Source organism: Oncorhynchus gorbuscha, linkage group LG14 (assembly GCF_021184085.1).
Source record: "Oncorhynchus gorbuscha isolate QuinsamMale2020 ecotype Even-year linkage group LG14, OgorEven_v1.0, whole genome shotgun sequence".
Taxonomy (NCBI): domain Eukaryota; kingdom Metazoa; phylum Chordata; class Actinopteri; order Salmoniformes; family Salmonidae; genus Oncorhynchus; species Oncorhynchus gorbuscha.
The window spans coordinates 17292215-17363116 of record NC_060186.1 but is presented as its reverse complement, the minus strand read 5'-3'; the positions used below and the strand labels follow the sequence as shown (position 1 = coordinate 17363116).

The following is a 70902-nucleotide window of genomic DNA, read 5'->3' as shown; positions in this document are numbered from 1 at the left end:
TACTGGAACATTCCCAACTTTCACTAACTCGACTACAGCTTCACTGTAAAATAACTTTTAGGTACTGGTATAATAATGTGCCTTGAAAGATGTTACTCGCAACTGCAATACTTTTGTGCATGTCGGTGCATTTATGTTGACACCCATTAGTTCACACCAATGTTCTGTTAGACCAAGGTGCAGGTGTAGATGTCTCCTTCCTGGTATGAAGCTGACATGCAGCTGATCCTCACATTTTATTTAGCAATTAACAGTAATTGAATTAACTTGATGTCAATAAACGTGTTATTCTTAAAGAAACATGTGGGCCTACTTTTCTTTTGCTATTCTCCTACTGACAAATAGGTGGCGCTGTACAAGCAAAAACACATTGAACTTGATCCTAAGTAAATTCACCAAAGAAGAAGTAGCCAATAAACGCTTAGCAATAATATTTAAAAAGTTGAACGTCTTCCAGCTAAATCCACAAGTGAAATTACGGGCTAGAGTTGTTTGGGTGCTCACGCTAGCATGTAGCATATACGCTAACATTTAGAGAACTTTATTTCTTTCGAAAAAGCAGGAAACGAATGATTGGACATGAGCAGGTTTTTAAAATGTATTTTTTATTATGAACACCACAAATACAGAAATATATAAACAAGAGTACATAAACCTTACAGACAGGTGTATTACATATCAAGATTCATTTTAAATGTGTTAAATACTTTTTATGGTGCGTATTGATTTTTTTGTTTTTACAGATAGAATTTCAAAATAGAACTGAAATTCGATCTTAAATAATGTGAAAGGGGGTTTGTTCTCTGCCCACTTAATTTTATGGATAAAGAATCTACCGTGAAAGATAAACAAATTAACAATGGAAGTTAAATCAGGGTCCATATCATTTGGATCAAAATAAAACATAATTTCAGAGTCTTTCAAATTAACAATAATAGTCGTTTCTTTTCAAATAGAATCTAACTCACTCCAAAATCTTCTGACATAAGAACAGTCCAAAAATAAATGGTCAAGAGTTTCTGGGTCACAATCACAAAATACACATTTGTTATCAATAGCTATTTTAAATCTGTGTATAATAAAGGTCTTTACAGGGTAGATTCTATGAATGAGTTTATGATACTTATTTCACCTTATTAGATATACAATATTTACCAGACAACGAAACTTTGTTCCAGTTCACTTGTCCTAGGGCTGCATTCCAGTACATTTTAGCAGATGGAATAGTTACACATTGACATAGTTTCCTTATATACATGTTATTACATTTATTTATTTATATTTTAAAATGTCAATTCCTTCTAATTGTATTGAGGCTACAGAATCCTCAACAGTTTTTTTTATTTTTTATTTTATTTTTTACCTTTATTTAACCAGGCAAGTCAGTTAAGAACATATTCTTATTTTCAATGACGGCCTGGGAACAGTGGGTTAACTGCCTGTTCAGGGGCAGAACGACCTTGTCAGCTCTGGGGTTTGAACTCGCAACCTTCCGGTTACTAGTCCAACGCTCTAACCACTAGGCTACGCTGCCGCCTCCAAGTTGCACTTGGAGTATTGTTATATTCTCCTAAAAGAAGAATAGCACCTTTAGGGACAGCTCTAACAACAATTTGATTCTCAGGAGTGAATGTAACATTGTGTGTTCTCATAAATTCTGGATAATCATATAGTTGTCCATCATTATTCAATAATTGTTTAACCCAAATAATGTTGTCACACCAGTTCTGGAATATTAAAGACTTGTTTTTGTATTTTTGGACATCAGCAGGTGTTCTTGAAACAACATGATGGAGTCGTCCACTAAATGTAATGCTGCTTGGGCGAGGATGGTAAATGACCATTGCTAGCTAATCCAACTACTGTAATTTGCTAATCCATGTCACCCATCTGTAAACTTAACTGTACGTTAATCGGTACGCATTCACCTCAGTACTGACCCAAAACACAGGACTGGTGTCATGAAGTTGTGTGTGAGAGTGTAGCATTGATGTAGAGATGTACTCACGGCCCTGGTAATGTTTCAGGAAAAGCCCAGCGAAGGCACCCGAGCTTAGAGGAGTTTCGTGAAATTAGTAGGAGGCCAGAGGGCAGCCAACACCTCACACAGCCCCACTCTGTCACTCGCAGGCACAGCAACTCAGACCCCAACCCGGGGGTTGTACCCCAGAACACCCACAAAGAGAAAGAGAGGTACTGTACATTTGTGTATTTTAGCTTTTTTTACTCTTGAGACCTGAAGTGATGTAACATTTTGTACACATATCATTTACCTTGTCATCCCCTCCGTTTGCTCCCTCTTCTCCTCTCTTCCCTAGATCTCAGATGCGAGTGATGACCAGCAGCAGGGGATCACTCAGTTTTCCCCTGTGATCGGTGTGGTCAGGGTGTTCAGTCCTCAGAAAGCAGCCCTGTCCCAGGGCTCAGGTTCCATAACACCGAGGGACTCAATGGAGAGCTCCTCCCCTAAATGGGGACTGAGGAGGCACTAGCCACCTCTATGAAGGAGAAACCTGAGGATGAGAAGGTGGACTATCTGGAGGGGCTGACAACAGACATGTTTGGGGACGGCAAGGAGTTTGAGCGTTGTTTGTCAGATCCAGACCCAGCCTTTATGAATCACCATGAGGAGGCGGAGGCCCTGCCTGACGCCCTTTACTTCCTCTTGGGGAGCAGCAGAGGCCTGTCCCATCCCCAGGGTTTCGTGGACGTCCTCCCAGAGGAGGTGCTGATGCTGGTTTTGAGCCTCCTGCCTGCTGAGGACTTCTACTGTAATGTCAGCCTGGTCTGCCAACGCTGGAGGAACATTATCACCCAGTCACTGGTGAGAGCCTGGGACAGGTGGAGGACGTTAGGGTTAAAGTTATTACATTTACATTTAAGTCATTTAGCAGACGCTCTTATCCAGAGCGACTTACAAATTGGTGCATTCACCTTATGACATCCAGTGGAACAGCCACTTTACAATAGTGCATCTAAATCTTTTAAGGGGGGGGGGTAAGGATTACTTTATCCTATCCTAGGTATTCCTTAAAGAGTTGGGGTTTCAGGTGTCTCCGGAAGGTGGTGATTGACTCCGCTGTCCTGGTGTCGTGAGGGAGTTTGTTCCACCATTGGGGGGCCAGAGCAGCGAACAGTTTTGACTGGGCTGAGCGGGAACTGTACTTCCTCAGTGGTAGGGAGGCGAGCAGGCCAGAGGTGGATGAACGCAGTGCCCTTGTTTGGGTGTAGGGCCTGATCAGAGCCTGGAGGTACTGAGGTGCCGTTCCCCTCACAGCTCCGTAGGCAAGCACCATGGTCTTGTAGCGGATGCGAGCTTCAACTGGAAGCCAGTGGAGAGAGCGGAGGAGCGGAGTGACGTGAGAGAACTTGGGAAGGTTGAACACCAGACGGGCTGCGGCGTTCTGTATGAGTTGTAGGGGTTTAATGGCACAGGCAGGGAGCCCAGCCAACAGCGAGTTGCAGTAATCCAGACGGGAGATGACAAGTGCCTGGATTAGGACCTGCGCCGCTTCCTGTGTGAGGCAGGGTCGTACTCTGCGGATGTTGTAGAGCATGAACCTACAGGAATGGGCCACCGCCTTGATGTTAGTTGAGAACGACAGGGTGTTGTCCAGGATCACGCCAAGGTTCTTAGCGCTCTGGGAGGAGGACACAATGGAGTTGTCAACCATGATGGCGAGATCATGGAACGGGCAGTCCTTCCCCGGGAGGAAGAGCAGCTCCGTTTTGCCGAGGTTCAGCTTGAGGTGGTGATCCGTCATCCACACTGATATGTCTGCCAGACATGCAGAGATGCGATTTGCCACCTGGTCATCAGAAGGGGGAAAGGAGAAGATTAATTGTGTGTCGTCTGCATAGCAATGATAGGAGAGACCATGTGAGGTTATGACAGAGCCAAGTGACTTGGTGTATAGCGAGAATAGGAGAGGGCCTAGAACAGAGCCCTGGGGGACACCAGTGGTGAGAGCGTGTGGTGAGGAGACAGATTCTCGCCACGCCACCTGGTAGGAGCGACCTGTCAGGTAGGACGCAATCCAAGCGTGGGCCGTGCCGGAGATGCCCAATTCGGAGAGGGTGGAGAGGAGGATCTGATGGTTCACAGTATCGAAGGCAGCCGATAGGTCTAGAAGGATGAGAGCAGAGGAGAGAGAGTTAGCTTTAGCAGTGCGGAGCGCCTCCGTGATACAGAGAAGAGCAGTCTCAGTTGAATGACTAGTCTTGAAACCTGACTGATTTGGATCAAGAAGGTCATTCAGAGAGAGATTGCGGGAGAGCTGGCCAAGGACGGCACGTTCAAGAGTTTTGGAGAGAAAAGAAAGAAGGGATACTGGTCTGTAGTTGTTGACATCGGAGGGATCGAGTGTAGGTTTTTTCAGAAGGGGTGCAACTCTCGCTCTCTTGAAGACGGAAGGGACGTAGCCAGCGGTCAGGGGTGAGTTGATGAGCGAGGTGAGGTAAGGGAGAAGGTCTCCGGAAATGGTCTGGAGAAGAGAGGAGGGGATAGGGTCAAGCGGGCAGGTTGTTGGGCGGCCGGCCGTCACAAGACGTGAGATTTCATCTGGAGAGAGAGGGGAGAAAGAGGTCAGAGCACAGGGTAGGGCAGTGTGAGCAGAACCAGCGGTGTCGTTTGACTTAGCAAACGAGGATCGGATGTCGTCGACCTTCTTATCAAAATGGTTGACGAAGTCATCTGCAGAGAGGGAGGAGGGGGGGGGGGATTCAGGAGGGAGGGGAAGGTGGCAAAGAGCTTCCTAGGGTTCGAGGCAGATGCTTGGAATTTAGAGTGGTAGAAAGTGGCTTTAGCAGCAGAGACAGAGGAGGAAAATGTAGAGAGGAGGGAGTGAAAGGATGCCAGGTCCGCAGGGAGGCGAGTTTTCCTCCATTTCCGCTCGGCTGCCCGGAGCCCTGTTCTGAGATCTCGCAATGAGTCGTCGAGCCACTAGCTTATGAAGATAAGCTAGTGTAAACATTTGAATAGATGTGCTGTATACATTATTTTGGGTTCGGTTGTGTCTTTGGGCCCTGGAAGAAGCTGTATTACCGCTACACGAAGAAGGAGATCGACGCCGTGAAGAATATCAACGCCATCCTGGAAACCCATAGAATCATAAAGGACGACCAGGAGAGCATCCTCCATATGGTCGAGTAAGGACTCTTTACTTTAAACTTTTCCTTTGGGCCATTTCTGTTCATTTCTGATCTATTCTCTGTGTGTGTGTGTGAGTGTTTTTTATTTTTATTTTCCAGGTTCATGGCCCAGTATAAGCCCAGTCAAAGGGTGAAGCCTGGGACAGTGTTACAGAGTGTGAGGACACATCGTCTGTTCTCTCAGGCTGAGGCCTGCATTACACAGACTCCCAAAAAATGGAGGGTATCGAGGGGGTATGTAGCCCCACACATACTCTGTGATGGCGCTCCCTTCAGCCATCACAGAGTACCTCAGCGCCATGGCAACCATGCTGCTCGCCGTGAGGAGGAATGACATCAACATCAGCAACAGGTAAAGATGGAAATTATATAGAGATGGAAAGATGGACATGTACAAACAGATGGATAGACAGGCGGACATTAACGGTCTCTCTCTCCACCTCTGTTCTCCTTCCTCCATTCCAGGTTGCAATAGATCTTCTACGTCCTTCACCTGATGGAGAACGCCCTGCCCACAGCAATAACCAATCAGAGTGGGTGAGGACTGATGTCTTTCTGGAAGGAAGTATTTTGAATGAATCAGTCATAACCCGTGTCTCATGCCCAGTCCTCTTTCTCTCAGGAGAGTCCAGGTTCGGGTGACCCACAAACAGCAGATCCTCAACCACGACATCCATAGAGACCACGTACCACCAGACCGCTACTACCAACATCATGCCACAGCTGTGTTTTTACAGAAAACAAGTTAGATATAGGGTTGGTACTTTTGCTAGCATTCTCTGAATTGTCGCTAGAGGGCACCCTCTCCATGTCAGTTCAGCTCAGTCTGTGATTCATCAGTTCAGGATGAGGATACTCTTTCTATATCGTGACAATTGTCAAATCAAACTTTGTCACATGCACCGAATACAACAAGTGTAGACTTTACCATGAAATGCTTAGTTACAAGCCCTTAACCAACAGTGCAGTTCAAGAAGAAGAAAATATTTACCAAGTAGGCTAAAATAAAAAGTAATAATAAAAAGTAATACAATAAGAATAACAATAACGAGGCTATATACAGGGGGCACCGGTACCGAGTCAGTGTGCGAGGGTACAGGCTAGTTGAGGTAATCTGTACATGTAGGTGGGGGTGAAGTGACTATGCATAGGTAACAAACAAACAGTGAATAGCAGCAGTGTTCGTTCGGGGGGCGTCAATGTAAATTGTCCGGTGGCGATTTTTATGAATTGTTCATTAATCTAATGGCTTGGGGGTAGAAGCTGTTGAGGAGCCTTTTGGTCCTAGACTTGGCGCTCCAGTACCGCATGCTGTGCGGTAGCAGAGAAAACACCCTATAACTTGGGTGACTGGAGTCTCTGACAATTTTATGGTCTTTCCTCTGACACCGCCTATTATATAGGTCCTGTATGGCAGGAAGCTTGGCCCCAGTGATGTACTGGGCCGTTCGCACTACCCTCTGTAGCGCCTCGCAGTCAGATGCTGAGCAGTTGCAATACCAGGTGGTGATGCAACTGGTCAGGATGCTCTCGATAGTAGAACCTAGAGGATCTGGGGACCCATGTCAAATCTTTTCAGTCTCCTGAGGGGGAAAAGGTTTTTCTCATGCCCTCTTCACGACTGTCTTGGTATGTTTGGACCATGACAGTTTGTTGGTGATGTAGACACCAAGGAACTTGAGACTCTCAACCCGCTCCACTACAGCCTCGTCGATGTTAATGGAGGCCTGTTCGGCCCGCCTTTTCCTGTAGTGCACGACCAGCTCCTTTGTAGAGTAGTTCAAGTGGATACACACACACGAATGGTCCACCCCATTTCACAAAAAAGCCCACATTGTGAGCTGTTGATTGTGCCCTATGTGTGAATGTTCCTTCTGTGACGTAGTATAGGGGTTAAATGTTGTTGCTGTGTTCTAGTCACAGGGAAGACCACCACCCTAATTTTGTACGCTCAGCAGAGGCCACACCTCCACATGGCCTTCAACAAGTCTGTGGCCACCCAGGCCCAGCGCCGTTGCCCCAGGAATGTGGACTGCAGGACGGTCAACTCCGTGGCTTTCGGGTCTGCTTGTCTGTCGGTCTAGACCAGTTTCTGTCCGTATGTCTAGAACAGTTTTGCTCCATATGTCTGGTTGTCGTCAGTCTTTCAGTAAAGCCATTCAATCAGTTCAATCAGTTCAATCAGTCATCCAGTTGGTCATGTTCAGGTCCCTTTCCCCTCTCTCCCAGTTACCAGGAGTTGAAGACGTTGTCTAGTAACATGAAGCCCTTCTCTGTGGCCTGAGTGCTGCCTAAGGGCAGCGGGGGCTTCGTCAACGTCAAGGTGGTCACCCTGACCCTCAATGCCTACATGGCCTCGGCCGACACACACATCACCCCCAACCACGTCCCAAACACACATGGCACAGTGACCGTGCCCAACCGCAATGCAAAAAGGGTAAGTGTTATACCCAAATCCACAAAAACCTCTCCTCCCAAAGAAACATCCAACACACACATTCACACACCAGAAAACACACTTTTCTCCTCTGTTTTGGTCCCATATTCGGCAGCGTAGCCTAGTGGTTAGAGCGTTGGACTAGTAACCGGAAGGTTGCAAGTTCAAACCCCGAGCTGACAAGGTACAAATCTGTCGTTCTGCCCCTGAACAGGCAGTTAACCCACTGTTCTTTGGCCGTCATTGAAAATAATATGTTCTTAGCTGACTTGCCTGGTTAAATAAAGGTTAAAAAAAAAAAAAAAAAAAAACAAGTCACACACATGCAGGTTCTCTCCATAATTGAACAAACTTGCCTTTATTTTCCAGATGTTTGCGAGGGATGCCCAGAAGATCTGGGACAAAATGGTTGCCTTAGAAGAGACCAGGGAGTATGCATACCACATGAACTATGATGGTAAGCTTTTTTCACTCCATACCATGTTTTGAATATGTCATTGTCTTCCAGGGTATCTGAAGCAGTGGCAGATGCGGAGGCCGACTCTGGACAAGTATGATGTCCTCTTTATAGACGAGGCACAGGACTGCACTCCAGGTACACCACTGTACCACACCTGGACCAAACCTGGGTCTACATTACACAAACCTGGGTCTACATTACACCAGAACAGCCTGAATTCTTCAGGGAATTTAAACATTGTTCACTTGGTATCAAGGGACCTAACGTGTGCAAGGAAAACAATACCCACACCATTATACCACCGCCACCAACCGGTACTGTTGATACCAGGCACTATGGGGCCATGGACACATGCTGCTTATGCCAAATCCGGACTCAGCCATCAGCATGACACAACAGGAACCTGGATTCGTCAGACCAGTTGATGTTTTTCTACTCCTCAATTGTCCACTGTTGGTGATTGTGTGCCCACAAAAGCCATTTCTTGTTTCTGAGATACTGGAACCGGCACGCCTGGCACTAACGATCATACCAGGCTCAGTCTCTTAGGTCACTCGTTTTGCACATTCTAACATTCAATCGAACAGTAACTGAATGCCGCAATAACTGTTTGCCTATTTTATGTCGCAAGCCAAGGCCACTCATCTCACTGTCTGTAGGAGCAAACTATTTTCATGAACGGGGTTAATCATAAACTGATTAACAACGTTTGGACAGGAGCTATAATCCAAATTTAAACTGTGTGTCCTTATTGCTCCATGTTCAGGTTTGGCTGCACTGCTTTTAATGGGGAAAGATTGCTTCTGTGATTTTTGTTGATCACGTCACGTTCCCGGGTGGAGTTTTGGCTTGCCTGGTAACATCACCAGGGGGTATACATTAATATAATAACAAATAGAGTTCCAAGCCTCTCGGCTAATAACAGCTAGTTTTCAGATGACATATCCCTTCCATTAGACCCCTCTGCTCGGGGATTGATCCACACTGGTAATTAATGCAACGCTTTGGTGCCCTTCCCTCCCAACTAGGACAGCAACCTTCTTGCTTCTTTCTTTTATATAAGCAGTTCAGCACATCAGTATTTATCCTACTGTTGAACAAAATCAAGATAAATCTTTACCATCACAATAGATATTGAACGTCTATATGTAACTGATGTGAAAGGGCTAGCAAGTTAGCGGGGTGCGCGCTAATAGCGTTTCAATCGGTGAATAAATAATTATTTGATATTCTGACATTTCACGTTCTTAAAATAAAGTAGTGATCCTAACTGAACTAAGACAGGGAATTTTTACTATGATTTAATGTCAGGAATTGTGACAAACTGAGTTTAAGTGTATTTGGCTAAGGTGTATGTAAACTTCAGACTTCAACTGTATAATGGCTACCATGATATCCTGCAGGTTATGTCGGCAAATAATGTTCGGGCAGTTCAGTAAAAATGTAGGCATACCTTGAAATAAATAATTACAATAATCCGATTGGTATTTGACAATTTATTTTCTGTAAAACGTGGAGTATTATGTTGATGGAGTTGTTATAGCATGCTTGATAACGTTGGCGAGCTTTTTCCATCCCCAAACACCATGCTATACACTGAGCTGGCAAACATAGTTTTTTAAAATCACTCTTCCACTGTTGTTATAAATCGTTTAGGGGTAAATTGAGTCCCGCATTATGACAGAAGCGCCAAGTGTTCCTCTGGCCCAGTCTACCCGCCGTACTATCCGCACCAAGCGTTGTATTACCATCTTCTCGCATTTCGACCAAACATGCATGCCGGGGTTGTGCGGAAAATCTCCCCCGATAGAATTTTGCTCGACCAAGCTGTCAGACTCACCAACACCAACCCCCGCTGTAGGCTGCACATCGTAGGGGTGAGTGTCCACACACACACACACACACACACACACACACACACACACACACACACACACACACACACACACACACACACACACACACACACACACACACACACACACACACACACACACACACACACACACACACACACACACACACACACACACAATGTGATTGGGTCTTGTGTAAGACATGTATTTTCCACTCCAGGGGGTGAAGAATTTTGGGCTGAACAGAATCATGGGCATTTGGGTTCGGATGCAGCCAGAAAACAACCGCTCTCGAGGTGAGTGGCGCAACACACTGCCCCTTGCCTCAGGTCTGCAATTCTAATACAAGTAAATTAGTATGTTGTCCCTATGTGATATATATATCTGGTTTTGGTAAGACAGTATCCTGCAGTGGCTCTCTCATTGCTCATTGTTTTATTGGTAGGGTCTTTTGTATCAATAGATTTAGCTCTACCCTGCAGTGTAACTACCTCTCTCCCTTTTTAAACATGTTCCCTTCTCTCTCTGTTCTCTAGTCATCAAGGACAGATTCATCCGTAGGTTCACCCAGCAGAGTCTGAAGAGTTATGCTAAAAAAACAGAGGACCGTGAGTTGGAGGGCAAACTCTCCATGGTTGAAAAATACAATAGCCACATCCCTGAGCTGGTGGAACGCCTCTACAGCTGCACAGAGAGAGAGGTCCAACACGCAGGTACACACACACTTACATACTGTACACACATACATACACACAAGTACAGTACATGTACAGTACAGTACATTTTACATTTACATTTAAGTCATTTAGCAGACGCTCTTATCCTGTATTTGTATTTGAGAGTCTGATATTTCTCATTTGACTCAAATCTCCCCTGCTCTTTCTCAGACTTTCCAGCTACTCAGGTGGTGTGTGTGTGTGCAATCATTATGAAGTTGGGAAACCTATCCAAATACCAACTATGATCTAAGGCCAATTACTGTTTGCATTGGTCCACGACCTACACCCAATCAGAACATTGGTTGATGTATTTCAGTCCAGATTATAGTACCAATGTTTGCTAGTGGCTGACTCCACTGTTTTCTCCCTCGTCCTCGGGGTGACATCCCAGACGATGAGTGGAACCTGCTGTATGTAGCGGTGACACGGACCAAGAGCTCTCTGGTCATCACCAAGAACATCACCAACATCCTCACACTGGCTAGGGTGAGAGCACTAATCACTGGAGGCTGGTGAGTGGAGGACAGTTCATAATAATGGTTGGAATGGAGTGTAATCGAATGGTTTCAACCACCTGGAAACCATGTTTGATTCCATTCAGGCCATTTATTATGAGTCGTCCTCCCCTCTGCAGCCTCCACTGGCGCTGAACCTCTCCACTACACTCCATCCCTCTTCACTTGTCTCTCTCTCTCTATTCTTCCACTCCACCCCATCTACCCCTCCATAATCCTCTCCATCACTCTAACAAACTCCTTCGCTATACTTAACTCTTATTCCCAGTCTCTTTCTTTCTTTTATGTGTTCTTTCTCAAACACCGTCTCAGATCACAGAGAAATGTACAAGTTGTTCATTGAAGCAGGAAGTTGTGGTAATGTAATTCTGAGAAAGCCTCATTCCTCTTTGGGTGACATTTATGTAACGCAAATGAGCACGTCACTTTGCAAGTGAATGTGTTCCAATTTAATTTGTGTTCTGTGAAAGCCTCCTCCCATAGCCTGGTGGTCTAGTCTGTGTTGTTAGCCAAACCTCTGTGTATGGCTTGACAGTGATTGGAAAGTAGGAAACACTACAGCACGTACAGTATGGGACCAAGGCTCAAAAAGCTGTCCATATCATTCTTTTCATTGTGAGCTAAAATGCCAAACTGATCCTAGATCAGTACTCCTACTCTGAGACTCTTTGTGAGTCCGGGACCAGGCTAACTCCTCCCATGGTTAACCCTTTAGCTTCCTGTTGTTCCACAGGAGTACCTCCTGAGGACAGAGTTAACCAGCGCCCTGCTGACCGAGGGTGGTTTCCCCCACCCCCCTCCCCAGCCGCTCCATGTCGGAGTATCATAACTACATCATGCCCGACTGGCCCCTCGCCATGTGCAAGCTGCCACTCAAATACATCAGGCCCCGCTTCCTCCTCCCCGCCACAATACCACATTCTGCTCTGCAATGTCTCTCAACCAGACCTGCTCATTTCCGATAGGTGTGTGTGCAGGAGTTCTAGAAAAATTGCCCACATTCTGAGAACAGCTAACTAGTCAGGCCTGTTAGCCAACTGTAATACCTAGTCAGTCAGTCAGAGGGCACTTACGGGGAAATCATGTTATCCCTGTTACATTTAGTGTGCCTGAGCCGTGCTGAGGCGGTAAATGTTAAGTCATAAAAGGGATTCAGTACATACAGCTGATTGTAGTTGAGATGGTTAACTTTTCATTCATTTTTCATTCACAAAGCGGCAACCTAGTGGTTAGAGCGGTGGACTTGTAACCAGAAGGTTGCAAGTACAAATCCCTGAGCTGACAAGGTACAAATCTGTCGTTCTGCCCCTGAACAGGCAGTTAACCCACTGTTCCTAGTCTCTAAAAGCCTTGATGTTCTTCAGTTCAAGGTAAGACAAATTGTCTATAAATCGAGAAAGCTCAGCATGTTGCTACTCTCCCTAGGAGTGGCCGCTCTGCAAAGATGACTTGCAAGAGCACAGCACAGAATGCTCAATGAGGTTAAGAAGAATCCTTGTGTCAGCTAAACACTTACAGAAATCTCTGGAACATGCTAACATCTCTGTTGACGAGTCTACGATACGTAAAACACTAAACAAGAATGGTGTTCATGGGAGGACACCACGGAAGAAGCCTCTGCTGTCGAAAAAAAACATTGCTGCACGTCTAAAGTTTGCAAAAGTGCACCCGGATGCTCCACAGCGCTACTGTGGAACTGTTACTCTGGAACCTTCTGACAGTTGTGTAGGTCTGATCCGCAACTACAGAAAATGCTTGGTTGAGGTTATTGTTGCCAAAGGAGGGGCAACCAGTTATTAAATCCAAGGGTTCACATACTTTTCCCACCCTGCACTGTGAACGTTTACACAGTGTGTTCAATAAAGACATAAAAACGTATAATTGTTTGTGTGTCATTAGTTTAAGCAGACTGTGTTTGTCTATTGTTGTGACCTAGAAGATCAGATCAAAATGTGTCACCAGTTTATGCAGAAATCTAGTTATTTCGAAAAGGTTCACATACTTTTTCTTGCCACTGTAGATCATCACGCACATTCCAACTCATGTCATTAAATCAAGGTTGTTTGGTATGTTTCAGCGTGATCTTATTTGTGAAGGAATACACTGTACAAACAAGCAGGAAGCCACTGGCACCACTAAATGTTTATTAGGGAAAGGTGCAATCTTCCCAATTTTACATTTTCAACCTCTTAGCACTGTACACAAAAATAGCACAAACTGTAATTTTCTCACATTTGCACGTACATGGATGTAACTACAAATCTTAAGTGTCCAAATTAAAAAACAAAGCAACTGTAATATGGCAACTACTGTCAAATAATAAAACATTCAACTTACATAATACAAATAAAAAACAAACATTATGTGATCATATTTGTATATTGACAGCTTTCTTAAATTCACTGTACTCTTAATGCCCTGATTTCTACAGGTAAATTATTCCAGCCAGTTGGGCCTTTTGTATCTGAAAGACCATGAGAAACAAGATTCCCTGGTCTGAAAGATACAAAAGGCCAGTTAAACAACCCTACTTTGTCACAACACAACTGATTGGCTCAAACAGATTAAGAAGGAAATACATTCCACAAAGTAACTTAACAAGGCACACCTGTTAATTGAAATGCATTCCAGGTGACTACTTCATGAAGCTGGTTGAGAGAATGCCAAGAGTGCAAAGCTGTCATCAAGGCAAAGGGTAGCTACTTTGCAGAATCTCAAATAGAAAATATATTTGGATTTGATTAACACTATTTTGGTTACTACATGATTCCACATGTGTTATTTCATAGTTTTGATGTCTTCACTATTATTCTACAATGTAGAAAATAGTAAAAAGAAAGAAACCCTGGAATGAGTAGGTGTGAACATTTTTGGCTGGTAATGTATAAACAAGGAAATGTAAGTTAAAACATTTAAAAATAAATTGGTACCAATGCAGATGTCTTCTGTTTGGGAGTGACAGACTATTTAGTGATTAATACACGGCACAATGCTGTGTCTTATAATAACATCTAATTAATTTAATAACATTTAATTCACAAAGTAAGGTCTTGGTTGTGTTTTGATAGATGTCACCATAATCATGGACAGAAAGCAACAGTTGGGTTACTATGGTCTTTGTAATGGATACAGTAAAACAATTGTTAGATCTGTATAGTAACCCAAGTTATACAGTGCATTCGGAAATGATTCACTTCACTTATTCCACATTTTTTGATTTAGGTTACAGACTTATTCTAAAATGGATGAAACAACATTTTTCCCCTCATCAATCTACACACAAAGGAAAAACAGGTTTAGACATTTTTGCAAATGTATAAAAAACAAAAATACCTTATTTACAGAAGTATTCAGACCCTTTGCTATGAGACTCGAAATTGAGCTCAGGTGCATCCTGTTTCCATTGATCATCCTTAAGCTGTTTCTACAACTTGATTGGAGTCCCCCTGTGGTACATTCAATTGATAGGACATGAATTGAAAAAGGAACACACCTATCTATATAATGTCACACAGTTGGCAGTGCATGGCAGAGCTAAAACCAAGCCATGAGGTCGAATAAATTTTCCGTAGAGCTCAGAGACAGGATTGTGTCGAGGCACAGATTTGGGGAAGGGTATCAAAAAATGTCTGCAGAATTGAAGGTCCCCAAGAACACAGTGGCTTCATCATTCTTAAATGGAAGAAGTTTGGAACCACCAAGACTCTTCCTAGAGCTGGTCGCTCGGCCAAACTGAGCAATCAGGAGAAGGGCCTTGGTCAGGGAGGTGACCAAGAACCCGATGGTCACTCTGACAGAGCTCTAGAGTTCCTCTATGGAGATGGGAGAAACTTCCAGGACAACCATCTCTGGAGCACTCCACCAATCAGGCCTTTATAGTTGAGTCGTCAGACGGAAGCCACTCCTCAGTATAGGCACTTGACAGCCTGCTTGGAATTTGGCGGTGGCAGCATCATGCTGTGGGGATGTTTTTCAGTGGCAGGGGCTGGGACACTAGTTAGGATTGAGGGAAAGATGTAAAGTAAAGTACAGAGAGATCCTTGATGAAAACCTGCACCAGAGCGCCTAGGACCTCAGACCGGGACGAAGGTTCACCTTCTAATAGGACAACGACCCTAAGCGCACAACCAAGACAACGCAGGAGTGGCTTCGGGACAAGTCTCTGAATACCCTTGAGGGACCCAGCCAGAGCCCGGACTTGAACCCGATCGAACATCTCTGGAGAGACCTGAAAATAGCTGTGTCACAACGCTCCCCATCCAACCTGACAGAGCTTGAGAGGATCTGCAGAGAAGAATGGGAGAAACTCCCCAAATACAGTTGTGCCAAGCTTGTAGCATCATGCCCAATAAGACTCGAGGCTGTAATCGCCGCCAAAGGTGCTTCAATAAAGTAGTGAGTAAAGGGTCTGAATACTTATGTAAATTTGATATTTCAGTTCTTTATTGGTAATGCATTTGCAAAAATGTCTAAAAATCTGTTTTTGCTTTGTCATTATGTTTTGATTTTTTGATTTTTTAAAAATAAGGCTGTAACAAAATGTGGAAAAAGTCAAGGGGTCTGCATACTTTCTGAATGCACTGTAGTTCATTGTTTTTTAATATAACCAATATGCTTCCATATTAATTTAGAATCTATCCTCAAAATAGTTTAAGGATATTAATTAATAAATGAAATTAATCAATATGTCTTAAATTAATCCATTTGGGTGATGCTTTAGGTATTTTAATTTTCCACACGAGGACAACGAGGTCGAGGCCATACATTTTTGGTCCACCTCTTGTCCAATCCAAGGTCATTGTCCCCCCACCATCAGACTGATGCACTTTTCTCTTTTCTAAGTGGCTGCTGGTTGTCAGTCAGGGCACTAAGGAGTGTGGCTCATGTCACAACATTAATTTGCACTATTTTGTCTGGTGTTGGCGACAGATCAAGCCGCTGCATCCTGTCATAAGAGAGAGAAAGTGTTTGGAATTCAACAGAGACGTAATAAGACCCCCTTCCCACAAGAAACACTGGTTGACCAGCCAATCTTACCATTTCCTTCTCCAAAACATTAGTACTCCAAACGCTGCAACCAGCAAGATGGTTACTACCACCCCACCTACACCTAGGATTTCCATTCAATGGGAACAAAGAGAAAAACAAAACCATCAGGAGAAAGGACTCAGAATTACTTCCTGTTATACTCCTTCTCTCCCTCCCTGTAATCTCTGTGTGGTAGCCTACTCACCCGCATATATGGCTGTAGCAGAACTCTTCCCAGTGCTTCCATCTGAGAGTGAGAGAGAGAGACTGCATAAGTAATTAAAAGTCTTGAGTGATTCATGAGTGTGGTAGTAATGATCAAAGAATGATGCCAGGAAATGGTTGTAGTGAGTGTGTGGTTAGCATGCCCTTGCCAGGAGAGATCAGTGGGAGTTAAGACAGCTGGCAGAGGAACACAGGAAGTTTTCTCTAAAGACTAGCATCGTCTAGCACAGCGGTTCCAAAACGAGGGGTCGCGAACCTAAGTGGGGTTACCGGATATAAAAATGGGGTTACAGGAAAATGTTCAATGTGTGGGGGGAGGCACCAGCACAGAAGCTCACATCAATACCTCAGATAACACTGTTAAACAAATAATGAATGTGATTGCTAGCATTCAAGAGGAAACTGAGTGAACGACTCAAACACTTCCCAGCTTATGCTCCAAATTAACGTTAGTTGTGAGAGCAGAGATGCCCATGCATTGAGTTTTGTTCGCTATACATGTCGGACATAACGTTCTGTCTCACGATTACCGAGCATGAAACAGCACAGGGGATGTTCAGTGTGCTGCGTGGCTATATTGACGAAGAACAGATTCCATGTGATCGAATAGTGGGCTTTGCACAGATGGGGCTCCATCTATGGTGGGAAGGTGGGCAGGCCTCTGCACCCTAGTTATGAATGTCTCCCTCTGCCATATTGACGCATTGTATGATACACCGAGAGCAACTGGCGGCAAAAGTCCTGAGCACAGAACTCGGGAGATATACTGCAGCAGGTAACTTCGATTGTGAACTACATCAAACCACATCCACTGTGTACACACCTGTTCACTAAACTATGTGGAGATATGGGATCAGAGCATGACAATGTTCTACTTCACACCAAGGCTTGGTGGTTATGGAGGGGAGTATTGGAAAGATTTTTCACATTGATGGAGTAACTGTTGTCATTCATAATGGATGTAACAAAAACAGACTTGGTTGAATTTCTGTGTAATGAAAAGAAAATGTGTCTCCTTGCCTATGTAATAGACACATTTGGGAAACAGAACAAACTGAACACCAGCATGCTGGGTTGGGAAATAAAAAAACATTATACAGATGACTGACCAAATCAGTGAATTCAGAGGAAAGACTTGTTATAGTAGAGTCTTTCAAAAGCCAACCATGTTTCTAACAGAAAACAGCATCAGTAAGGGAAAGGCTCCAAATAAAAAAGCAACATTGGCTGTTAATAACATTTTAATTCATTTTTTTTTCACATGGAGCCATGAGAATTTTCAGATATCAAAATGGGGTCGTGGGCCAAAAAAAGTTTGGGAACCCCTGGTCTAGCATGAACAACAAAGAACAGTACACCAGAATGGACCATTACCAAACATAGATCTTTAAATAAATGCAACAAAAACATATCTGTACTATTCAGTAGAGTGATATACTATGGGACAAGTCTCCTCACCGCCAACTGGATCCTCACTGGAGGTTGGGGTTCTGTTGGAGACACAGTAACTCTCTGATGGAGAAACAGTCTTCGTGAAGACAGAGGTCACCGCACTGGACTTATCCACTGGCACTAATGTAAGGTCATCGATGATGGTGGTTGTCACTGTAACAGTAGTAATTACCTCTTGGTTCTCTGTGACAGGATCCAGGGTTAGGGGGCAAAGGTCAGAGCAACAGTTTTAACTGACCTGTCCAACCATACCTCACATTGATCATTAACATACGGAGAGAAGAAAGGCAGCAATTGATGAAAATTGGGAGGGACATACGCAGTATTGGAGATAAAAGTGAACTGGGAGTGGTCGGTCTTGGGCTAATTCTCCCTGTGGGCACTGAGAGGTGCACTATGGGAGATGGAGTCCTCTTGTGGGTTATTGAAGCTATTGGGGGAGAGAGGATAAAATAGGTCAGTCATAAGAAATCAATACAGCCAGGGCAGGGACATAAAGTGCCTTCAGAGAGTATTCACACCCCTCAAATTCTTCCACATTTTGTTGTGTTACAACCTGAATTTAAAATTGATTGAATTAAACATTTGTGTCACTGATCTACACACAACACCCCATAGTATCAAAATGGAATGATGTTTTAAGAAATGTTTACAAGTGAATTTAAAATGAAAATCTGAAATGTTTTGAATGTTTCTTAGCCACATAAGTTGCATAGACTCACTCGGTGTGCAATAATAGCGTTTAAAAGGTCTAATGCAGCTGTTTTTAGCTTAATATCAAATAATTTCTCGGTAACAATAATTTCTGGGTAACTTACTGCGAAATGGTTAAAAAGAAACCAAAATAGCAACAATTTTGCTAGGACTGTCTGGGAGTGGTCTGAGTCGGAGGGGGAAAGAAAATTTGCTGTTAGTGGCAGAGGTTTGGAACTCTTTCTTATTGGTCTATTAACTAATTTACTGCATGGTGATGTCACCATGTAGGCCAAAACGTAATCCCCCCAAAACAGTTTGAAATTTCAGACGGGCTTTTCAAACAGCTCCTACACTAAAAAGGTATTGACATCATTTTAACAGTATTATTCCAACCTAGCATGGAAATATACAGTACCAGTCAAAAGTTTGGACACACCTACTCATTCAAGGGTTTATCTTTATTTTTTACTGTTTTCTACATTGTAGAATGATAGTGAAGATATAAAAATGATGAAATAACACATGGAATCATGTGGTAACCAAAAAAGTGTTAAACAAATCAGAATATATTTTATATTTGAGATTCTTCAAAGTAGCCACCCTTTGCCTTGATGACAGCTTTGCACACTCTTAGCATTCTCTCAACCAGCTTCAGGAGGTAGTCACCTGGAATGTATTTCAATTAACAGGTGTGCCTTGTTAAAAGTTCATTTGTGGAATTTCTTTCCTTCTTAATGCGTTTGAGCCAATCAGTTGTGTTGTGACAAAGTAGGGTTGGTATACAGACGATAGCCCTACTTGGTAAAAGACCAAGTCCATATTACGGCAAGAACAGCTCAAATAAGCAAAGAGAAATGAAAGTCCATCATTACTTCAAGGCATGAATGTCAGTCAATGCAGAACATTTAAAAAACGTTTAAAGTTTTTTCAAGTGCAGTCGCAAAAACCATCAAGCGCAATGATGAAACTGGCTCTCATGAGGACCGCCACAGGAAAGGAAGACCCCGAGTTACCTCTGCTGCAGAGGATAAGTTCATTAAAGTTACCAGCCTCAGAAATTGCAGCCTAAATAAATGCTTCACAGAGTTCAAGTAACAGACACATCTCAACATCAACTGTTCAGAGTAGAACGCGAATAAGGCCTTCATGGTCGAATTGCTGCAAAGAAACCACTACTAAAGGACACCAATAAGAATAAGAGACTTACTTGGGCCAAGAAACACGAGCAATGGACATTAGACTGGTGGAAATCAAATCAAATTTGATATTTTTGGTTCCAACTGCCATGTCTTTGTGAGACGCAAAGTAGGTGATCTCCGCATGTGTGGTTCCCACCGTGAAGCATGGAGGTGGAGGTGTGGGGGTGCTTGGCTGGTGACACTGTCAGTGATTTATTTAGAATTCAAGGCACACTTAACCAGCATGGCCACCACAGCATTCTGTAGCGATACACCATCCCATCCAGTTTGTGCTTAGTGGGACTATCATTTGTTTTTCAACAGGACAATGACCCAAAACATACCTTCAGGCTGTGTAAGGGCTATTTGACCAAGAAGAGAGTGATGGAGTGCTGCATGAGATGACTTGGCCTCCACAATCACCCACCGCAACCCAATTGTGATGGTTTAGGATGAGTTGGACCACAGAGTGAAGGAAAAGCAGCCAACAAGTGCTCAGCATATGTGGGAACTCCTTCAATACTTTTTCAAAAACATTCCAAGTGAAGCTCGTTGATAGAATGCCAAGAGTGTGCAAAGCTGTCATCAAGGCAAACAGTGGCTACTTTGCAGAATCTCAAATATAACATATATTTTGATTTTTTTAACACTTTTTTGGTTACTACATGACTCCATATGTGTTATTTCATAGTTTTGATGTCTTCACTATTATTCTACAATGTAGAAAATAGTAAAACATAAAGAAAAATCCTTGAATGAGTATGGGTGTCCAAACCTTTGACTGGTACATGTTATATATTATCATTTTTTCCACTTAGACATTAAGGAGTATGTTGTGTAGATTGTTGACAAAAAAATGACAATTAAATCCATTTGAATTCCACTTTGTAACACAACAAAATGTGAAAAAAGTCAAAGGGTGTGAATACTTTCTGAAGGCACTAGAGGTCCCAGCCAAAGTTTTTTTTAAACACCTGCACACAGTGTGGGGTTGGACACAGAAACAGCTCAAAGCACAGAGAGAATCGCATCGTGTACTCAGACGGTTGATAACTACAATCTGATCAATGTCAGTGGACCCTTTCCCTTAGGTCGTCATTTCCCTAACCAAGGGGCTGCACATTTTGGTTTTTCCCTAGCACTACACAGCTGATTCAAATAATCAACTAATCCTCACGTGTTGAATCAGCTGTGTAGTGTTAGGGCAAAACCCAAAACGTGTAACCCTTGGGCTCCCGAGGACCGAGTTTGGGAAACGCTGCCTTAGGTCCATTGGCAATGTACAGAATGTTCCATACAATGTATCTTTACATAAACTGTGTCATACAGATCACTTACCCAAAAGGATAGGAGAGAAAGTGAAAGTTGTGGTGATGACAAGAAGAGGAAAGGAGAGAGGATATTACTAATGTAGACTCAAGTGCGTTTGTCACGGTGGTAAGTTATTTTTAGTCTACGGTATTAAAATAAATCTGCACCCTTTCCCCTATGGTACTTTCCATTTTACTTTCAAACTTGTACTTATTTTTTTTTAACTGCCTTATGTTCAAACCATACAGGAACGTTATGGAAACGTTGTACAGCTACTAAAGTGTATTTAGATGGTTTCACCCTACGTCTATGAGGTTGAAAGAACACAAGTCCCATGCTAACCAATTGGCTAATTTCCCAGATATCAGAGATAATGATTCTCTCTCTCTGTCTCTCTGTCCCTCCCCAATTGGTAATTACAGTCCTGTCCCATCGCTGAAACTCCGTGTGGACTCGGGAGAGGCGAAGGTCGAGAGCCGTGCGTCCTCTGAAACACAACCCAGCCAAGCCGCACTGCTTCTTGACACAACGCCCGCTTAACCCGGAAGCCAGCCGCACCAATGTGTCGGAGGAAACACCATACACCTGGCGACCGTGCCAGGGTGCACTGCGCCACAGGAGTCGCTAGTGCGCGAAGGGACAGGAACATCCCTGCCGGCCAAACCCTCCCCTAACCCGATCGACGTTGGGCCAATTGTGTGCCGCCCCATGGGTCTCCCGGTTGGCTGCGACAGAGCCAGGATCTCTAGTGGCACAGCTAGCACTGCCTTAGACAACTTCGCAACTCTGGAGGCTCTCTACTGACAATTTAACCCAGTGTTTAACCCAAAAGGCTCAGACTTTTCTGTTTCCCTCTATGCGGGCTGGCACCCGTGTCTCCGGTGGACCTGCTCTGACTTGGAGCCAAGGCAAGGGCCTGGGTACTTTTCAGCTGTCATTTTATTTTTTTACATTTAACCTTTATTTAACTATGCAAGTCAGTTAAGAACAAATTCTTATTTACAATGAAGGCCTACCCCGGCCAATGCTGTACCAATTGTGCGCCGCGCTATGGGACTCCCAATCCCGGCCCGGATGTGATACAGCCTGGATTCAAACCAGGGACTGTAGTGACGCCTCTTGCACTGAGACGCGGTGCCTTAGACTGCTGCGCCACTCGGGAGCATTTACATAACAATGGCTAACCGTGACATTAACACTGGTGACACCCTGGTGTGGGAGTAAGTCTAGATGGAAAAGTACCAATAAGGAACTGAGAACAACTCTATAGAGTTTTTATCTGCACTGTTTCTCTTTCACAGCCTGAAAACTAAACTAAAACTAGAGAGATGCTGGCTTTAATCTCACTGATCTCCCCTGACATGAAACTCACTACAACCATTTCCTGCCATCCCGCTTTGGCAATTATTAACAACATTCAGGAATGTCTCTTCTTCTCTCTCTGGCAGGCAGGCAGGCATGCAGACAGGCAATACTCACGTACTATCGTAGTTGGAATAGATGGGTTGGCTGGAATAAGCATGAAAGAATCAGACAGAAAATGCACACATTTGTTCCAAATATCTAGTCTCATACCTGCTCTTTATATGTAAATTATATGCATTACAGATGTAGTCTATAGTCATTGCATAATTGGAATACCTGATCTTATAGGTGTGGCTTGTCTGTCTTAATGTGTCATAGGTGGGTAGCGCATCTACTTACGAATGCATATCAGTGTTGGGCCTTCCCACTGAAGAACCTGATTAATTCGTTTGCACTTGATGCGACTGGAGGTCCCCGCCATCCTCACATAGCCATCCACACACTGGTAGTGTACAGAGTAGTTTTCTTGATATCTATCCAACTTTTTCAAGGGCTTGGTGAGCTCACACTGAGGCAGAGGTGGGCACACGTCTGAGGGGTGATGAGAAGGTGACTAAGTAAATAAGGTGTGTTCCCATAATACTGGGGTGGATCCAAAGTTAAAAAAAAAAGAATTGTGCTAGGACGGTCTGGGAGCTGTCTGAGTGGGGAGGAAAGGGCATCTAAGCAGTAGGACCTATTGGGAGGGATATGTAATCTGAAAATTAGCTGTTATTGGCAGAGAGTTTTCAAACTCTCTTTGTTATTGGTCAACTAATTTATACCATCCGGTGATGTCACCAGGCAAGCCAAAACTCCTAATCAGCACATTTTACATGGATGAAGGTCCTGTGTAGATTGTATTTTCAACCAACAACTATTACATCACACATTAGTTTCTTCAGTTGTTGCATAATATAATATATAATAGAGAAAGAACATGCATTTTCACTGCACCGGGCCTTTAACAATGTTCGCCATTACTCATGGTCTCTCTGGAAGGTTAGTAGAAAACATAGCAAGAGAGGAAAGATATGTTTGAGTAGTGTTTTAAGGACAATATAAGCAAGACAATGGGTGTGAATAGGTTTGCAAAGGGTCGGAAACTTTCCGGTAAATTTCCAGAAATATTCCGCAAATTTTCCATGGGAAGTTAAGCCCGGGAATTTGGGGAATTTTGCTTAAATTTGTAGGATACACATAAAGCAATTCTAAGTCTTGTGGTATATTATGGTTAAACTATCCCCTATTCAATGGAATTGCACAGAGAATTCTTCCATCACATGTACAAGATCTTGCACACTAATGAGATGCTATTGAGCCCACACTACTACACTGTCTGAGCCAAGGACTACATGCTTTCTGGTAAGTTTTGATTACAATACTGGGTGGGGTGAATATATTTTATATGACATACATGTTTTTTTGTTAACTAGTAAATAGTAGCCTACAGCAAAGTTTGTTTAAATCATTTCTAACTATTTCCTCTAGTTAGTCTTTGCTACCATGTGGGTTTTAGCTTGCTTCAGCCTGCTATCTGGAGTGTTAATTCACCTGTTTCCATACATGTTTCATTTTAAAACATGTATCTTACAAAGGAGTTGTTTCATCTGCTTAACTATTTATCTGTACATTGAATTGTATTGGTTTGGGGTTTTTTACTCATTTTTTTCTAACCTTTACAGGAAAATGCCACAGGCACTATCTGATATGTGGAGACATTTCACTGCTGCTAGTGTAGAAGGACAAGCTGTGTACATTTGCAAATACTGTGCCAAATCATATGTGAAGAATGCAACAAAGATGCAAAATCATCTGGCCAAGTGCATAAAGTTCCCTCAGCGCTCACAACAAGCAACCTCTGACAAAAGTCCTTCTACTTCTATTCGAGGTGAAAATTATGAATCAGACACCTTATTCGATAGCAACAGCTCATTGTCCTCCTGGAATCAGAAGTTTTCTGACTCAATGGAGGAACGTAGTCAGAGAAATGCTGATGGATGTCTTGCTCGAGCTGTGTACGCAACTGGTTCACCTCTGATGCTCACAGGCAATGTGTATTGGAAGAGATTTCTGAATGTTCTTCACCCAGCATACACCCCTTTAACCAGACATGCTTTATCTAGTAATTTGCTGGATACAGAGTTCAACAGAGTTCATGTGAAGGTCAAGCAAATCACGGAGAAAGCAGACTGTTTTGCAATCATCTATGATGGGTGGCCAAATGTTTGTGGGCAAGGAATAATTAACTACATCATCTCCACCCCTCAACCAGTATTCTACAAGAGCACAGACAAGGGACAACAGACACACCGGTCTCTTCATTGCAGATGAGCTGAAGGCAGTCATCAATGACCTTGGAACACAGAAGGTATTTGCACTGGTGACAGACAATTCTGTGAACATGAAGCCTGCGTGGTCTAAAGTGGAGGAGTCCCACTCTCACATCACACCCATTGGCTGTGCTGCTCATGCATTGAATCTGCTCCTCAAGGACATCATGGCACTGAAAACAATATATACACTCTACAAGAGAGCCAAGGAAATGGTTAGGTATGTGACGGGTCATCAAGTTATAGCAGCAATCTACCTCACCAAGCAAAGTGAGAAGAATAAGAGCACCACATTGAACCTGCCCAGCAACACCCGTTGGGGTGGTGTTGTCATCATGTTTGACAGTCTCCTGGAGGGGAAGGAGTCTCTCCAAGAAATGGCCATATCACAGTCTGCCGATATGGACAGCCCCATCAAGAGGATCCTTCTGGATGATGTATTTTGGGCGAGAGTGGTAAGCAGCCTGAAACTCTTGAAACCTATAGCAGTAGCCATTACACAGATTGAGGGAGACAATGCCTTCCTGTCTGATATTCAGACTCTGCTGCAGTTGTAAAGAAGAAATATGTACTGCCCTGCCCACTTCATTGTTGCTCTAAGCAGAGGAAACTGCAGTTCTGAAATACATCAAAAGCGTGAAGACTTCTGCCTGAAACCCATACATGCCGCAGCAAATACGTTGGACCCCAAGTATGCTGGCAAGAGCTTCCTGTCTGGTGCAGAGATCAACAAGGACTCTGGTGTCATCAATATCGTGTCTCGCCCCCTTGGCTTGGATGAGGGGAAGGTTCTTGGCAGTCTGGCGAAGTACACTTCCAAGCAAGGTCTTTGGGATGGAGATGCAATATGGCAGTCGTGCCAACATATCTCATCAACCACCTGGTGGAAGGGACTTTGTGGATCTGAGGCTCTTTCCCTTGTTGCCACCATCATCCTCCAAATCCCACCGACATCAGCCGCCTCAGAGCGCAACTGGTCCTGGTTTAGGAGCACACACACCAAAGCATGCAAAAGGTTGACCAATACAAGGGTTAAACAATTGGTGGCCATCCGGGCAAATCTGAGGCTTTTTGAGCTTGACAACGAGCCATCCTCAACAAGGTTGGAAAGTGACAGTGAAGATGAGGCCTCAGAGTCTGATGTTCAGGAGGTGGACATTGAGGAGGTCATTGAGGAGGTCCGGGGAGAAGACATGGATGCCTGAGGGGAAGACAACTAAACCTTTAGTTTCTAGACTATCATTTTACAGATGTATGTTGAAAACGTTTTTGGGAGATGCGATGGATAATTGGGGATCATTCAATATTCCCTTTCTTTTGTTGTTCAGTGAAATCATCCCATGTGAAGAGTCAACTTATTTAATTAAAGTTTAATTCGTAACTAAATAGTTTAATTTTTTTTTATTTTGGAAGGATTTAATAATGTGCAATTAAGTCTACTTATGATAAGGTAAAAAGTTTATGTCCATATGATATGGTAAATATATCCAATGCAAAAAACATCTACATTTTAATGATATTAATTTGCATATATTTCCATTAATTCCCATATATTCCTGTTAATTCCCATATATTCCCACGGAAAGTTTCCACCTCTGAATTAGGGTCGGGCAATATGGCAAAAATAGTATATCTCAGTATTTGAATTTTATACGGTATGACGGTATTTTATGTTTTTTAATAATAAAAGTTCAATATTTGCTTTATATGTAGTGTGTGACCCTAGGGTGGCGACACATACATTCTAAGTGATTTCAATGGGTCTTTCTCCATTATGATTGTTTTATACTGTTCAATTCAACTTCAACCCCCACAAAATCTGCATTTCAGATCATTTCTACTCTGCCACGTAGGGCTACACAATATGGGCAAGCAATCTGGGCCTTGTTTTTAACCAAATGTTGCAATTTAGAGCAAAACACTTATGTCAACTGTTGGACTCATGGAAATAGAATGTCTATTCTAATTATTTAGTTAGAATATAATAGTGGGCACTTTTAATACTGTGTTGTTTGACATGACAACTAATGAAAATGCCAAGGAGTTATTGCGACAGGGTAGGCTCTAAAGTGTTTATATACCTTTTCTACGGGACCATATAATCTTTGGCTACATTGAATGTTTTCTCTTAGATACTTACTTCATGTAGCCAAGACATTCTTGCTTTGTGTTTACCTATTTAATTTAGAAGACACTGTTGCACAAACAACACGCTGATTTAGATCTACACCATCACTGGTATTCTCAGGCTGTATGGCTAATTACGCGTGCTCTTACTCAGTGCATTTATTAGCATTAGCAGCTAACACGATTTAGGAACAACTAGCTGTTTGCAGATTAAGAAACACAAGCTAATAGTGTAATTATAGAATGCTAGTAGATGTATATTAAGAAACAAAGGGACAACTGCATCGTTGTCATCAACCTTGTTGCATGTGCTGTATTGACCATGCAGACTGAACGCAAGTGTCTCGTGGTCGAGGAACAACAAATGCGCTCCTTGAGTGACACGAGCTGGGGCTAGGTCTGTGTGTCATGCAGGTGAAAGAGGACCCAAAAGCGACTTGGCGAAAACAGAGTCTTTAATCCAGTAAAGTAAATACAATCAAAAAAACACAACTTTCACTCGAAAAGACGAGGACAAACTGGAGACTCGATCTTGAACAGCAGGTGAACAGCAGGTTGCCTCGGGAAGGCACTTGAACCAAACAGACTCAGACACCTGCTCACCACGCAGCATCTGAGGAAAACACGACACGACAGGGCGATACACAAACACAGCACGGTGAATTCTAGACAAGGAACCGACAGGGCAGAAACGAATAACAAGGAGAGAAATAGGGACTCTAATCAGGGAAAAGGATCGGGAACAGGTGTGGGAAGACTAAATGATTGATTAGGGGAATAGGAACAGCTGGGAGCAGGAACGGAACGATAGAGAGAAGAGAGAGCGGGAGAGTGAGAGAGGGAGGGGAGAGAGAGGGATAGAAAGAGGGAAAGAACCTAATAAGACCAGCAGAGGGAAACGAATAGAAGGAAGCACAGGGACAAGACAAGATAATAAATGACAAAACATGACAGTACCCCCCACTCACCGAGCGCCTCCTGGCGCACTCGAGGAGGAATCCTGGCGGCAACGGAGGAAATCATCAATGAGTGAACGGTCCAGCACGTCCCGAGACGGAACCCAACTCCTCTCCTCAGGACCGTAACCCTCCCAATCCACTAAGTATTGGTGACCCCGTCCCCGAGAACGCATGTCCATGATCTTATGTACCTTGTAAATAGGTGCGCTCTCGACAAGGACGGGAGGGGGGAGGGAAGACGAACGGGAGTGCGAAGAAAGGGCTTGACACAGGAGACATGGAAGACAGGATGGACGCGACGAAGATGTCGCGGAAGAAGCAGTCGCACAGCGACAGGATTGACGACCTGGGAGACACGGAACGGACCAATGAACCGCGGAGTCAACTTACGAGAAGCTGTCGTAAGAGGAAGGTTGCGAGTGGAAAGCCACACTCTCTGGCCGCAACAATACCTTGGACTCTTAATCCTGCGTTTATTGGCGGCTCTCACAGTCTGTGTCCTGTAACGGCAAAGTGCAGACCTCACCCTCCTCCAGGTGCGCTCACAACGTTGGACAAACGCTTGAGCGGAGGGAACGCTGGACTCGGCAAGCTGGGATGAGAACAGAGGAGGCTGGTAACCCAGACTACTCTGAAACGGAGATAACCCGGTAGCAGACGAAGGAAGCGAATTGTGAGCGTATTCTGCCCAGGGGAGCTGTTCTGCCCAAGACGCAGGGTTTCTGAAAGAAAGGCTGCGTAGTATGCGACCAATCGTCTGATTGGCCCTCTCTGCTTGACCGTTAGACTGGGGATGAAACCCGGAAGAGAGACTGACGGACGCACCAATCAAACGACAGAACTCCCTCCAAAACTGTGACGTGAATTGCGGGCCTCTGTCTGAAACGGCGTCTAACGGGAGGCCATGAATTCTGAATACATTCTCGATAATGATTTGTGCCGTCTCCTTAGCGGAAGGAAGTTTAGCGAGGGGAATGAAATGTGCCGCCTTAGAGAACCTATCGACAACCGTAAGAATCACAGTCTTCCCCGCAGACAAAGGCAGACCGGTAATGAAGTCTAGGACGATGTGAGACCATGGTCGAGAAGGAATGGGGAGCGGTCTGAGACGACCGGCAGGAGGAGAGTTACCCGACTTAGTCTGCGCGCAGTCCGAACAAGCAGCCACGAAACGGCGCGTGTCACGCTCCTGAGTCGGCCACCAAAAGCGCTGGCGAATAGACGCAAGAGTGCCTCGAACACCGGGATGACCAGCTAACTTGGCAGAGTGAGCCCACTGAAGAACAGCCAGACGAGTGGAAACAGGAACGAAAAGGAGGTTACTAGGACAAGCGCGCGGCGACGCAGTGTGCGTGAGTGCTTGCTTAACCTGTCTTTCAATTCCCCAGACTGTTAACCCGACAACACGCCCATAAGGAAGAATCCCCTCGGGATCAGTAGAAGCCACAGAAGAACTAAACAGACGGGATAAGGCATCAGGCTTGGTGTTCTTGCTACCCGGACGGTAAGAAATCACAAACTCGAAACGAGCGAAAAACAACGCCCAACGAGCTTGACGGGCATTAAGTCGTTTGGCAGAACGGATGTACTCAAGGTTCTTATGGTCTGTCCAAACGACAAAAGGAACGGTCGCCCCCTCCAACCACTGTCGCCATTCGCCTAGGGCTAAGCGGATGGCGAGCAGTTCACGGTTACCCACATCATAGTTGCGCTCAGATGGCGACAGGCGATGAGAAAAATAAGCGCAAGGATGAACCTTATCGTCAGACTGGAAGCGCTGGGATAGAATGGCTCCCACGCCTACCTCTGAAGCGTCAACCTCGACAATGAATTGTCTAGTGACGTCAGGAGTAACGAGGATAGGAGCGGACGTAAAACGTTCTTTTAGAAGATCAAAAGCTCCCTGGGCGGAACCGGACCACTTAAAACACGTCTTGACAGAAGTAAGAGCTGTGAGAGGGGCAGCAACTTGACCGAAATTACGAATGAAACGCCGATAGAAATTAGCGAAACCTAAAAAGCGCTGCAACTCGACACGTGACCTTGGAACGGGCCAATCACTGACAGCTTGGACCTTAGCGGAATCCATCTGAATGCCTTCAGCGGAAATAACGGAACCGAGAAAAGTAACGGAGGAGACATGAAAAGAGCACTTCTCAGCCTTTACGTAGAGACAATTCTCTAAAAGGCGCTGTAGAACACGTCGAACGTGCTGAACATGAATCTCGAGTGACGGAGAAAAAATCAGGATATCGTCAAGATAGACAAAAACAAAGATGTTCAGCATGTCTCTCAGAACATCATTAACTAATGCCTGAAAAACAGCTGGCGCATTGGCGAGACCAAACGGCAGAACCCGGTACTCAAAATGCCCTAACGGAGTGTTAAACGCCGTTTTCCACTCGTCCCCCTCTCTGATGCGCACGAGATGGTAAGCGTTACGAAGGTCCAACTTAGTAAAGCACCTGGCTCCCTGCAGAATCTCGAAGGCTGATGACATAAGGGGAAGCGGATAACGATTCTTAACCGTTATGTCATTCAGCCCTCGATAATCCACGCAGGGGCGCAGAGTACCGTCCTTCTTTTTAACAAAAAGAACCCCGCCCCGGCCGGAGAGGAAGAAGGCACTATGGTACCGGCGTCAAGAGACACAGACAAATAATCCTCGAGAGCCTTACGTTCGGGAGCCGACAGAGAGTATAGTCTACCCCGAGGAGGAGTGGTCCCCGGAAGGAGATCAATACTACAATCATACGACCGGTGAGGAGGAAGGGAGTTGGCTCGGGACCGACTGAAGACCGTGCGCAGATCATGATATTCCTCCGGCACTCCTGTCAAATCGCCAGGTTCCTCCTGAGAAGTAGGGACAGAAGAAACGGGAGGGATGGCAGACATTAAACACTTCACATGACAAGAAACGTTCCAGGATAGGATAGAATTACTAGACCAATTAATAGAAGGATTATGACATACTAGCCAGGGATGACCCAAAACAACAGGTGTAAACGGTGAACGAAAAATCAAAAAAGAAATAGTCTCACTGTGGTTACCAGATACTGTGAGGGTTAAAGGTAGTGTCTCAAATCTGATACTGGGAAGATGACTACCATCTAAGGCGAACATGGGCGTAGGCTTCTCTAACTCTCTGAAAGGAATGTCATGTTTCCGAACCCATGCTTCGTCCATGAAACAACCCTCAGCCCCAGAGTCAATCAAGGCACTACATGTAGCACCCGAACCGGTCCAGCGTAGATGGACCGACAAAGTAGTACAGGATTTTGATGGAGAGACTTGAGTAGTTGCGCTCACCTGTAGCCCTCCGCTTACAGATGAGCTCTGGCTTTTACTGGACATGAATTAACAAAATGTCCAGCAACTCCGCAATAGAGGCACAGGCGGTTGGTGATCCTCCGTTCCCTCTCCTTAGTCGAGATGCGAATCCCTCCCAGCTGCATGGGCTCAGTCTCTGAGCCAGAGGAGGGAGATGGTTGCGATGCGGAGCAGGGAAACACCGTTGATGCGAGCTCTCTTCCACGAGCCCGGTGACGAAGATCTACCCGTCGTTCTATGCGGATGGCGAGAGCAATCAAAGAGTCCACATCTGAAGGAACCTCCCGGGAGAGAATCTCATCCTTAACCACTGCGTGGAGTCCCTCCAGAAAACGAGCGAGCAGCGCCGGCTCGTTCCACTCACTAGAGGCAGCAAGAGTGCGAAACTCAATAGAATAATCCGTTATGGACCGTTCACCTTGGCATAGGGAAGCCAGGGCCCTAGAAGCCTCCCTACCAAAAACTGAACGGTCAAAAACCCGAATCATCTCCTCTTTAAAGTTCTGGTACTTGTTAGAGCAATCAGCCCTTGCCTCCCAGATAGCTGTGCCCCATTCTCGAGCCCGGCCAGTAAGGAGTGAAATGACGTAAGCAACCCGAGCTCTCTCTCTAGAGTATGTGTTGGGTTGGAGAGAGAACACAATCTCACACTGCGTGAGAAAGGAGCGGCACTCAGTGGGCTGCCCGGAGTAGCAAGGTGGGTTATTAACCCTAGGTTCTGGAGGCTCGGCAGGCCAGGAAGTAACAGGTGGCACGAGACGAAGACTCTGGAACTGTCCAGAGAGGTCGGAAACCTGAGCGGCCAGGTTCTCCACGGCATGGCGAGCAGCAGACAATTCCTGCTCGTGTCTGCCGAGCATGGCTCCTTGGATCTCGACGGCAGTGTAACGAGCGTCTGAAGTCGCTGGGTCCATTCCTTGGTCGGTTCCTTCTGTCATGCAGGTGAAAGAGGACCCAAAAGCGACTTGGCGAAAACAGAGTCTTTAATCCAGTAAAGTAAATACAATCAAAAAAACACAACTTTCACTCGAAAAGACGAGGACAAACTGGAGACTCGATCTTGAACAGCAGGTGAACAGCAGGTTGCCTCGGGAAGGCACTTGAACCAAACAGACTCAGACACCTGCTCACCACGCAGCATCTGAGGAAAACACGACACGACAGGGCGATACACAAACACAGCACGGTGAATTCTAGACAAGGAACCGACAGGGCAGAAACGAATAACAAGGAGAGAAATAGGGACTCTAATCAGGGAAAAGGATCGGGAACAGGTGTGGGAAGACTAAATGATTGATTAGGGGAATAGGAACAGCTGGGAGCAGGAACGGAACGATAGAGAGAAGAGAGAGCGGGAGAGTGAGAGAGGGAGGGGGAGAGAGAGGGATCGAAAGAGGGAAAGAACCTAATAAGACCAGCAGAGGGAAACGAATAGAAGGAAGCACAGGGACAAGACAAGATAATAAATGACAAAACATGACACTGTGTGGGAAGCGGCATGGAGAGAGAGGAAATGGGTGTTACACACTGCGTATTACATTTAACAAACCAAACATTCAAAAAACCCAAACCGGTCCGTGCATCAATATCGCAAAAAACGGTATACCACCCTGCCCTACTCTGGATATTCCCCAAAATGTGCAACCCTAGGTGTGAAATTTAACTATTACATTTCAGAGAGCCTTTAAAAGAGCCTTCATTGGGTTGGCCCACAGATGTGCCAAATTGTGTTCAACTCCTGTTTCACAATGGGCTAAAACAGGGTCACACATGGTGTTTTTTGGTAATCTTAAAAATCTTCATGGCATCAAAAGTATACACCTCACACACACATGGGTATTGGCGCAAATTGAAGAACACACCTGTACCATGTCAGATATTGAGTTGAAATGCAGTCTGAGTTTACATCCCAATATTACACTAATATACAACACAGAAGCTCAAAACATAAAAAAAAAACTAGTTTGTTTTTGAGGTGTACATGAAGAGTACTATTCAACGATGCTCTGTTGGTCAATATTTCCCTTCGGTGAATCCCTATCATCTTGTCAACAAGAAAATATATTATACCAATCTGTCTGTATAGGCTTTTATCCATAACAAGTCCCAGGCATCAAATCTTCTGTTTCTGTAGTATGAAGCCCCTTAATGTGCAAGTATACCCCCTAATCTGTCACAGGGCCTTACCCCGAATCCACTCCTTTATGCTGTGTGCCAAGCAGAGAGGAATAAGGTCTCATTTACAGTCTTTGGTAGGACTCACCCGGGGATTGAACTCCCAACCTTCCAAACTCAGGTTGGGAGGCTGCTGAGGTGGTTTTACATTTCAAAAATCTCTCCAACATGTATTTTAAAAATACATATATTTCTATAAATTTCTATAACTTATATAAAATGATTTCTTATGGCCAAAATTACATTATTTGCTTATAGACAATTTCATGTTTTTATGAGTGTTTGAGTTTAGGTCCATAACTGGCCTCTTTCGGCTTAGACTGCTTTCAGGGTAAGGTAACATGGTTTCTTTCAGCATTTCTCAAACAGGGACCGGTGATTAGGCCCTCTTCCTCTGGGGACCATTTGGGTAAAGAATAATTGCCCATTGCTTTTTAAAATTAAAAACACATTTTTCTTTACTAACACATAGGCTATGATTGATTTAAGATAGTAATAACATGGACAATCATGTAACGATTTTCATTGGTGGAAGAAGGTGAAGAGGACCAAAGTGCAGCGTGGTACGTGTCCATAATACTTTTAATCCAGAATGAATACACAAACAAAAACAACAAAACGATAAACGAACAGTTCTGACAGGTGCAACAAACACGAACCAGACAATAATCACCCACAACTCAAAACGGGAAAACAGGCTACCTAAGTGTGGCTCTCAATCAGAGACAACGATAGACAGCTGCCTCTGATTGAGAACCATACCAGGCCAAACACATAGAAAAAAAATTAGAAAAAAAAAGTATCTGAAACAAATGTGTACAAAACATTATTGAGTTGCACCCCCTTTTGCCCTCAGAACAGCCTGAATTCGTGGGGCATGAAATCAACAAGGTGTCAAACATGTTCCACAGGGAAGCTGGCCCATGTTGATTGCTTTCCACAGTTGAGTCAAGATGGCTGGATGCCCTTTGGGTGGAGGACCATTTTTGATACACACGGGAAACTGTTGAGTGTGAAAAACCCAGCAGCGTTGTAGTTATTGACACACTAAAACCGGTGCACCTGGCACCTACTACCATACCCTGTTCAAAGGCACTTAAATATTTTGTCTTGCCCATTCACCCACTGAATGGCACACATACACAATCCATGTCTCAATTGACTCAAGATTTTTAAATATTTATTTAACCCGTCTCCTCCCCTTCATCTACACGGATGGAAGTGGATTTAACAAGTGTCATCAATAAAGGATCATAGCTTTCACCTGGATTCACCTGGTCAGTCTATAACATGGTTCCATGTAGAACCCTTTCACCAGAGGGTACTACATGGAACCAAAAGGTGTTTTACCTGGAACCAAAAACGGTTATCCTATGGGGACAGTCGAATAACCCCTTTTTCAAAGAGTGTATGAGAGAATGATAGTTCTACCTGGAACCAAAAATGTTCATTTTAGGTTCTAGATAACACCTTTTAAGAGTGTTGTTCAATCTATGCAGATGGCAGCCCCCAACAGGTGAGTAGCATCCCCAACAACACACACAGACACACCAAATAACCATTAATGAATAAATAACAGAAAGAAAAAAACATATGCTTATTATTCAGTGTGAAATAAATGAATAAATAGTAAGGGATAAAACACAGACGTTCTGTACATTACCTTGGAATTATACAACGAGTGGGTCTAATCCTGTATGCCAATTGGTTAAAACCACATTCTAGCCGGTGTCTATTCCCCCTACTAAATCTATGACATTGAATTTACTCTGTTCCAACTGACTGCGCAATCCACTGTCTCATTAGCTCAGCCAGGCAATGTATACTGATCAAAAATATAAACGCAACATGTAAAATGTCCCATGTTTCATGAGCTGAAATAAAAGATCCAAGAAATATTTCATACGCACAAAAAGCTTATTTCTCTCAAATGTTGTGCACAAATTTGTTTACATCCCTGTTGGTGATCATTTCTCCTTTGCCAAGATAATCCATCCACCTGACAGGTGTGGCATATAAAGAAGCTGATTAAACAGCATGATAATTTTACAGGTGCACCTTGTGCTTGGGACAATAAAAGGCCACTCTAAAATGTGCAGTTTTGTCATACAACAGAATGCCAGCAATTTTTTGAAGGAGCGTGCAATTGGTATTTTGACTGCTGGAATGTCCGCCAGAGCTGTTGCCAGATAATTGAATATTAGTTTCTCTACCATTAGCCTCCTCGAATCTCATTTTAGAGAATTTGGCAGTAAATCCAAACAGCCTCACAAACACGTGTAATCATGCTAGCCCCTCACATCCAGCTTCTTGAACCCATGGTATGATCTGAGGCCGCTATTTTTGTTCAGTATTTAAACTAGATCTACACTGTAAAAAGCATCTAGACATTATCTCCCATTTCTTTTAGACTAGCATTTGGTTAAATGTTATTTCTAACGGTAAATGTGTGCTTATAGTATTGTTTTATTTGGTAACTGTGGTATAAGTGGGATAAACAGCGTAAACAAATGCAAAATACTACAAGTGGCTGTTATTTCTGACAGCAGAGCCGGGGCGTGACTTTGTAGCCGTAGCTAGTTGGCTAGCTAGCAGTAAGCAAGGGATTCGAACGTTGCCACTGAGCACCGCAACCGAACATAAAGAACGAACGACTGGGTCGCTTATTTAGCTAGATAAATGGTTTGCTGCCAGCAAACCTGCTTATATGACAAATTAGTTAAAAAATAACCGTTTCTGAAAACAGCTGGTCAAACTAGAAACATGGGAAGATAAATATCGAACTAGCAACCAAAATATACGAAAGTATGAATTCGCTCATTAAAAAAAATCTACGGAGGAAAAAAATCCACAGGTATATTTTTTATTTGGCAACTGTACTATAAGCGGGATAAACAAAGCCGTTCTGTAAAATATATTGGAAAAATTAACTCTGCACATGGACGACGTTTATCCCTTACTATACATAATTGTAACAGACAAAATGTACTGACCTCGCCTTACAATATTGAGTCGACACACTTTGATGATAAAAAGGAGGGAAAGGAGACACAGCCGCATGACACTGGAGCCTGCTATTCCAATGTTTAAATAAAGGAGTGTCTATAAAGTATCTTTGATGATGAACTGAGCCACAGGAAAATAATATGCATCTCCGAACTTTTGAAGTGGTATGTGGATAACGCCGCAAACCTTTCATCCAAATGTGTTGCTGCCACACTGGCACTTTCACTTTCATTCTCAATTATTCAGGTCTACTGCTGTAACCTGGATTCAGGGGTAGAAGTAACATCGTAAATGTAAATCATCTTTATTAAAATTAGTATGATAGTTCTGCATGATGGGATTTGAACACAAAACCTTTTGATTGCTAGACGTGTTGGTTGGATTCCAATATACAATCATTGATTCCAATTGTAAGACTATGTCATAGATTTTTATAACTAACCAACGATAGACCACAGCCTGCCGTTTCTGATGTGAACAAATTAGTCATAGTGGGCAGAACAAGCAAGGAGGAGGGCAGAGCCAAGCACGAGTTAGCGAGATCCTATTTGCAATAACTCAATTCGCCCTTGCACTCCTTCTAAACAACGGCATTTCTTAGACTTTGGCAAAGGGTAACAGAAAACTATATTGAAATCAAATATTTAATCGGTGAGAAAATGTGCAGAATGTCAGCCAAAATCCATCTCGCTCCATCTTCTCCTTACTGTCGGCCTTCTTGCCATCACCATATTTGGTAGTGAGCGGAAACGCTAACCGGATGCTTCACAATTATATTGTTCTATGTGACTATTTCATATCCTTTGAGGTCCGCACACGGTCAACGCTTGTATAAAAGTTGTCATCTAGCTCCATCTAGTGGTCATTTGATTTGTGTTTGTTTTTTATTTTTGTTTTCCAGTTGTGGCCATTCGAACGCTAGGTGGAAAAAAAGATAGTGTTTGATGAGACCACAAGGCCTCACTTACACCCTAGGTATCTGACTAACTATGTATGCCAGCAGCATACCACTGCTGGCTTGCTTCTGAAGCTAAGCAGGCTTGGTCCTGGTCAGTCCCTGGATGGGAGACCAGATGCTGCTGGAAGTGGTGTTGGAGAGCCAGTAGGAGGCACTCTTTCCTCTGGTATAAAGAATATACCAATACCCCAGGGATGTGCTTGGGGACACTGCTCTGTGTAGGGTGTTGCCTTCTGGATGGGATGTTAAAATGGGTGTTCCTGACTCTCTGAGGTCAGTCAAGATCCCATGGCACTTATTGTAAGAGTAGGGGTGTTAAACCCTGGTGTTAACCCTGGTGTCCTGGCAAAATTCCCATTCTGGCCCTCAAACCATCATGGTCACGGTAATAATCCCCAGTTCACAATTGTCTCATTCATCCCCTGTAACTACTCCCCAGGTCATTGCTGTAAATGAGAATGTGTTCTCAGTCAACTTACCTGGTAAAATAAATACAAATAATGGTGGGGAGAAAGAGGTAGGTGAAATTAGTTTGGTTAATTGGAAATGGTAGGTTATATTAATATTGTGTGGTAGCCAGGCTCATCAAGAGAAGATTCTCAAAATGGAAATGTTTAATGGGAAGAAGATTAAAAGCCATGTACCTGGTGCTTAGATTGAGGCGAGTCATCACTGGGGTCCACAGATGATACTAAAGAAAATGTGAAGGGAGGCAGAGTGATTGAGGCCAAAATGTTGATCAGCAGGAAAGAGGGTCAAACAAGTGAATGCTTATCAGTGATGCGGTGGTTTGAGAAAGTCTGGCCAGGAAAAGTACAGATTCAATGTAAGAGGATCTGTCCCATGGGACATGTAGCTGCTTAGTGTGAAGGAAAGAAAAATTAGACACGTGTGGAAGGGAACGTGTTTTTTAAAATTTAACTTTTATTTAACTCGTCAAGTCAGTTAAGAACAAATTCTTATTTAAACAATGACAGCCTAGGAACAGTGGGTTAACTGCCTTGTTCAGGGGCAGAATGACAGATGTTTACCTTGTCAGCTCAGGGATTCAATCTAGCAAACTTTCGGTTACTGGCCCAACACTAACCACTAGACTACCTGCCACCCTCTGTGAATGTGAAAGGTTAAGTGCTGTAATTGTGGGGGAGAACACAGTGCAGCATTTGGTGGATGCCAGGTTCAGAGTCTCATAGATATAGGATCAGTTATGATATGTAGAGGCCTTAAAACAGATTGGTAGAACTACAGTGCGGACTGATGGAGCTTACATGGATATACCCGTAGTAAGTGGACCTACTGTCAGGACTGGTGCTTCTGATGGTCCTGGCATGGTTTCGAGGCCTGTTCAGAAATCCTGTGCTCATTAATGTGCAAGGTGCGTTGAACAATAGTGTCCCGTCCTTCCAGGCCTGCATGATGTTGGATCAGATAGGGCCGAATAGTGGTGAGGTTTTAATGGCTGTAGGGATAGTCGGTAGGGCAATTTTCTTGCCTTTATCCTATCCTTTCCCATTTTGTGTCACAACGTTCAGTAGGCAGAAACACAGGGCTTTCCCATTTTGTGTCACAACGTGTAAGTAAATCACACTCCAGAACAGTAGGCAGAAACACAGGGCTAGAAAAGAGAAATAGATGAAAAGTAGTATAGTACTCCTACACTCCAGTATAGTAGGTGGCAGTGTATGCATCTTGCAGTTGGTTGCGATCCGCCAATATAATTTTAAAGAAGAAGTTGACCATTTTTGATGACGTTTATTGTATCTATTTGAAAGTCCGTGTAGCAAGCTGTGTAGCGATATGTGCTAATAAAAAGGCACGCATTCGCGCATTACAACGATTTATTTGTGTACTAGTTATATTTTATAAGGTTAGTATTTGATTCTTAGTTGGAAAGGGGTTATATCTGTGGGAAGTATTGTTAGTGTGCCTCCGCGACAAAAGACCGATACAATTGTTTTTTAACGTTAGTTGGCTAAAAGTAACGCGTTAGCTAGCTGGCCCTCACAAATGCAATGTAATTAGTTAATTTTTTAAATATAATTCTACTGGACTGTCTTTGGGGGGTGGGTATAATTTGTGGAACGTTCCAACAGGAGTCTGTCCCAAAAATTTCGTAAAGTACAAGATTGCCAACAAACAACGCATACAAAGTAGCATGGTCAATTCACCCAGCTAACTAGCTGCCGAATAGTCATCAACTCACCACGTAGCTTATTCTTAATGTTTGTCCATAGGCTACCAGATACATTTTTCGGGATCAACGTGGTGAGAGAGAACGTAATGAAATAACCCTCTCTATCCGGTATCTTATTCGGCCGCTATACAACTGTGTATGCGTTGTTTGTTGGCAATGTTGTTATTTACGAAGTTTTTGGAACAGATTCCTGTTGGAACGTTCCACAAATTATACCCACCACTATGTCAGTTATATATTTTGTCTTGACGCTGCTTTTGTTTACAGGTCTATTTACCCTGCCACTGCCAGGAGTATCTTTAGGGGACACACACTTTTCACGCCACTTCGATACAAAGTTATTTTCGTAGCAGGTTAGGAGAGCCTTTTCGCTAACCCGAACCCCGTTCCTAACATTAAGCCCAGTGTCCGAACCTGCTACGTCAATTCTCCTAACATACTAAGTAAATGATTATAAATTATAATTTACTGCGTACGTTCTCCTAACCTGCTCCGAAAAAGTTACTTCAACTCTGAGAACGATGTCGCTTTACGACGACATGGGTGTCGGGAGTGCGACCAGTGACACCAAGACCGAGGGCTGGTCCAAGAATTTTAAGCTACTGCAATCACAGCTGAAAGTAAAGAAAGCAGCTCTGACTCAGGCTAAGGTGGGTTCCAATGGCACTGCAGGTTGATGAAAGCTGGATTCAGGAAGACTCAAAGCTATGTTTACCAAAGCATCCCTAGCCATATCTATGAACCTTTTCCCCTCATACAGAGATATGGATGATGTGTGTGTGTGTTCCCCACAGAGTCAGCGGATGAAGCAGGGTACTGTCCTGGCACCAGTTATTGACTTAAAGAGAGGAGGTTCGGCTGATGACAGACAGATAATAGACACACCCCCACACATTGCAGCAGGACTCAAGGTGAGGGCTGTGTGTGTTTCTGTGACACAACTATCTATCAGGGTGTGAAATGTGTGTTAATTATGTGTGACTTATGTGATGTGTGTGTCAGGACACAGCACCCAGCGGTTTCCCCTCGGGGGACGCGCTAATCCCCCTGGCTGATGAGTATGACCCCATGTTCCCCAACGACTACGAGAAGGTGGTGAAGAGACACCGCGAGGAGAGGCAGAGGCAGAGAGAGCAGGAACGACTGAAGGAGATAGAGGACAGAGAGAAGTACGACCTCTTACCGAACAGCACCAAAGCTACACTTCTAGAACATTCAACAGGATTCTGTTGTTATTGTTGACATAAGTTACAATGTTATATCCTTCAGGAATCTAAGGATGACGTATTGTTTAGACGTTTTCACACTGTAGGAATATGGACCTGACTATGACCACATCATTTCAGTCCATGTTCTGTCCTTTATTCTGACCTCATGTGTGCTTCCTGTCCAGGAAGAGGAAGGACAGACACGAGGGCAGCAGCGCTCCGAGTGGATTCTCCCGCTTCCCCACGGCAGAGGGAGAGTCTGATGAGGAGGAGGAGGACTATGAGAAGGAGAAGAGGAAAAGAAGTGAGTAGACTACCTATGGTTTCACTGAGCCTTCAAAGCAGATGAGACATTTAGGCAGATGGACTTGTTCTTAATGTTAGGATAATGTTGTGATTACTTCAGGATAATGTGTCTGACTGTATGTGGTGCTTGATTCTTACCCATGTGGGTCTCTTAGGTATGGGTGGAGCAGCCATCGCCCCACCCTCCTCACTCGTGGATAGTAGAGACAGTGAGTAATGGCTCACAGAGGGATTTGTGTCTGCCTGTTTGGGATGTGGGGGAGTTTGTCCAGTAGATGGCAGTGTTATTTAACATTAGGATGACATTCAACATGCTTGATCAGGATGAGGTGAGTGTGCTAACTGACTGTCTCGCTCCTCCAGGCTCGTCATACTCCTATGAGGATGAGATGCGACCCTCCCGTGGTTCTAAAGCAGCCATCCCTCCCCCCATGTACGAGGACTCCGAACGCCCCCGCTCACCACCTGGTGGTCCCACCAACTCATTCCTGGCCAACATGGGGTGAGTCTGATACCCCCTACTGGGATAGAATGTCCTGTTAGTTGTATATAGTCTAATGTGCCCTACTCAAAACACAACACACCTGAACACTAATGGCATCAACCTGTATAGTACAGCAGCTCAATGTTCTGTCCAGTGGTGTTGTCTGATGTTGTGTCCCTGTCTCCCCAGAGGGACCGTGGCCCATAAGATCATGCAGAAGTATGGCTTCCGGGAGGGCCAGGGGCTGGGCAAACACGAGCAGGGTCTCAGCACGGCCCTGTCTGTAGAGAAGACCAGCAAGAGGGGTGGCAAGATCATCATAGGAGACGCCACTGAGAAGAGTAACGCCATGCTTCACATCTCACTTTCTGCCGTCTCACTGCCCTGTCTCGCTCGCTCTCACTCATTCCTGTCTTTCTCTCAGATTTCACTTCTCTTTCTTATTATATATGCACACAGTCTACTCCCTCCCTCTCTCCTTTTTACACCAGCACCCCCCCCCCTTTTCTCTAACACCAATACTCATGATCTCTTTCTACTAGATAAGATAGATACAAGCTTGTTTTCATTGTCTCCTCTTGTTACATTAGCCTGTCCAGATGTTTATTTTTTTATTTTTTTAATCATGTATTACATAGGCCCAGAATGAATGGTCTTGGTTTCTAGTTCCAAGACTGTCTATTGTAACATTATTTGTAGCTGTGTGATCATCCTCAGTCAAGATTCAGTTTTTAATTGGTATTTTTCATTCATTGATGATTTTAATCTTCAACATTTGTGATCTTAGTTGTATGTATTGGTGTTCTTTTGTTTTTCGTTTTGTGTGTGTTTGTGTCCCTCTCTAAAGCACCAGGATCCAGTAGCCAGACGGCAGCAGCTGAGCCTTTAGGCTGGGGCTCGGCTTCAATAGGTTTGGCACTGTCACATCACTTCCTCTCTACCTTGACGCATCACATCCGGTTTCGCCCCGTGTGTCTTGTTGTCCCATGTCTCCATCTATTCGCATCTCAAACCTTCTCATTTTGACAGGCAAATTCTCCATTTTTTTGTTATACAGTTTGCTCATCTCAATGTGGGTCAAGTTTCATTATGGAACTAGTAACCACATTTATTTTGGGCCTACATTATGATGGTTGATAACCTAGAAAATTATGAAAATATGTGTTAATTGAGTTTTTAGGTTAGTACCTGTAACCCTCATCTGATTGATTTAACTAGCTTTATAACATCAGTTGTGGTCCACATTCTGGTCCAATCTACAGTCTGAGTCTCTTCCTGTTTACCAATATATTCAGTTGTTTTACTTATTGTTGAAATATTCTGCTCTCTTTCTCCCATCAGTGGACCCCTCCAAGAAGTCAGAGGCCAACCCCCTCACAGAGATCCTCAAATGCCCCACCAAAGTCGTGCTGCTACGGGTGGGTGCTATGTGTGTGTCTTTGTCTGTGCCTGAGTATTTATTGTCAATTATTGTTTGTTTATGTGCATAGGTCCAATAAAGTGTGTGTGTTTTAGAACATGGTGGGCAGAGGAGAGGTGGATGAAGATTTGGAAGGGGAGACCAAAGAAGAGTGTGAGAAATACGGCAAGGTCATCAAGTGTGTCATCTTTGAGGTGAGAGGAATAAGTCTGTCTGTGTGTGTATAGTTAAGTGCTGAGTCAAATTGTGTTGGACTAATTAAGCAGTAAGGCCCGAAGAGGTGTGGTATATGGCCAATATACCACGACTATGGGCTGTTCTTATGCACAACGCATCGCGGAGAGCTTAGACACAGCCCTTAGCCATGGTATATTGGCCATATATATCACAAACCCCCGAGGTGCCTTATTGCTGTTATAAACTGGTTACCAACGTAATTAGAGCAGTAAAAATCTGTTTTGTTATACCTGTGGTTTACCACGACTGTCAGCCAATCAGCATTCAGGGCTCGAACCACTCTGTTTAGCATGTGTATTAAACTATATGTTCTCAGATTGCTCAGGTGACAGACGATGAAGCAGTGAGGATATTTCTGGAGTTTGAGAGAGTCGAGTCAGCCATCAAAGGTCAGTACAACCTAATGTGTTTGTATGGTTATTTTGTGTGTGTCCTTGAGGTTTCTGTAAGATGTGTGTGTGCTCGTTTGTCTGTAACTATATTGTGTGTCTATATAACTTGTGTGTGTGTGTCTTAACTGTTAGGTGCGAGCGTCTAACTGTTAGGTGCGAGCGTCTAACTGTTAGGTGCGAGCGTCTAACTGTTAGGTGCGAGCGTCTAACTGTTAGGTGCGAGCGTCTAACTGTTAGGTGCGAGCGTCTAACTGTTATGTCTGTCATAAGGCTAATGCTGGGGCCAGAAAGCAGGTGAGACTGTCCCCCCCCAGGTGTTACATCACAGCTGTCCCAGCAACCCTCTGTCCCTCCATGCACGCCGTTACATCACACTGCCTGCATAATATATACACACTAGACTGGGCTGGACACACGCACCCTGTTAATTTCTATAGAGACTAGTGAGTGCTACTAATACCAGACTGGACACACACATTGTTGCTATTTTTTCCAGGTGTTTTGAGTTTAGACGGTAAGGAATTCAAAGGGGGAGACAGGCAAGTCTTAGAGAAACCGTGGGAAAGGTGGGCCCTCGGCTTGAACCCCGGCATCCGGTGAGGAGACGCGTGTGATTTATGCCAGGGACTCTTCCCAATACACCACAGCTCTGCACATGTATCCATATTTGACCACACAACGCCTGTTTTACTGGGAATGTCCCGGCATTGGCGTTAGGATGAGTAGGTACTTGTCATCACTGCTCAAACACACACATGCCCCCATGAGGTCATGTGCCTAATGTTGATAAGGAACTCTCACAGTGTCCATCTCACTATTGTAGACTGGATGTGTGTTTGAACTCTGCCTCCAGGACTGTTTGTTGTTGTTTATCTGTGACATTCTTGGGAAGGAGAAGGGAACTTGGGTGATGTCCCGGCTGTGTTTGAAGACCAAGAAATACCCAAGCCTCTGATAGCCACAACGTTTTGGTTTTTCAAGCTTTGATAAGAATGAATTACGGGTTAATGATGAAAACACTGTAGACTATCAAAGAGGAGCACCATCCCATAGACCGTGTAAGGATGACCGTGTTTGTTCACGGTCCAAACGAACAAAACGACCCAATTCCTCACTAGTCTTCACTCAATGATACATCAGCAGTGATATTGCAGACCTGTCTGGCCTAAGCTGACAAAGTCAAGTCTGTAATGTTGATAAATGTTTGCACAGTAATAATGTTTGTTTCCTGTCTTCTCTCCTCTAGCTGTGGTGGATCTGAATGGGAGGTTCTTTGGTGGTCGGGTGGTAAAAGCATGTTTCTATAACCAGGATAAGTTCAGAGTGTTGGACCTGGGAGAGCAGATGTGAGACACACACACGGTCCATCCCACCTGAATCGTTAAGACCCGCCTCATTCATACCCACAGGAACAGAAGAAAGGCTCTGACACACACACACATTGATAATCACCAGTAGCTCTTTCTGTCTCTAAGTAGCTAAACCATTATACTCAACAGCAGCACAATGGGTCTGTATTTACTGAAGTGTTTCACCTGTAGTTTGTTTTGCCAGCAGAAAAATCCTGTATGTGAGGTAATGAACTACTGTCTTGGTCTCTGTGTCCTGATATGAACATGTACAAGTGAAACCGGAAAATAAATGTTCCTTTTGTTTAAAATCTTTGGTTTTAATCTCACACTCTTCTAGGGCAGAGCTTAGTCTAGGAAGCCCAGTTTCCTTCTAATCTGTCTGACATAAGAGGCTCCCAGAGGACCAGACCCCCAGCTTTCCATCTTTACATAGCCCGGCACGGTGAGGGGGTACTGGGGCAGTTATGAAAGGAACACAGCCCTCCCCCTCCAGCCTCATTCGGATCTTATGTAAAACAGACAGGGTTCATAGGGGAGTTAGAGGACTCATAATGACTGATGTCTGTGGAGGATTAAATCAGAAGAAATGTATTCTGATCGGGTAGTACACAGAAATGAGCTAATTCATAGAAAGGGAATTAAATTGACATGGACTCTCTCTACTCAGATTTTATGATTAACCTCAAGAAATAAAGGTTAGATGCATAGAAACCAGTGGAGGCTGCTGAGAGGAGGACGGCTCATGATAATGGCTGGAAACAACTGGAATAGCATCAAACACATGGAAAACATGTATTTAATATCATTCTGCTCCAGCCATTACCACGAACCCGTTCTCCCCAATTAAGGTGCCACCAACCTCCTGTGGTAGAAATACAAATAGGTTTGGGTAAAGCAAAATTGAGATTAAGTGTGTGTGTGGGGGGGTAGGTTATGTGGGAAGGTTTGCAGGTCAGGCATGCAGAGGGTAGAAGGAGAGCATGCTTGGCTCATGCAGGGGGAGTGGGATAGTGTCTGGGTGGAGGAGTGACAGTGCTCTTTGCCTAACCTAAATACCACTGGTGGAGTTGAATTGGGTCTGAGAGAGCGGAGAGTATGTGTATTAGGGAAAGGGGGGACACAGTGTGTGTGTGGGGGGGGGGGGGGGGGGGGTTGTCTCTCCCTTGGCACCCAGACTGGGTCACAGTCTTGTCAAGTGTAGGTATTCCCTAGAATCCCTAGTGTGGGTGATTGGGGTCAGGCTCTGACCTGGCCTGGATCAGGAGAGAAACAGATGGGTGAAGAAGTAGGCTAGGCTATGAAGAGTTGTGTGTGTGTGGAGAGGTTGACTGGGCCCACATACAAAAAGATTGCATCTATTTGTATCTTCCCCAATCTGAAATATACACCTTACATGTGGAGCCAGAAGAATTTAGAAATAATTAGATCCAAATGGCTCAATACCATTATTCTCTCTCTATTCACTGAACAGATCCTTTCACTGGTATCTTAAGTTTCTTAATGATATAAACTCAAATGGTCCTATGTGACTGCAGGCTATAGCCATGCTCAGGGCTATAGCCATTCTCAGGCTACGTGCCACTAAGGCAGTCACGTAGCCTATCATCTCTGTTACCCAAAACTAAAATTGTTTGCGAAAGTTTGTCACTTCACGTTTTATGCAAACTCTGTCCAAGAGAGATTAAAGAGCCTATTGAGAGTGGAGCCCATTATTTTGAAACCCAGCACTTCTCTACTTTGTATTTTCCTGCACCATATCCTGTGTTGCTGGAATGAAAAATATTTCACTTGAAAATATAGGGTGATATAGTTGTTGCCAAAGTGTTTTAATGATTTGCATAAAATAAATATTAATCTGCACCAGAAAGTCTCCGAATAGGACATTGGCATGACACTACATAATATTTGGAGACAAAGTGCAAATGCAATAAAAATACAAATAAACTCTCATTGAGTCATATTTCTGAAGGTTTACTGAGGTGCAATTCTGCACGTGCACCGCCGGGATACTCCCATTTGCCATGATAGTGGATTTACCGTCATCAGCCACAAGGTAGCGCAGCGTCACTCTCCCTGAGAGCGCGCGCCCCGGTGGAGTCATCAAATGTCACGTTGTTTCCTGCTCGGACAGTTTAAATAAAAGAACTGGGACACAGCCGGGTAGATTAATGCACCCGCACAGGCTGAACGCTATTAGAATAGAACACAGCAGCTCTTAACGACTGCTTAGCTCGCCAATATATTCTGTTTCAGACTATTTGTCTGGTAGAGAAAACCGACAGCTGATCCAAATCATTTTGAATTGTATTCTACTGTTTTCATTTGATCTGTGCTGGGCTGAAAGCGCGTAACGGTGGTATTTTGGGGGGACTGATATTAGTGGGAAACCTAGGTTTCTTTCTTATTTTATTTCACTACCCTCTAGGAATGCTTACTCAGAACAGGATACAAAAGATCTGGATTCCTTCAAAGGATGACAAACCGGCAGTCCCCCGGCGATGTAAGTAGTAGCCTAACCCGCGGCTGGCATCAGCGTCCACCTGATTCATTCAAGGTTTCATTTAGAAAAAAAGTCCATAGGATAAAGGTATTACTTGGCATTATCTTTGATAATTATGCTATTGATTTATTCACAATCTGACAAATAATAATGTCATTGAGCCTATAATAATACAGGGGGGAAATGTGATTGCATGTTTTGATGCATTACTCGCTTTGTTTTTTTTTTCAATGGGCTGTTATGGGTCTAGGTAACGTACTTTTTGAAACCATTCAACATAATAATTTCAAAGCAGCTTAGTTTTCAAATGAACCAACCGACTAAAAAAGTACACTTGTTTGTAATTACTATAATTATGCTAAAAGTTCCTAGATAGCATATGCCCTATTAGCCTAGCCTATCCAAACTGGCCATTGGCACGCAGCCAGGTCGGGATTCACAAGTAGCTATAGAGGGTAGTGGTTGATAGTGCTCACCATAGCAACCACTCAATAGCCCCCATCCAGTCCATAGTTTCCACTAGTTACACAGCCACAAAGTGTTTGTTTTTTTAAGAATACGTTTTGGTCTTAATTTAAGGTTAATGCTAAGCATACAGTGAGCAGTGTGGTTATCGTACGGGTTATGTTCAAAATCACATTTTAGGAAGAGAAATTGTAGAAATAGGCGACCTGTATGACTTCATTGCTGTGGTCCCGAGGGCTTCCCGCTCTGCTCGTTACAGCCAGGAACCGTTGTGTGGGTGGGAGAGACGGGGGGATTTCACATGCAGAGACGCATCGGGCTCCGATTGGATGAACTATCGGGCGAGCTGGATACTCGTGCGTGTCTGCATGGGGCGAGCTGGATAATTGGCTGAAAAATGGCAAAATAGGCGGGGTTTATGACTTTGTGGCTGTGGTAACTAGTGACGACAGTTTGTAAAGAGCCGACTGATCAATATCAACGGCCTGAATAGCCACTGCTTAATTCACTGACGTCAGTGTGTTTGTCCTGCTGCGTGTCATACAGAGGGGAATGAGTTTATGCCTTATGCCGCGTTCATAACAACGGTGAACTCGCAACTCGGAAATCTCTGACTTCGAAAAAAAAAGGAGCTCAGACTTTTGGACGGTCATCCAACTCGGAATACAAATCGGAAACTCGGGCATCTTTCTAGAATTCCAACTTTCCGACCTGTAAATCACTGACATTATGATTTGACCTAGTTTCCCCCCCAAGTTCCCAATTGTCTTGAAAGCACCAATAGCTGGTGATGTCTGTATCACATGGACATTCAGGCAATGAAAACTAACACCCAGAAAGTCCTAGCCTGTAAACAAACATACACACCATCATAGGCATTGCTTTAAACCACAATAATAAAATATTTAGCAAATGCCATCTAAAATCTAAGTGTATTCGTCATGTACACAGGATACAAAATGGTGCAATCAAATGCTTACTAGCAAGCTACCTCTCAACAGTGCAGTGAAAAATCTAAGAAACAAATAACACAGGCACCTCTTCCCCAGTCTAAGCTATGTCTCACTTCCCTGCATTGTCTCCATAAACCTTTTCATGCCTTAAAGACTGAATTGCATTCACTCATGCACAGTGGTCCTGACATTGGAATCATCTAGTAGGAGGTTTATCAGTCAGGAGGGGGGAGAGACAGCTTCAGCAGTGTCTCTGCAGGTAGACGCACCATCTTGACCTCTGGGGAACTGGGGAAGGGTCTAGCTGGGGGCAGCAGACAGGTGGGAGGGAATTAGTATTAGTGTCTATCCACGACCATGACCATCACTGTGCTGCCTAGATCAGTAACCCAGACAGTCTCCCCAAGTCTATAAGAGGATGTACAGCTCTCTGACACTGCGGGAGGAAGGGCGATAGATCAAGTGGGATGCTGTGAATAGGTGAGGGAAGGAGAAAGAGGAAGGGGTGGGTAGAGAGAGAGGGAGGGGTGGATAGAGGGAGGGCGTGATGGCCTAAAAGCTTTATAGCTGTTTTTCCATCGAGGAGGTACTGTGTCCTGGAAAGTGGATTAGAGCTGGTAGGAGCATGTGAATGAGAGGCATTCATCACTGAATGAAGATGCAGTAGTGTTTACACTGTAGACAGGTATTGGCAAATGGTTTGTGTGGATAATATGCAGTGTCATTATTGTGTGTAAATTAAGAGTACACAATTAATCAGGTTGATTGTGTTTATGGCTATTGAACCATATTTGAATATTTATGTCTCTCTCTGTCTCTAGTGACAGGGGCCCCCCATCTGGCCAACCCCCCCACAGTGATTGTGATGGTGGGTCTGCCAGCCAGGGGGAAGACCTACATGTCCAGGAAACTCACCCGATACCTCAATTGGATCGGCATGCCCACCAAAGGTACACAGCACACACAGTCAGCACATGACGAGACACATCAACAGGTGTAGCTAACAGATTAGTAACGTTTATTATTAGTCATAGTAATGTTTACTAACGTTTATTTGTTGTATTTACTCACTAAGAGGAAAGTTGGGGTTACAAGGGTGGAGGTTGAATTATTGTTCTTGAATTGGAATTTCCTGCCATTTCATCTTGTTCCTTTTCCTCTGTTTTAGTTTGCAGATTTACCACAAACTGGGCTTGGGCTCACTGCCTCCCTCCAGAACATTCTATTTACCATTGTTAGTTTGTTTTTTGCCTCCAGTCTTCAACGTGGGAGAGTATCGCAGAGAAGCAGTCAAGAACTACAGCTCGTATGACTTCTTCAAGGCTGACAACGAGAGTGCCTTGAAGATCAGACAGTGAGTCCACCCCTTCTCCCCATCCTACTCTGTGTTTCACCATGACAAATTCTGAGCATCATGTGACGTCATTGATCATCAGAGTGTACTTGAAACAAGGCTAACAGAGATGATTTATTTTCTTGCGTAGACAATGTGCCTTAGCAGCTCTGAGGGACGTTAAGTCTTACCTGACAGAGGAGGGAGGCCAGGTTGCAGTCTTCGATGCCACCAACACCACTCGTGACAGACGAGACATGATCCTGGACTTCGGCAGTGAGAACAGCTTCAAGGTCAGTGGTGTTTCTATGGTTACGAGAGGCTTGATGCGATCTCAAACAGAGACGCGATCAAATGACTCACCATGTCGTTCAATCTAAAGATGATAAAAGGACTCTAAATGTGTGTGTGTGCAGATCTTCTTCATCGAGTCGGTGTGTGATGATCCCAGCGTCATCGCCACAAATATCATGGTGAGTCACAAATCTGAACAGAACATCTGAGAAACATGTTATTGGTTGGCTCATGTTCCTGCAAGGTTCCTCTAATGTTGCAGCCTGACGTTAGCTACTGAGCTATAATGTAATTCTTAGTGAGTGTCTTACGCTGTCACCTGACCTTTTACTTCTTCCCATGACAGGAAGTGAAGGTGTCCTGCCCAGACTACCAGGACTGCAACAAGACAGACGCAATGGAAGATTTCCATAAGAGGATAGAGTGTTACAGGGTTCACTACGAACCCCTGGACCCAGACCAGTATGACAGGTAGCCCCTAAACCTCATATAGCTTATTCACTGTTCATACCTGTTGACCCTAGCTACGGTTTACTGTGTGATCTGAGAGTGGCTTAAACCTGATTTAGAATCAGTTTGGCCTTTTAGATAATAATAAATAATATTATATGGAACTCTGAGATGTTTCGTGAATTCAGGCCCTAGACTAAACTAGTTCTATCCCCCTACGTAGGAGCCTGTCCTTCATCAAGGTGATAGATGTAGGCAGAAGGTTCCTGGTGAACCGGATCCAGGACCACGTCCAGAATAAGATAGTCTACTACCTGATGAACATCCACGTCCAGCCCAGAGTCATCTACCTGTGTCGCCATGGAGAGAGCATGCACAACCTGCAGGGACGCCTGGGGGGAGACTCAGGGCTGTCGCCAAGGGGGAGAAAGGTACGAGAGTAGAAACACACTCCTATACACACATGTACACGCATACTAGTTTGACACAAATAAACACACACACTGGTCTCTTACTCTCTCCTCCTTTCTCTTTGTGTAGTTTTCTGGGGCGTTGTCGATGTTCGTTAACGAGCAGAACTTGACGGATCTGAAGGTGTGGACCAATCAGATGTGTTGCAGCATCCAGACTGCTGAGAGCCTGGGAGTGCCCTACGAACAGTGGAAGGCCCTTAACGAGATAGACGCTGTGAGTCACACACACTAGAATAGACTACTCACTGGACTGTGTGTGTGGTGCTTCATTTAAACAGCTCTAATGTGAGGTGTGTGTTGTGTGCACAGGGGGTGTGTGAGGAGATGACGTACGATGAGGTGAAGGAGAAGTACCCCGAGGAGTTTGCTCTGAGAGACCAGGACAAGTATTACTACCGCTACCCCACAGGAGAGGTTAGCACAGTACAATATACTACTAGAATCAACCTGCTACTGCCAACTACTGTACAGTTACACATGGACATAGTTCTAGTGTTTAAAATGCTGCGAATCGATGTGTCTGTGAAAATGTAAAGTTAACCCTTCTCTCTTCTTTCTCTCTGTCCCCTCCCTCCCCCTCCCTCCAGTCCTATCAGGACCTGGTCCAGCGGGTGGAGCCAGTGATCATGGAGCTGGAGAGACAGGAGAACGTTCTGGTTATCTGTCACCAGGCTGTGATGCGCTGTCTCCTGGCTTACTTCCTGGATAAGAGTGCAGAAGAGATGCCCTACCTGAAGTGTCCCCTCCACACGGTGCTGAAGCTCACCCCCATTGCCTACGGTGAGAACTTGTACACCTTTCACTTTACCGAGCCAAGACAATATGACCAGAAAATATCAGAGACAGGACAGTACGGTTCAGATTGTCTCTATGGTGTGAATCGGGCATTAGGGTCAATTCTATGTTCTCTAGCTTGTCCAGGGCAGGAGAAATATGGTGAGGTCTAAATATCTGTTCTGACTGTGGTGTGTGTGTGTTTTTACTCTGTGTACAGGCTGCAAGGTAGAGTCCATCTCGCTCAACGTGGAAGCGGTGAACACCCATAGAGAGAGACCAGAGGAGATGAAGAAGTATCCTGGGACTTTGATCAGGAGGAACAGTGTGACCCCCCTGACCAGCCCCGAGCCCAACATCAAGAAACCCCGCATCGACGGCCTGGACGAACCCCTCCAGGAGCTGCCCCCCTCGCCCATGTCCCTCTGTACTCCTTCCCACCTCACCTTGGCCGGACAGGTGAGTGTCTCTCTCTCGCTCACCCTCTCACACATACATCTTTGACTCCTCAAACCTACTGGAGGACATCTTTTATCTCTTTCTCTTCTGCTCTAAGCAATTTTCCATTCTACGCTGTTTGTCTCTTCACTCTTTCTTTCTTTTCATAATTTCTTCCTTCTCCTCTTCACTGTGCAGCACTGGCTGGGCAAAGTCTGCCTGTAAGTACCTGTCTCTCTCTCCTCTCTCTGCCTTTCTTTGTTTCTTTCTTTCTCTTTCCAATCCTCTCCCCCTCTCCCCCCCCCTCTCTCCTTCTGTAGCTCAGTTGGTAGAGCATGGCGCTTGTAACGCCAGGGTAGTGGGTTCGATCCCCGGGACCACCCATACGTAGAATGTATGCACACATGACTGTAAGTCGCTTTGGATAAAAGCGTCTGCTAAATGGCATTTATTATTATTATTATTATATTAAATAAATCATCCTCGGTCAGTGTTCCATTGAATGTACTGTGTAAGATCCCAGTAGTTTTCCCAGGCTGGTTTCTCACAGACACGCTACAATGTGGTTTTGAAAACCATCCTGTTACTCCCTGAGGAATACATGTGCCAAGTGCCTCCCTCCCTTTCCCCCCCCTTCCCGCTCACGATGACCTTGTGTACCATTTCAGCCTCGCATTCCTTCCAGCTGATGTCAGAGTATTGTACAAGCATTGCTATCTGCATGTTACGACGCCAACCCCCACACACTGTTATGTGACTTACGTCTTCAGAACGTCTATATTTTCAATGTGTTTTCTGATCTGTTTAAAGACCTCTGCCCATCTGCACAGTCCTTCACTGTCTGAAACTGGTCTCTCTTTTGGTGTTTCAAAGGTAAAGTGAGAAAGCAGCTAGATTTAGCTCCCAGCTTCTTATTATGTAGTAGTGTTGTGTCTCAGACTCTGCAGGTACATGTTGACAGGTGATAATTATTCAGGGTGTGGAAAGATCCAGTCGACTTAAGTCACAATCAGAAGGGGCACTTGTACACTGAGTGTACAAAACCGTAAGAACACCTTCCTAATATTGAGTTGCAACCCCTTTTGCCCTCATAACAGCCTCAATTCGTTGGGTCATGGACTCTACAAGGTGTCGAAAGCGTTCCACAGGGATGCTGGCCCATGTTGACTCCAATGCTTCCCATAGTTGTCAAGTTGAATGGATGTCCTTTGGGTGGAGGACCATTTTTGATACACAAGGGAAACTGTTGAGCAGGAAAATCCCAGCAGCGTTGCAGTTCTTGATACAAACCGGTGCTCCTGGCACATACTACCATAAACCATTCAAAGGCACTTTCTTTTGTCTTGCCAATTCACCCTCTAAATGGCTCACGTACACAATCCATGTCACAAGGCTTAAAAACCCTTCTTAATTAAAAAAAAACTTTATTTAACTAGACAAGTCAATTAAGAACAAATTGTTATTGACAATGACGGTATAGGAACAGTGGTTTAACTGCCTTGTTTAGGTGCAAAACAACAGATTTTTACCTTGTCAGCTCAGGGATTCGATCCACCAAGCTTTCGATTACTGGCCCAACGCTCTAACCAGTAGGCTACCTGCCGCATCTAACCTGTCTCCTCCCCTTCATCTACACTGACTGTAGTGGATTTAACAAGTGACATCAATAAGTGATTATAGCTTTCACCTGGTCAGTCTATGTCATGGAAAGAGCAGGTGTTCTTAATGTTTTGTCCACTCAGTGTACAGTAACACCCATAGACAAGTAAAAACACACACTCTTACACACCCATTGTAGCTCTATAGTTAGTTGTTGAGGTGTACCTTAGACGTGGGATAGGGAGATTGGATAATCGTTTTTGAGCCCACACGTGGTTTACATTTACCATGGAATATGAATGAGTAGCTCATCGAGGCTTCAGACGACATGGATGAGCAGAACCAAAGCCTCTGTCACGTTACGTCATCTCATGTTAAGCCTGGAGTCACTTAGCCTATAGGACAGGATCTTTCCCTCTCTTTGTTTTATGTGTCTTGTTTCACAGATGACTCTTAGTTTGTTTGTTTGTAATGGTTTCCCCATGTCTTCTTAACAATTTGATGCTTTTGTTTCCCTCAGAACATGAAGAGAAAGTCCAACAATCGCCATGAGATCCTGCAGCTCTGCTAATGAGATCGCACCGCCTCGTCACCTGATCCAAGACCCCAGGAAGTGATGCCGGCAAAGAAAATTCAACAATGTCACCAAAATGGCTATTGTTGTGTTCCCCCCCCCATTTGCCTCTTTCTGGAGATCACAGGGCACTACTGTTCTCTTTTCTCACGCAGACGTGTTAGTGAGTGTCTGGTCTGTGTGTTATCTGCCAGTGCTTGTAGTTCAAACACTTTTCCTCTGGGAAAGAGATAGTGAGAACACTGTACATTAGAGGTCTTCTCGGGTCCACCCAAACCCAAAATACCGGAGACTCGAGCAGGCCCGGGTCCAAAATTCTAAGTTTTCCATCGGGTATGTGCCGGGTCCTGTTTGATTGTAATCGGGTCTTGGGTCTATGTAACAACCGCTGATAGACCCGAGTGGACCCGGCCATGGACCCGGACATGACTCTGCATAGCCAATAGCATATTTATTTACCAGTTAAACATAATGTATGCTACTGTACAATATGTTCAGTGAATGTCTTGAGGAACACTGACTCACCTAAGCTGTGGTTGGTTCTCACAAGGTTTGTACAGAAGATGGGGACAAACTAGCATGAATCAACCACTCTGTTTTCTCAGAAGTGAATCTGTAGTGACAGCTCACCCTGGATCTGTGGTTTAATTAGGGTAATAGCTCTGATTCTAAGGAGCTATTATATCTGGTTTGAGTGACTACTTGGCGGTCGGCAAGGCATCCTTCAGAGAGCTGGAACCAGGCCAAATATTTAAGTCTCCCTTTCTTGACACCCTCCTGAGATCTGAGTGATGAATGGTTATATCACTCTTTTAAAAACTGATGGAAACGTTTAGTTTACGATGTAAACATTTTCCTATAGGGATGCCTCTGAAATAATGATTCTCCAAATTGTGTTAATGACTCTGACTTGTTGACATTGAGCACTTATTCACTTTTTTTGTTATGATTTAAGATTTGAGTATCATACTGATACTTAAAGGATGTTAAATTGAATGACCGGTGTACTCATGTGCTATGAAATGAATGATCCTTTTGATCCTGCACAGCAACGTTGACATCCCTGTTGACTTGTGTGTATGACTGTGTCCATAGACACAATTGTCTCTTTCTGTGTTTCTCTCCGAAAGGAGATTCGGACCTAGAGTGCCTAGTGTTTGTCCTGCAAGCCCAATGCGGCTTCTGCACCCATATAGCTGGCCATAGAAATTCAGACATATGGTACCTTCAGAGTACACGCAGTGTAACGTGATTCACTTTTCTTTGTAAGACAGCTGTTAACATGTGTGAGCACTTATATCTTTGTTATGAAAATGCGTTCTGTAAATAGACATGTAAATATATCAGACTTGAAGGAACGCTCAGTGTTTTGGAATGTTCAAGTCTAGAATTGAGTGGGAAGGTATTTTGTAGATGTTTGTACTGATCACTGTTTGAAGGATTAATAGTTCATTGTAAGGAGTGTACTGTTCTGCCTCACAAAGGTAAAACACAGTAACTACGCCAACAATGAAACTGAGAAAAATGGCTTAAGTTTTTTTTGCTAGCCAGCCAAATATGTTCTGCATATCATATTGGCAGTACTACTTTTGTTCATTTGTTTGCTTCTGATACTTGAATTTAGTTTTTTTTTGTAAGACATTTTTTCTCAAACTATTTATTTCTATGTAGATTTAGATAATCGTTTGGAGCGGATGGCACCTGGTCTTGCCTGAGTACTGTGTATGACTTGTGTATGCCAAGCAAAGCGTCTGAGAGGACAACATGTGTATATTCTGCATTTGCTGGGCCAATAAATCTGCGGGAAAACAAGCCATCTTGTGGATGTCACATCTTAAATTATTTATGTTTTTTGGGGCACACTATCTGAAAGGCAAACACCCTAACATTGTGTTTCCCTTTGGAGAAGTATGCTAGAACCTTTTAAAGCAACTAAATTGTCACAAACACTTGCGATTCTTAAAGGTACTATAGGACAATATGGAAGTGTATTGAGAGTGCTGAGGCCTGTAGAAAAAACGACTTGATAGGGTGTTTGCCCTATCATATCAATGTGTTTCAATTTGCAGAGGGAGACCAGAAACTTTTTTTTAAAAACTGGAAGCTGGAATTTGTTGTTGTTCCATGCCACATTTGAACACATCTGTTTAAATAGTGTCACCAGAGCCAGCACAACACTAGCTGTCAACACCTAAACTGGCCTACAGGTAACTGCCAAAATAAAGGAAACACCAACATAAAGTGTCTTAATAGGGTGTTGGGCCACCATGAGCCAGAACAGCTTTAATGAACCTTGGCATAGATTCTAGAAGTTTCTGGAAACTTTATTAGAGGGATGCAACTCCATTCTTCCATGAGAAATTCCATAATTTGGTCTTTTGTTGATGTTGGTGGAAAACGCTGTCTCATGGTGCCGCTCTAGAATCTCCCGCCTTAAGTGTTCAATTGGGTTGAGATCTGTTGACTGAGATCTCTTATTCTAGCCACGGTAGCAAAAATAATGGGCAACTTGGCATTTGTATACATCACTCTAAGCACGATGAGATGTTAATTGCTTAACTATCTCAGGAACCACACCTGTGTCGAAGCACCTGCTTTCAATATACTTCGTATATTGGTGAGGGTAGGCAACAACATCTCCTCCCCGCTGATCCTCAACACGGGGGCCCCACAAGGGTGCGTTCTGAGCCCTCTCCTGTACTCCCTGTTCACCCACGACTGCGTGGCCACGCACGCCTCCAACTCAATCATCAAGTTTGCGGACGACACAACAGTGGTAGGCTTGATTACCAACAACGACGAGACGGCCTACAGGGAGGAGGTGAGGGCCCTCGGAGTGTGGTGTCAGGAAAATAACCTCACACTCAACGTCAACAAAACTAAGGAGATGATTGTGGACTTCAGGAAACAGCAGAGGGAACACCCCCCTATCCACATCGATGGAACAGTAGTGGAGAGGGTAGCAAGTTTTAAGTTCCTCGGCATACACATCGCAGACAAACTGAATTGGTCCACTCACACAGACAGCATCGTGAAGAAGGCGCAGCAGCGCCTCTTCAACCTCAGGAGGCTGAAGAAATTCGGCTTGTCACCAAAAGCACTCAAACTTCTACAGATGCACAATCGAGAACATCCTGGCGGGCTGTATCACCGCCTGGTACGGCAACTGCTCCGCCCACAACCGTAAGGCTCTCCAGAGGGTAGTGAGGTCTGCACAACGCATCACCGGGGGCAAACTACCTGCCCTCCAGGACACCTACACCACCCGATGTTACAGGAAGGCCATGAAGATCATCAAGGACATCAACCACCCGAGCCACTGCCTGTTCACCCCGCTATCATCCAGAAGGCGAGGTCAGTACAGGTGCATCAAAGCTGGGACCGAGAGACTGAAAAACAGCTTCTATCTCAAGGCCATCAGACTGTTAAACAGCCACCACTAACATTGAGTGGCTGCTGCCAACACACTGTCATTGACACTGACCCAACTCCAGCCACTTTAATAATGGGAATTGATGGGAAATGATGTAAATATATCACTAGCCACTTTAAACAATGCTACCTTATATAATGTTACTTCCCCTACATTATTAATCTCATATGCATACGTATATACTGTACTCTATATCATCGACTGCATCCTTATGTAATACATGTATCACTAGCCACTTTAACTATGCCACTTTGTTTACTTTGTCTACATACTCATCTCATATGTATATACTGTACTCGATACCATCTACTGTATGCTGCCCTGTACCATCACTCATTCATATATCCTTATGTACATATTCTTTATCCTCTTACACTGTGTATAAGACAGTAGTTTTGGAATTGTTAGTTAGATTACTTGTTGGTTATCACTGCATTGTCGGAACTAGAAGCACAAGCATTTCGCTACACTCGCATTAACATCTGCTAACCATGTGTATGTGACAAATAAAATTTGATTTGATTTGATTTGCTCATTTACTCAAGTGTTGGAAGTTACTTTATGTGCTCTATGTGTCTGGTGCTGAGAATGAATGAAAACATTCTCTGTTAAAAATACACTCCCAAACAGTCCATGGCGTAAAACATGTTGGAGTAGCTGTTTTACAGGTCAGTAGAACACAGACACAAGAACAGTGATGCGTTTCACAGAGTTTCTTAATCCTGGTCCTGGGGACCCAAAGGGTCCATTTTTGTTTTTGCCGTAGCACTACACAGCTGATTCAAATCATAAACTCATCACCAAGCTTTGATGATTCGAATCAGGTGTTTGGTGCTAAGGCAAAAACAAAAACGCACCTTTGGGTCCCCCGAGCCAAGATTAAGAAACACTGGTGTAATGTAATTGGACACAATACAATTAATTAAATTTGTGTTGAACCGAGGTAGGTCTAGCTCTGTCCGAACTTGTTATTTATGTCTATTCCTGTCGCCTCTCTCCCCTACTCTTCTCATTTGGCTGGCAGATTTCAGTCAGGCGGACATCAAAGGAGAAGCCAATGATACAACAAAGGCTCTGAAACAGTGCTCCGGCATGAAGGTGCTCGTGTGTAATAACAGGGGCATTATTTATCCGTCACTAATCCTCCTAGAATAGCAGGGTCCAAGCCTTCGCTGTCCTCCGTCCCTCTGTCCATTTCTCTATTGTCTAGACACACAGAGCTGCATGGCAGTACAGAATGTCTGTCTGTGTCCTACATTCAGGGAATCCCTGTGTTGTACTGTGCTGAACGGGATTAGCCTAGCATTCTGTCCTCTGGCCCACAGCACTACAGCAGTCTATAAACCACTGGCTCTCAACCCATTCCCAGCTCTACCATGTATCGCCCTATTGGAGAGAAAGAGAAAGTGATTGCAGTCTCCCTCTTCATATCTGGGACAAGCAACGTTCTCCATCTAATATAAGGCACCATACCAAATGGCATCCTATTCCCTATAGCCTGTTACTTTTGACCAAGGCCCACGGGGCTCAAAATAAGTGTACTATGTAGGGAATAGAGTGCCATTTGGGACACAACCTATTTCTATGTGGTGGTCCAGTACCCTTTGACCTGGTGAGATACAGTAGTGTCCATAAAACAGCTGCACCATCAGGCCCATGTCATGTGCTGTTGATATGGCAGAGGCCAGAGGGTTGATGTGTAGCACTCTAGCTCTGATGGCAATACAGTACTATTTACAGTGGTCACATAGCTGCAGTTACATGTAACTCAATCACTCATGATTGCAAGGTCTTGCACATAGTCAGACTATGTTGTCTGGGCAGAGTTAAAGATGTTGCTCTTGGTAGTTGTTGCTGTGTTGTCGTTGTATCATTCATTCAGATGGGGTTTGTGCAGGGAGCGTGGGGTAACTGTGGCATGCATGCTGCGGTGATTCAACTCCAGCCAAACGTACACTTTTGCTACATGCCCACCCTGGCAGGCGCTGTCTGATTCACAGCCTGGTGTGGTTGGCCTGTACTGGGTTGGCTGGGGTTTTGGTCTACAGCGGCCAGAGTGTATGTGACTACTCTCATGTACACTTCTGTCTCGACCCAGTCACATGACCTCATGCAGACACACAAGCAAATGTCAGGAAAGTGAATTTGCATTGAATTTGCATTGGCTTTTGCATACCCAGCTCAGGCTAAACTAATGTTTGATAGACTCAGAAAGTTTCTATACGTGACAGATACCTGCATAGGCTATCTACTCTCGCTTTTGTAAGGTTATACATAAAGAATGAGTCCTGGGTTTGGCTGTAGGCTATTGGGCCAAGTTTCTGTCCTTGTTTTCTGTCCTCCCTGTGTATGCGAGTCTGTTTGTTCATGCACGTGTGCATGCATGGGTGTGTACAGTATATGCATGAATGCGGGACTGTACGTGCATGTGTGTATGTGATCATCTCTGTGGGAGGAAAGAGGAGCTGCAGTCAGAGACATGAATGGAACAATGCATTCAATCGTTATTTCCCTCATCAATCTACACACCATACCACATAATGACAAAGCAAAAACGGTTTTATTTTTTACAAATGTTTTTTTTTTTTTAAACACCCCTGACCAAAGCCCTTCTCCCCTGATTGCTCAGCTCTAGGAAGAGTCATGGTGGTTCCAAACTTCTTTCATTTAAGAAAGATGGAGGCCATTGTGTTCTTGGGGACCTTCAATGCTGCAGAACCTTTTTGGTACCTTCCCCAGATCTGTGCCTCGACACAATTCTGTCTCGGAGCTCTACAGACAATTCCTTCGACCTCGTGGCTTGGTTTTTGCTTTGACATGCACTGTCAACGATGGACCTTTTATAGACAGGTGTGTGCCTTTCCAAATCATGTCCAATCAATATAATTTTACCACAGAAGGACTTCAATCAAGTTGTAGAATCAATGGAAACAGGATGCACCTGAGCTAAATTTCAAGTCTCATAGCAAAGGGTCTGTGCCACGACCGGGAGGTCTGTGGGGCGATTCACAATTGGCCTAGCGTCGTCCGGGTTAGGGAGGGCTTGGCCTTGTCTCATCGCGCACTACTACTACTGTAGCGGGCCGGGCGAAGTGTGCGATAACCAAGGTTGCCAGGTGCACGGTGTTTCTTCCGACACATTGGTGTGGCTGGCTTCCGGGTTGGATGCGCGCTGTGTTAAGAAGCAGTGCACTAGATTTGTGTATCGAAGGATGCATGACTTTCAACCTTCAACCTTTTCGCCTGGTCATTATGGGGTTATGGGGTGCACTGTAGCTGTCTCTGCTAAGCCAACACTCCACAAATAGATCCCTAATACTGCACTGACTAACTGATGCCAATCACTGCCTTATCCATTCATGTTCTGGGGAACTAGTGTTGCAGTGCTAAGTAATTTCATTTTTGCTCATATGTCATGTCCTCGTTCAGGGGAAGTTCATTCTTGCTATCTCTCTCTCTCGTCATGACTCAGCTCTCTGTCCTCACCAAGGTGATTAGCTCTTCCTCATAAACAGATCATGTGGTCATGTTTTCTTATGTCTGATAAGACGGACACAGTAATCCTGTCAGTCTAATCTGACCCTTTTGATCTACCCAGCATAATCACACACATACAGTTGAAGTCGGAAGTTTACACACACCTTAGCCAAATACATTTAAACTCAGTTTTTTAACAATTCCTGACATTTAATCCTAGTAAAAATTCCCTGTTATAGGCCAGTTACGATCACCACTTTATTTTAAGAATGTGAAATGAATGTGAAATGTGAATGTGAAATGAAATGAGTAATAGTAGAGAATGATAGTAGAGAATGATTTATTTAAGCTTTTATTTCTTTCATCACATTCCCAGTGTGTCAGAAGTTTACATACACTCAATTAGTATTTGGTAGCATTGCCTTTAAATGGTTTAACTTGGGTCAAACATCTTGCGTAGCCTTCCACAAGCTTTCCACAACAAGTTGGGGGAATTTTGGCCCAGTCCTCCTGACAGAGCTGGTGTAACTGAGTCGGGTTTGTAGGCCTCCTTGCTCGCACACACTTTTTCAGTTCTGCCCACAAATGATCTATAGGATGGAGGTCAGGGCTTTGTGATGCCCACTCCAATACCTTGACTTTGTTGTCCTTAAGCCATTGTCCTACAACTTTGGAAGTGTGCTTGGCATCATTGTCCATTTGGAAGACCCATTTGCAACCAAGCTTTAACTTGATGTTTAGAGATGTTGCTTCAATATATCCACATATTTTTCAATCCTCATGATGCCATCTATTTTGTGAAGTGCACCAGTCCCTCCTGCAGCAAATTGAGATTGTTTTTTATTGACCTACACACAATACATCATAATGTCTAAGTGGATTAAAAAATATATATATTTGCTAATTAATAAAACACAAAAAGCTGAAATGTCTTGAGTCAATAAGTATTAAACCCATTTGTTATGCAATACTAAATAAGTTCAGGAGTACAAATTTGTTTAACAAGTCACATAAGAAGTTGCATGGACTCACTCTGTGTGCAATACTAGTGTTTAACCAGATTTTTGAATGACTACCTCCTCTCTGTATCCCAAACATACAATATCTGTAAGTTCGCTCAGTTGAATAGTGAGTTTCAAACACAGATTCAACCACAAAGACCAGGGAGGTTTTCCAATGCCTCGCAAAGAAGGGCAACTATTGGTAGATGATGGGGGAAAAAATACATTGAATATCCCTTTGAGCATGGTGAAGTTATTAATTACACTTTGGATGGTGTATCAATACACCCAGTCACTACAAGGATACAGGAGTCCTTCCAACTCAGTTGCTGCAGAGAAAGGAAACCGCTCAGGGATCTCATCATGTGTTGGGGAATACAGAGTTTAATGGCTGCGATAGGAGAAAACTGAGGATGGATCAACATTGTAGTTACTCCACAGTACTAACCTCAATGACAGAGTGAAAGGAAGGAAGCCTGTACAGAATAATAATATATTACAAAACGTGCATCCTGTTTGCAACAAGGCACTAAAGTAATACCGCAAAAAAATTGTTAAAGCAATGAACCTTTTCAAGGGGTGTGAATACTTTCTGAAGGCACTGTACGTGTACATATACACTCACATACACACACCTGGAAAATGTAATCATGATGTGACCTTGTGAGCATTAATCATCATGTTGTAAACAGTCCTAAATGACTTTATTACTGCTACATCAATCACAAGACACACCTTCACACACTCACTGTCACACTCACTTATGAGGCCTGTGTTTGTCAAACCGGCCTGTAGCTGTCTGTAACCCTAAAAGGAAATCAAATGAGAGACAGACACAGAGCCACTCCTCTTTCCATCCTGCTCCCTTTGTCTGCGGGTCATTGACGGATAGATTCCATACCTCTCCCTTTGTCTGGGGGTCATTGACGGGGAGATTCCATCCCTCTCTCTTTGTCTAGGGGTCATTGACGGGGAGATTCCATCCCTCTCTCTTTGTCTAGGGGTCATTGACGGATAGATTCCATCCCTCTCCCTTTGTCTGGGGGTCATTGACGGGGAGATTCCATCCCTCTCTCTTTGTCTAGGGGTCATTGACGGGGAGATTCCATCCCTCTCTCTTTGTCTAGGGGTCATTGACGGATAGATTCCATCCCTCTCCCTTTGTCTGGGGGTCATTGACGGGGAGATTCCATCCCTCTCTCTTTGTCTAGAGGTCATTGACGGGGAGATTCCATCCCTCTCTCTTTGTCTAGGGGTCATTGACGGGGAGATTCCATCCCTCTCCCTTTGTCTGGGGGTCATTGACGGGGAGATTCCATCCCTCTCCCTTTGTCTAGGGGTCATTGACAGGGAGATTCCATCCCTCTCGCTTTGTCTAGGGGTCATTGACGGATAGATTCCATCCCTCTCCCTTTGTCTGGGGGTCATTGACGGGGAGATTCCATCCCTCTCTCTTTGTCTAGGGGTCATTGACAGGGAGATTCCATCCCTCTCTCTTTGTCTGGGGGTCATTGACGGGGAGATTCCATCCATCTCCCTTTGTCTAGGGGTCATTGACGGGGAGATTCCATCCCTCTCCCTTTGTCTAGGGGTCATTGATGGGGAGATTCCACCCATCTCCCTTTGTCTGGGGGTCATTGACGGGGAGATTCCATCCCTCTCTCTTTGTCTAGAGGTCATTGACGGGGAGATTCCATCCCTCTCTCTTTGTCTAGGGGTCATTGACGGGAGATTCCATCCCTCTCTCTTTGTCTGGGGGTCATTGACGGATAGATTCCATCCCTCTCCCTTTGTCTGGGGGTCATTGACGGGGAGATTCCATCCCTCTCTCTTTGTCTAGGGGTCATTGACAGGGAGATTCCATCCCTCTCTCTTTGTCTAGGGGTCATTGACAGGGAGATTCCATCCCTCTCTCTTTGTCTAGAGGTCATTGTCGGGGAGATTCCATCCCTCTCTCTTTGTCTAGGGGTCATTGACGGGAGATTCCATCCCTCTCTCTTTGTCTGGGGGTCATTGACGGGGAGATTCCATCCATTACCCTTTGTCTAGGGGTCATTGACGGGGAGATTCCATCCCTCTCCCTTTGTCTAGGGGTCATTGATGGGGAGATTCCACCCATCTCCCTTTGTCTGGGGGTCATTGACGGGGAGATTCCATCCCTCTCTCTTTGTCTAGGGGTCATTGACAGGGATATTTTCAGAGTGAACGGAATGGGCCCACTGGGCACACACTGTTTGAATCAATGTTGTTTCCACCTAATTTCAATGAAATTGTGTTGAACCAACGTGGAATAGAAATTTAATTGATGTCTGTGCAGTAGGGGAGTATTCATTCACTGGGGCTTGAATACAGCAGAGCTGACAGAATGGACCTTACCCTAACGAAGAAAGAATAGGCTGGTTTAATTTATTCATTTATATATTTTTTACCCCTTTTTCTCCCCAATGTTGTGATATCGAATTGGTAGTTACAGCCACACCACATGTGCCACATGTGTCGGAGGAAACACTGTCAAAGGTCAGCTTGCAGGGTCCCGGCCCACCACAAGGAGTTGCTAGAGGGCGATAGTACAAGTAAAATCCCTGCCCTCCCCAAACCCGGACAACGCTGGGCCAATTGTGCGCCGCCTGTCTGTAATAATTTTTTTATTTTAAACCTTAATTTAACTAGGCAAGTCAGTTAAGAACAAATTCTTATTTACAATGACGGCCTACCCCTGTAACCCTAAAAGGAAATTAAATGAGAGATATTTCAAAAGAGCCACTCCTCTTTGTCATTGATGGGGAGATTTTCAGAATGAATGGAAACACTGAAACAGGAAATCTCGGCCAGCCAAACCCAGACGATGCTGGGTCAATTGTACAACATCTCATGGGTCTCCCGGTCACAGCTGGCTGTGACATAGCCTGGGATCAAACCTGGGTCTGTAGTGATGCCTCAAGCATGGCGATGCAGTGCCTTAGACCGCTGCGCCAATCGGGAGGCCCTTAGAGTAGGCTGTTTAATTACAAACCGAGGGGTTGTGTCTTTCTGGTGTCACTATATTTTTCCCTCATTGGACAATACTGGAGTCAGGAAAATACAGATTAATAGGCAGATATATAGACAAGCTGTTCTGCTGTATAAGAATTGGTTCCAACTGTTTCAGTATTTCCTGTGACTGTTTCAGTATTTCCTGTGATTGTTTTGGTATTTCCACTAAAGAAACAAAAGGCAGTGTTTCAAGTTACGACAGCCTCTAGTCATGATGACCAAGCTGAAACTGCCAGATGGGCTGGGAAGGATTGTTGTCGAGGGGAAGTTAGAGTACAGTCAGTCTGACATATTTGGTGTACAAGCTTAAGGGGGTTATAAAATGGAGGTATAATCTGGGCCTCCCTGACTACAGTAAATGGGTTAAAGCTTGCTGAGTGCTAACAGGATTGCTGCAGAGGACACAGCAATGCCAACTGGCACTGGTACAGATGGCATCACCCTGTGTGTGCATGTGAGTGTGCATGTTCCTTTCCTCTCCAGGAAATACACTCTAGTCTCCACCAATCCACCTTTCAGACTTTTAAGCATCAATCATTTTAATTTGACATCTCCTCTCCTCTCCCTTCCTCTCCACTATTGAGCCTGACCCACTCAGGGGCACGTGAGCCTCCACACATCACTTTACATCGCTCTCCGGGATTATACAATTATAATTATAAAATCACGATGGAGGCTCACGTACCCCTGAGTGGATCAGGCTCAATAGTGAGGATGAGGAAATAGAGAGGGAGAGGATGAGAAGGAGGGTGGGGTCATTTAGGTGGACGTGAGTTCACTCACATCCCGTTGAGGGGCACGACTCAGGATGGCTGTGTGAAAGTATGTTCCAACACTACTGTTCCAGTAGGCTGACTACAGTGTAGTATCTTCTCTCTCACCGCTGTATCTGAACATTACAGCTTCCGACTCCTTCAGCCTGTCTGGCCTCATGAGAAACCAGTCAGACTCATGATCCAGGATTCTCCCAGCCCTCTCGTTCTCTCTGCTCCACTTCACTCCCCAGTGACAGATGGAATGGGGTTGGTGGACTGAGAGACCAGTATCCCCAGATACCATTTACCCAGCAACAGAATCAACATATGACCCATATCTCCCATACACCCACCCACCCACCCAAACACACACACACACACACACACACACACACACACACACACACACACACACACACACACACACACACACACACACACACACACACACACACACACACACACACACACACACACACACACACACACACACACACACACCATTCATCCACATTAATGGTCAACTGACACACTTACTCACATAAGGTGACCTGTCTACCCTCACCTATGCCAGGCAGGTGTGAAGGCGTGTTTGTACCTTCAACCATTGAATGTAACCCACCCTGTCTATGTGGTGGCATCGTCTGACCTATATTATATTACCATTGGAAGGTAACTACATTGATCTACTAAGGTAAACTACACAGATCAGATGATTGAGTAGAAGAAAGGTTACGATAGAGTTGTGAGCTTTCATACTGTCCAGTAGGGATGTGAGCTTTCATGCTGTCCAGTAGGGATGTGAGCTTTCATACTGTCCAGTAGGGATGTGAGCTTTCATACTGTCCAGTAGGGATGTGAGCTTTCATACTGTCCAGTAGGGATGTGAGCTTTCATACTGTCCAGTAGGGATGTGAGCTTTTATACTGTCCAGTAGGGATGTGAGCTTTCATACTGTCCAGTAGAGATGTGAGCTTTCATACTGTCCAGTAGGGATGTGAGCTTTCATGCTGTCCAGTAGAGATGTGAGTTTTCATACTGTCCAGTAGGGATGTGAGCTTTCATGCTGTCCAGTAGGGATGTGAGCTTTCATACTGTCCAGTAGGGATGTGAGCTTTCATACTGTCCAGTAGGGATGTGAGCTTTCATACTGTCCAGTAGGGATGTGAGCTTTCATACTGTCCAGTAGGGATGTGAGCTTTCATACTGTCCAGTAGGGATGTGAGCTTACATACTGTCCAGTACGGATGTGAGCTTTCATGCTGTCCAGTAGGGGTGTGAGCTTTCATACTGTCCAGTAGGGATGTGAGCTTTCATACTGTCCAGTAGGGGTGTGAGCTGTCATACTGTCCAGTAGGGATGTGAGCTTTCATACTGTCCAGTAGGGATGTGAGCTTTTATACTGTCCAGTAGGGATGTGAGCTTTCATACTGTCCAGTAGGGGTGTGAGCTGTCATACTGTCCAGTAGGGATGTGAGCTTTCATACTGTCCAGTAGGGATGTGAGCTTTCATACTGTCCAGTAGGGATGTGAGCTTTCATACTGTCCAGTAGGGATGTGAGCTTTTATACTGTCCAGTCAGCGAGACTCTGGTACAGAATGAGAATAATAATATTGGGCATAGCTTCAGACTGTTCCAACACAGGGAATCAATGTTTTATATGAGAAGAGCGGTAGGAGTGAGTATTCTCCAGTGAACATGTGAAACAGACAGACATAGAAGGACAGTTTCTCGTTTCGAAAGCGTGTTCTCATAGCGGACCCTGGTCCCCAGTTGCCCGCAAAAAAAGACTTACATTTCCTGTGAACTCTCTGAATGGTCTCTAGCCTGTGTGTGTGTGATATAGTAGTAGCAGCAGCAGCAGCAGTGGTCAGAGGCCCGGCAGTAACAACTATGGAGATTTAGTCCCCTGGTAAACAAGGCTGCATTGTACTGTGTGCATCTGGTGAGGAGTCATGTCTCCCATACGCACGCACACACACACACACACACACACACACACACACACACACACACACACACACACACACACACACACACACACACACACACACACACACACACACACACACACACACACACACACACACACACACACACACACACACACACACACACACACACACACACACACACACACACACACACACTTCATACCCACTGTCTACCTGCTACAAAGCTTGGTGTCTCACTCAGGCAGACACTATGTCAGAACAAGTGGGTAGAAGAGGGACAAAAACAGACTATTTACCCGTGTGGTCCAAGTATAGAAAGAAAGAGAGAGGAGGAAATGGGAGGAGTTGTTTTCTAAAAAGGCAGGAGGAGATGGAGGGAATAATTGTGAGAGCTTAGCTTCAGTGTGTATAGACTCTCTGAACAGTATTCTGAATGAGGAGAGGAGCTGATGAGAGTTCAACTGGAAGCACAGACAGAAAACATATCAGTGGCCAGCAGGTTTGGACCCAGTGGATCACAGCAAATGAATCTCTTACATCACAAGATCCCTGTGCTGGCCAACTATGCTTGGACAGCCCCAGAGGAGGGGCCAGGTCACAATTATGACTGACTGTGTTATGTGACTGGTTTTCAAACTATTGAAACTATCAACTGTAATTTGGTTATCAAATGAGATTTGAACTATGTTTCAGCGTCCAGGATCCAAACTATCAGTTTTATACGTGACAATGATCAAGGACAATAAGTAATATGGTGTTGTATCACTTTTATAATATATAACAAACACAATAATAAAATAAATGTCTCCTTCTGTCCTCCTTGACCCATATGTGACCTTACAAACACTGTCCTGAATAACACAGTTCAGATGATTCATTTGCAGTACGTTTGTGGACGTTGCTCATGTATGTGTGCATCACGCACAGCATGACTATTGACAGTGTGATTGATCAACCTAACCCTTTATTGCGTACACATCTGAGGTTCCTTAGATTAAAACAGAACAACACATGTTGTGCAATAAATCTAAGCAATAAAGGGTAAAGTAATCTATTACGTAAGTTCCCATGTTGCAACAGTGATTTTCTATCACCCCGAGAAAAACCCATACTCCTAACTCCACTTCTTACAAATTCCAGATAACACATTATCACACCAGAATAACATAGCTATGTGTGTGTGTGTGTGTGTGTGTGTGTGTGTGTGTGTGTGTGTGTGTGTGTGTGTGTGTGTGTGTGTGTGTGTGTGTGTGTGTGTGTGTGTGTGTGTGTGTGTGTTAGGTAGAGTAGAGGGGATTTAGACAAAATCAAATCAAATCCAATCAAATCAAATTTATTTATATAGCCCTTCGTACATCAGCTGATATCTCAAAGTGCTGTACAGAAACCCAGCCTAAAACCCCAAACAGCAAACAATGCAGGTGTAAAAGACAACACTGATGTCCTGTGTGTGTGTGTGTGTGTGTGTGTGTGTGTGTGTGTGTGTGTGTGTGTGTGTGTGTGTGTGTGTGTGTGTGTGTGTGTGTGTGTGTGTGTGTGTGTGTGTGTGTGTGTGTGTGTGTGTGTTAGGTAGAGTAGAGGGGATTTAGACAACACTGATGTCCTGTGTGTGTGTGTGTGTTAGGTAGAGTAGAGGGGATTTAGACAACACTGATGTCCTGTGTGTGTGTGTGTGTGTGTGTGTGTGTGTGTGTGTGTGTGTGTGTGTGTGTGTGTGTGTGTGTGTGTGTGTGTGTGTGTGTTAGGTAGAGTAGAGGGGATTTAGACAACACTGATGTCCTGTGTGTGTGTGTGTGTGTGTGTGTGTGTGTGTGTGTGTGTGTGTGTGTGTGTGTGTGTGTGTGTGTGTGTGTGTGTGTGTGTGTGTGTGTGTGTGTGTGTGTGTGTGTGTGTGTGTGTGTGTGTGTGTGTGTGTGTGTGTGTGTGTGTGTTAGGTAGAGTAGAGGGGATTTAGACAACACTGATGTCCTGAAGTTTCATCAGATTCTCAAACAGCCTGATAACTACCGTATGGACTGAAGTTACATCATCCCAGAATATCAGGTCCTCTGCCTGTACTCCTGCGTGTGTGTCTGCATGTCAACACAGAAATATGAGTAAAGTGTGGCAGTTAACCATCAGTATAAGTAATATGGTGTTATATCACTTTTATAATATGCAATAATAAAATATGTCTCCTTTTGGCCTCCTTGACCCATATACGCCTTACAAACACTCTGTCCAGAATAACACAGTTCAGATGATGACTTTGCAGTATGTTTGTGCACGATGCACATACACTGAGTGTACAAAACATTAGGAACATCTTCCTAATATTGAGTTGCACCCACTTTTGCCCTCAGAACAGCCTCAATGCATCGGGGTATGGACTCTACAAGGTGTCGAAAAGCGTTCCACAGGGATGCTGGTCCATGTTGACTCCAATGCTTCCCACAGTTGTGTCAAGTTGACTGGTAGTGGACTTCTACTCTGAATAACTCATTCCATTTCATCCCACATATGCTGAATTGGATTGAGATCTGGTGACTGGGCCACTGCAGT

General features: G+C 44.3%; 4 protein-coding genes and 2 long non-coding RNA genes across 13 annotated transcripts in view; 5 read left to right on the top strand and 1 right to left on the bottom strand.

The window, feature by feature from the left end:
- The window catches only part of LOC123994568 (ADP-sugar pyrophosphatase-like), a 4115-nt gene extending 3813 nt beyond the window's left edge, over positions 1–302 (top strand). For all 3 annotated transcript variants that reach the window (XM_046297319.1, XM_046297318.1, XM_046297317.1), the window contains exon 10: positions 1–302. This exon is cut by the window's left edge and continues 533 nt beyond it. The gene's annotated coding sequence lies outside the window, so the exon portion shown is untranslated.
- Positions 303–1545: 1243 nt separating this feature from the next.
- Positions 1546–2988, top strand: LOC123994570. Its single transcript, XR_006831669.1, has 3 exons — positions 1546–1832; positions 2028–2193; positions 2319–2988. It is a non-coding gene; the product is annotated as an uncharacterized LOC123994570 (long non-coding RNA).
- Positions 2989–4822: 1834 nt separating this feature from the next.
- On the top strand, positions 4823–9641 carry LOC123994569. Its single transcript, XR_006831668.1, has 6 exons — positions 4823–5148; positions 5251–5503; positions 5617–5688; positions 5774–5907; positions 7381–7588; positions 7958–9641. It is a non-coding gene; the product is annotated as an uncharacterized LOC123994569 (long non-coding RNA).
- A 5960-nt stretch (positions 9642–15601) lies between these two features.
- Positions 15602–36504, bottom strand: LOC123994767 (interleukin-15 receptor subunit alpha-like). 4 transcript variants are annotated; one of them, XM_046297750.1, is made up of 8 exons: positions 36300–36504; positions 22733–22924; positions 22508–22537; positions 18163–18273; positions 17850–18026; positions 16372–16413; positions 16176–16248; positions 15602–16083 (listed from the first exon to the last, which is right to left on the bottom strand). In XM_046297750.1, exons 1-8 carry the CDS (start codon positions 36493–36495, stop codon positions 16020–16022), a joined length of 885 nt encoding a protein of 294 aa, XP_046153706.1. In that variant the 5' UTR covers positions 36496–36504; the 3' UTR covers positions 15602–16019. The 4 variants fall into 4 exon arrangements, with proteins under 4 accessions (XP_046153706.1, XP_046153709.1, XP_046153708.1 ...); XM_046297753.1 differs by having other exon boundaries at positions 36290–36489; XM_046297752.1 differs by lacking the exon at positions 22508–22537.
- Positions 36505–38972: 2468 nt separating this feature from the next.
- Positions 38973–45161, top strand: LOC123994566 (splicing factor 45-like). The gene is made up of 13 exons (XM_046297315.1): positions 38973–39127; positions 39722–40104; positions 40249–40365; positions 40457–40623; positions 40848–40966; positions 41124–41177; positions 41332–41470; positions 41642–41793; positions 42300–42362; positions 42794–42870; positions 42968–43066; positions 43426–43498; positions 44748–45161. Exons 2-13 carry the CDS (start codon positions 39976–39978, stop codon positions 44849–44851), a joined length of 1293 nt encoding a protein of 430 aa, XP_046153271.1. The 5' UTR covers positions 38973–39127; positions 39722–39975; the 3' UTR covers positions 44852–45161.
- Positions 45162–47006: 1845 nt separating this feature from the next.
- Positions 47007–56522, top strand: LOC123994565 (6-phosphofructo-2-kinase/fructose-2,6-bisphosphatase 3-like). 3 transcript variants are annotated; one of them, XM_046297314.1, is made up of 13 exons: positions 47007–47353; positions 49593–49721; positions 50029–50125; positions 50256–50397; positions 50521–50577; positions 50745–50869; positions 51072–51279; positions 51389–51535; positions 51631–51735; positions 51909–52101; positions 52316–52554; positions 52732–52754; positions 54653–56522. In XM_046297314.1, the coding sequence occupies exons 1-13, from the start codon at positions 47281–47283 to the stop codon at positions 54657–54659; spliced, it is 1545 nt and encodes a 514-aa protein (XP_046153270.1). In that variant the 5' UTR covers positions 47007–47280; the 3' UTR covers positions 54660–56522. The 3 variants fall into 3 exon arrangements, with proteins under 3 accessions (XP_046153270.1, XP_046153267.1, XP_046153268.1); XM_046297311.1 differs by lacking the exon at positions 54653–56522 and adding an exon at positions 53344–53663; XM_046297312.1 differs by lacking the exon at positions 52732–52754.
- The last annotated feature ends 14380 nt before the right edge of the window (positions 56523–70902 follow it).

Coding starts and splice junctions, on each gene's coding strand:
- LOC123994767 (XM_046297750.1), bottom strand. CDS start 36,495: ATGAAAGGTTTGCGGCGTTATCCACATACCACTTCAAAAGTTCGGAGA. Junction 22,538..22,732: donor CCCAACACTGATATGCATTC/GTAAGTAGATGC, acceptor TGCTTATTCCAG/CCAACCCATCTATTCCAACT. Junction 16,084..16,175: donor ATGTTTTGGAGAAGGAAATG/GTAAGATTGGCT, acceptor CTCTTATGACAG/GATGCAGCGGCTTGATCTGT.
- LOC123994566 (XM_046297315.1), top strand. CDS start 39,976: ATGTCGCTTTACGACGACATGGGTGTCGGGAGTGCGACCAGTGACACC. Junction 40,366..40,456: donor ACATTGCAGCAGGACTCAAG/GTGAGGGCTGTG, acceptor TGTGTGTGTCAG/GACACAGCACCCAGCGGTTT. Junction 42,363..42,793: donor CTGGGGCTCGGCTTCAATAG/GTTTGGCACTGT, acceptor TTCTCCCATCAG/TGGACCCCTCCAAGAAGTCA.
- LOC123994565 (XM_046297311.1), top strand. CDS start 47,281: ATGCTTACTCAGAACAGGATACAAAAGATCTGGATTCCTTCAAAGGAT. Junction 50,870..51,071: donor GACCCAGACCAGTATGACAG/GTAGCCCCTAAA, acceptor CCCCCTACGTAG/GAGCCTGTCCTTCATCAAGG. Junction 51,736..51,908: donor ACCGCTACCCCACAGGAGAG/GTTAGCACAGTA, acceptor CCCTCCCTCCAG/TCCTATCAGGACCTGGTCCA.